The sequence below is a fragment of the Triticum urartu genome, chromosome 4A, assembly GCF_056163025.1.
Source record: "Triticum urartu cultivar PI428250 chromosome 4A, HENAU_Tu73, whole genome shotgun sequence".
NCBI lineage: Eukaryota > Viridiplantae > Streptophyta > Magnoliopsida > Poales > Poaceae > Triticum > Triticum urartu.
This window is the reverse complement of record NC_141876.1, coordinates 616,046,226-616,107,173: the sequence shown is the minus strand read 5'-3', so window position 1 is coordinate 616,107,173 and position 60,948 is coordinate 616,046,226. Positions and strand designations below refer to the sequence as shown.

Genomic DNA, 60,948 nt, shown 5'->3' with positions numbered 1-60,948 from the left:
TAGCTAAGGTTTGTTGACGATCCCTGGCTACATTCCCATGAACATCATAATTAGTACCTGCGACTCCTACTTTGACCGCTTTGCATATTGGCTTTATATTATCTATGAGTTTCGATCCTTTTGTTCGAAATTTCTTCGTTTGTACCGAAGAGGAACCACCCGCCCCCACCCACCCCCTTCCCTTTCGTGTTCAGGAAGAAGAAAGTGCGGGCGTCCTTTGGGCCGTGCCAGTGTGGCTTGGGCCGTATTGCTTTCGGGGCAGAGCAACTTTTTCAGTTCAACAGGAAGTCATGGAACCTCGTCGCCTTTAGCTTGTTGTACTTATTCGGCCCCCCGCTGCTCAGAGACTGTGCGTCCAAGGTAGCAGCATCTCTCCCGACGGACAACGAACCAGAGATGAGATGAGGTGACCCACCCTTGGATCCAGCATACCACATCAGCTTGTCTTCTTTAATCAATATAATCATGATCGTTTTTTAGCTGGCATAATAGATTTTTCGTTTATATAACTCTAGTCAAGTAGATTCCGTCGAATAGTTGTTTTTCAAAACTTTGGCAAGAGCGTTTCCTATCTGCCTATCTATTAGGAGGGAAAAAACCCATTTTTTTGGCCGAAGCCCGGTTACAAATGGATGTGATGGCCTTAGCCTCTGTCATCCTGAACAACTCTAGAAGATGCCAGCTCTCTCGTTCTGATCGACTCCTCAATCCTAAAAAACGTGTCATGGACAGCTAAATAATTGTTATCAAACCCCTCCTGTTCCTATCTTTCCAAATTTGTCGAAAAGTGTAAGCAACTATTCCATCAAACTTTCTCCGGTTGGCCTTAGGGATTTTTTAGGCCCAATCGGGCCACCAGGAGTAAACCAAACCTTCCATAGGCGATATGGTCGCAAAACCAGACCAAGTTGGTATCCTCCAAACCTGGCAAGCAAAGGAACAGTTTGAAGAAGATGCCCCACCAACTCCCCTAAAAGAAAAACCTCCTTCCGTGAACCTCGCATCGAGCAGATCGCGCTCCCCTTGCCATCCTCGCCGAAGCAGCTTGTCCATGGTCAGAACTCAGAACCATCCCATGCGACAGATTTTCTGCCAATGCCTTCCAGAAGGTTTGGAGGCAAGTGCTGAGTAAGAGAGCCTCCGAACATTGCTTTGTGGATGGCACCTCTGCAGGAAATTCTGTACACGGGAGAGAATTTTTGGCACGGTGGAGAGGATTTGTGGCATGCGGGTGCATGGCTCCACGCACGTCTTTTTTTCTTTTGGCTTTTGATTTTCAATCTTTCATATGTATTAGTAAGCGTGCACGTGCAACGCACGTATCATAATTTATAAAAAAATCTATTTTAAATCTTATTTTTAGTGATTTTTTTATCGAGCCATCGAAATATGTCTCATGCCCAACAATGAGAGTGCGCGTGTAATACACAACCGACAACACATGTCTTCACAATAAATTCACGATCACATAACTTTATTATAATTTGTTACATAATTTTTTTAAAAACAACAACTAAACAACATTATGCACTACGCCCTCTGTAAACTAAACTGAAAAAATGTCTTATATTAACATATAAAGGTAATATTTATCGAGGAGATCCTCCTCCGTCTTCATGTATTTTTAGAGGGATAATAAAATATTGGATTTTTTAGAGAGATACAAATAATTATTGAATCTCAATTGAAAAATGACAAATATATTCATGTTAAATTTAGAAATCATAAATCCAAATAAAAAAGGTGATTTTTTTTAAAAAATAAACATGCTAATATCACTCAACTTAGTCTTAGTCAACTGAAATCTAACTACACCTTTACAAATACTTTAATTTTTGATATGATTCATTCGTTGCCTACCTAGCAGCTAGCTTGGTTTCCGATTCAAGAACACAATCGTGAATTAGCAGGTAAAAAAAACTCAGCCGAGCGCTAGGCATCCAGCATCAGACGAACGGCTGGGCTGGATTGATCGGACTTTTGATAATTTTCTGGCCCATATCAATGGACAGGGAGACGGTTCCCTCAGTTAGGCCCCTCGCACCGTCACCTACCTACCTACCCACCGCTTCACCTAAAAAAAATCCCACCGGCCGTCACATTTCTCCCCGTCGTTCCCCATTCTTCCTTGGTCGTCGCCAGCTCCCTCTCCCCGTCTCCTCGGGCCACCCCTCCCCTTCGTACCCACTGCCACCAAGAGATTCGCAAACCTTTTCTCTTCCCCGCCTTTTCGTCGAATCCGGCCGCCCAAGTGGCGGAGGAGGTCCCCGAGCTCGGCATGCACGGGAGCATCCCAGCGCTAGGCTCCGTCGGAGGTGCGGGACTTCCACGCCCCTGCTCTTCCCCGTCCTTCTTCGAATCTGCTCGCCAAAGTGCCGAAGGATGCGCTCGAGCTCAGCATGCTCACGAGCGACCCAGCGCGGATGCCCGCAACAAGACAACAAGGAGCGGGCGTGGGTGCACAAAAATATATGGGCACAGTTCGATGCCTCCACTGGTATGAGCTATGTTATTGTGAAATGAATTCTCATTGATGTATTGACTGTCAGGATTAATTCTAATTTGATCTTAGTCCTTAGACATTACTTCGTGTCAACTCTGGATTATCCTATCTTTGCACTTAAATTTTAATTCGTACTGTGCAGTTTACCGTGTACTAATGTGACCATAATTTCAATTAGGCGTGCCTTTGTTTGATGTGCTATTCAAGATCCCTGTACAATTGTGTTATTCAAGATACAATGGCACTCGATGATGCTTGCTAAGAAGGTCTGCAGTATCCACTGGACTGTTGCTTGCCAGATGACTGGAAGATGGGTACTTCATCCTCTCTTGTTTGTTCATTTGAAGCGAGATAAATAAGATTCATGCATTGTAATGAAAACTGCAGATTTAGCTAAACTCAACTGATGGTGTAATATCTCTTCCTATGAGCTGCAGTAATGGTATCTTCTGTAGGAGTAATAAGGCATTGCTGCATAAACATACTTGACTTTCAAATGAGCGTGTCAAGAGGTTTAATTAGTGTCGATCCCTACTCTAATTATATCTGGATATATGGTTCCTGTACTATTTGAAACTTATCAATCAGATGTACAGAATAACAGAAATTTGCTAGATAAGCTAACGTTACAAGGGGAAGTAAAATTAAACATTTCATATAGTGATTTGTAATATCTGATATGTCATCATCGTGTGTTTCCTATTGTAGATAAAATTTGGACCATGGCTCGGTATGATCAATTGGAGAAGACATTACTATGACTACAAAGATCTGTTTTTTCAGGTGATGAATTGTAACCTTATATTCTTTATTACTTGGAATTGAAAATCACTGGAAGCAATCCGTAATTACTTCGGAGAGAATCTTTTACTCTTTTCTGTCTTGCTCTTGTTCAGCATAGGATGTATATCATTATCACTATCATGGTGTATTGTTGCCATTCAGGAATCTTCCCATGTAGCAAATTTACCTAGAAAATACAAAACTTTGGCATATCACCATCAGGTGCAGACGTACTCTTTCTCCTAAATACTAGAGCAGTATCCCTACAATCAGATGTACAAAAATTTGCTTGCTAAAAAACTAATCAATAATCCATGAAATTTAACTGGATTAATTAAGGATCAAGCCACTCACCTTGTGGCTACAATCGACCAGATTCATCTCTCCACATTCCTGCATGTGAATAATTGATCAGTGCCCCAAGTCAAAACTACTGCATACCTTATACATGAAGCCTTACTCAAAATTCAGAAAATATGCAGAATATCAATTTTTATTTACATAGCTATCTGCAGTCCTAGACAAAATGTGACCATAATCCACACTACTACACATGAATTAACATATAGCTACCTTATGGGGCCTATATGCCTGATCCTCATATCTTCTTTTTTGGCAAAGAGTTCACAATTTGCACTTATTAGTCTTGAATGGAGAAGATTGCACATGCTATTGTACAACTGGGCAATGGTGTGGAGCTCCATAAGCGACGCCGGCGACTCCAATTGTCCTTCTCGCCTATGCATCCCGACAGAGAAGCTTTAGGAACTATAATCTGTCTACTCCTTGTTCAGGTTCAGTAATGAACATATTATTACACAAATTAATTTAACAAAACTGGATTCTCTTTTTTGGTGATGAAACTGTTGGAAATATGCCCTAGAGGCAATAATAAATTAGTTATTATTATATTTCCTTGTTCATGATAATCGTTTATTATCCATGCTATAATTGTATTGATAGGAAACTCAGATACATGTGTGGATACATAGACAACACCATGTCCCTAGTAAGCCTCTAGTTGACTAGCTCGTTGATCAATAGATGGTTACGGTTTCCTGACCATGGACATTGGATGTCGTTGATAACGGGATCACATCATTAGGAGAATGATGTGATGGACAAGACCCAATCCTAAGCCTAGCACAAAGATCGTGTAGTTCGTTCGCTAAAGCTTTTCTAATGTCAAGTATCATTTCCTTAGACCATGAGATTGTGCAACTCCCGGATACCGTAGGAGTGCTTTGGGTGTGCCAAACGTCACAACGTAACTGGGTGGCTATAAAGGTACACTACAGGTATCTCCGAAAGTGTCTGTTGGGTTGGCACGAATCGAGACTGGGATTTGTCACTCCATGTAAACGGAGAGGTATCTCTGGGCCCACTCGGTAGGACATCATCATAATGTGCACAATGTGATCAAGGAGTTGATCACGGGATGATGTGTTACGGAACGAGTAAAGAGACTTGCCGGTAACGAGATTGAACAAGGTATCGGGATACCGACGATCGAATCTCGGGCAAGTATCGTACCGCTAGACAAAGGGAATTGTATACGGGATTGATTAAGTCCTTGACATCGTGGTTCATCCGATGAGATCATCGTGGAACATGTGGGAGCCAACATGGGTATCCAGATCCCGCTGTTGGTTATTGACCGGAGAACGTCTCGGTCATGTCTGCATGTCTCCCGAACCGGTTATAAAGGAAGTTTGTATGTGGTTACCGAATGTTTTTCGGAGTCCCGGATGAGATCCCCGGACGTCACGAGGAGTTTCGGAATGGTCCGGAGGTAAAGATTTATATATGGGAAGTCCTGTTTTGGTCACCGGACAAGTTTCGGGGTCACCGGTATTGTACCGGGACCACCGGAAGGGTCCCGGGGGTCCACCGGGTGGGGCCACCTGCCCCGGGGGGGGGCACATGGGCTGTAGGGGTGTGCACCTTGGCCTATATGGGCCAAGGGTACCAGCCCCAAGAGGCCCATGCGCCAAAGGATAAGGAAAGGAAGAGTCCTAAAGGGGGAAGGCACCTCCGAGGTGCCTTGGGGAGGAGGGACTCCTCCTAGCCGCACCCTTCCTTGGAGGAAGGGCCAAGGCTGCGCCTCCCCCCTCTCCCTTGCCCCTATATATATGTGGGGGTGGGAGGGCAGCCATACCAATGTTCTGGTGCAGCCCTCTCCCCTCTCCCAAGTACTTCTCCTCTCCCGTGGTGCTTGGCGAAGCCCTGCAGGATTGCCACGCTCCTCCACCACCACCACGCCGTTGTGCTGCTGCTGGATGGAGTCTTCCTCAACCTCTTCCCCTCTCCTTGCTGGATCAAGGCATGGGAGACGTCACCGGGCTGTACGTGTGTTGAACGCGGAGGTGCCGTTCGTTCGGCGCTAGGATCATCGGTGATTTGAATCACGACGAGTACGACTCCATCAACCCCGTTCTCTTGAACGCTTCCGCTTAGCGATCTACAAGGGTATGTAGATGCACTCTCCTTCCCCTCGTTGCTGGTCTCTCCATAGATAGATCTTGGTGACACGTAAGAAATTTTTTGAATTTCTGCTACGTTCCCCAACAGTGGCATCATGAGCTAGGTCTATGCGTAGTTTCTATGCACGAGTAGAACACAAAGTAGTTGTGGGCGTTGATTTTGTTCAATATGCTTGCCGTTACTAGTCTTATCTTGATTCGGCGGCATCGTGGGATGAAGCGGCCCGGACCGACCTTACACGTACTCTTACGTGAGACTGGTTCCACCGACTGACATGCACTAGTTGCATATGGTGGCTAGCGGGTGTCTGTCTCTCCCACTTTAGTCAGATCGGATTCGATGAAAAGGGTCCTTATGAAGGGTAAATAGCAATTGGCATATCACGTTGTGGTTTTTGCGTAGGTAAGAAACGTTCTTGCTAGAAACCCATAGCAGCCACGTAAAACATGCAAACAACAATTAGAGGACGTCTAACTTGTTTTTGCAGGGTATGCTATGTGATGTGATATGGCCAAAAGGATGTGATGAATGATATATGTGATGTATGAGATTGATTATGTTCTTGCAAGGGAATCACGACTTGCATGTCGATGACGTGACAAGATGATCATGGAGCCCCAAGATGGAGATCAAAGGAGCTATATGATATTGGCCATATCATGTCACCATTATTTGATTGCATGTGATGTTTATCATGTTTATACATCTTATTTGCTTAGAACGACGGTAGTAAATAAGATGATCCCTCATTACAATTTCAAGAATGTGTTCTCCCCTAACTGTGCACCGTTGCTAAAGTTCGTCGTTTCGAAGCACCACGTGATGATCGGGTGTGATAGATCCTTACGTTCACATACAACGGGTGTAAGACAGTTTTACACATGCAAAACACTTAGGGTTAACTTGACGAGCCTAGCATGTGCATAGACATGGCCTCGGAACACAGAAGACCGAAAGGTCGAGCATGAGTCGTATGGTAGATACGATCAACATGAAGATGTTCACCGACGTTGACTAGTCCGTCTCACGTGATGATCGGACACGGCCTAGTTGACTCGGATCATGTAATCACTTAGATGACTAGAGGGATGTCTATCTGAGTGGGAGTTCATAAGATGAACTTAATTATCCTGAACATAGTCAAAAGGTCTTCGCAAATTATGTCGTAGCTCGCGCTTCAGTTCTACTGTTTAGATATGTTCCTAGAGAAAATTTAGTTGAAAGTTGATAGTAGCAATTATGCGGACTAGGTCCGTAAACTGAGGATTGTCCTCATTGCTTCATAGAAGGCTTATGTCCTTAATGCACCGCTCAGTGTGCTGAACCTCGAACGTTGTCTGTGGATGTTGCGAACATCTGACATACACGTTTTGATGACTACATGATAGTTCAGTGCGTAATGCTAAATGGTTTAGAATTGAGGCACCAAAGATGTTTTTTGAAACGTCGCGAAACATATGAGATGTTTCGAGGGCTGAAATTGGGATTTCAGGCTCGTGCCCACGTCAAGAGGTATAAGACCTCCGACGATTTTCTTAGCCTGCAAACTAAGAGAGAAAAGCTCAATTGTTGAGCTTGTGCTCAGATTGTCTGAGTACATCAATCATTTGAATCGAGTGGGAGTTGATCTTCCAGATGAGACAGTGATGTTTCTCCAAAGTCATTGCCACCAAGCTGCTAGAGCTTCATGATGAACTATAATATATCAGGGACATATATGATGATCCTTGAGATATTCGCGATGTTTGACACCAAAGTAGAAATCAAGAAGGAGCATCAATTGTTGATGGTTGGTAAAACCACTAGTTTCAAGAAGGGCAAGGGCAAGAAGGGATACTTCATGAAACGGCAATTCAGCTGCTGCTCTGGTGAAGAAACCCAAGGTTGAACCCAAACCCGAGACTAAGTGCTTCTGTAATAAGGGAAACAGCCACTGGAGCAGAATTACCCTAGATACTTGGTAGATGAGAAGACTATCGATAGAAGTATATTGGATATACATTATGTTAATGTGTACGTTACTAGTACTCCTAGTAGCACCAGGGTATTAGATACCGGTTCTGTTGCTAAGTGTTAGTAACTCGAAATAAAAGCTACGGACGGAGACTAGCTAAAGGTGAGCTGACGATATGTGTTGGAAGTGTTTCCAATGTTGATATGATCAAGCATCGCACGCTCCCTCTACCATCGAGATTGGTGTTTGCATTGAGCATAGACATGATTGGATTATGTCTATCGCAATACGGTTATTCATTTAAGGAGAATAACGGTTACTCTGTTTATTTGAATAATACCTTCAATGGTCTTGCACCTAAAATGAATGGTTCATTGAATCTCGATCATAGTGATACACATGTTCATGCCAAAAGATATAAGATAGTAATGATAGTACCACCTACTTGTGGCACTGCCACTTAAGTCATATCGGTATAAAACGCATGAAGAAGCTCCATGTTGATGGATCTTTGGACTCACTCATTTTTGAAAGGATTGAGACATGCGAACCATGTTTGTTGGTAGATGTGCATGAAGAAACTCTATACAGATGGATCGTTTGGACTCACTTGATTTTGAATCACTTGAGACATGCAAATCATACAACATGGGCAAGATGACTGAAAGCCTCGTTTTCAGTAAAATGGAACTAGAAAGCAACTTGTTAGAAGTAATACATTTTGATGTGTGCAGTCCAATGAGTGCTGAGGCATGTAGTGGATATCGTTATGTTCTTACTTCACAGATGATTTGAGTAGATGTTGAGTACATTTACTTGATGAATCACGAGTCTGAATTATTGAAAGGTTCAAGTAATTTCAGGGTGAAGTTGAAAGATCGTCGTGACAAGAGGATAAAAGATCTATGATATGATCATAGAGATGAATATCTGAATTACGAGTTTGGCACAGAATTAAGACATTGTGGAAATTGTTTCACAACTAATACAGCCTGGAACACCATAGTGTGATGGTGTGTCCGAGCATCATAACTGCACCCTATTGGATATGATGCATACCATGATGTCTCTTATCGAATTACCATAATAGTTTATGGGTTAGGCATTAGAGACAACCACATTCACTTTAAAAGGGGCACCACGTAATTCCGATGAGATGACACCGTATGGTTTAGAGAAACCTAAGCCGTCATTTCTAAAAGTTTGGGGCTGCGACGCTTATGTGAAAAAGTTTCAGGCTGATAAGCTCGAACCCAAAGCGGATAAATGCATCTTCATAGGACACCCAAAACAGTTGGGTATACCTCCTGTCTCAGATCCGAAAGCAATAAGGGATTGTTTCTAGAATCGGGTCCTTTCTCGAGGAAAAGTTTCTCTCGAAAGAATTGAGTGGGAGGCTGGTGGAGACTTGATGAGGTTATTGAACCGTCTCTTCAACTAGTGTGTGGCAGGGCACAGGAAGTTGTTCCTGTGGCACCTACACCAATTGAAGTGGAAGCTTATGATAGTGATCATGAAACTTCACATCAAGTCACTACCAAACCTCGTGGGATGACAAGGATGCGTACTACTTCAGAGTGGTACGTAATCCTGTCTTGGAAGTCATGTTGCTAGACAACAATGAACCTACGAGCTATGGAGAAGCGATGGTGGGCCCGGATTCCGATAAATGGCTCGAGGCCATAAAATCCGAGAGAGGATCCATGTATGGAAACAAAGTGTAGACTTTGACAGAACTACTTGATGGTCGTGAGGCTGTTGAGTACAGATGAATTTAAAAGGAAGACGGACAATGATGGTAAGTATCACCATTAAGAAAGCTCGACTTGTCGTTAAGATGTTTTCCGACAAGTTCAAGGAGTTGACTACGATGCGACTTTCTCACTCGTAGCGATGCTAAGAGTCTGTTGGAATTATATTAGCGATTACTGCATTATTTATGAAATCTTGCAGGTAGGATGTCAAAACATTGTTTCCTCGATGATTTTCTTGAGGAAAGGTTGTATGTAATACAACCGGAAGGTTTTGTCAATCCTGAAAGATGCTAATAAGTATGCAAAGCTCCAGCTATCCTTCTAAGGACTAGAGTAAGCATCTCGGAGTTGGAATGTATGCTTTGATGAGATGATCAAAGATTTTGGGTTTATACAAAGTTTATGAGAAACTTGTATTTCCAAAGAAGTGAATGGGAGCACTATAGAATTTCTGATGAGTATATGTTGTTGACATATTATGGATCAGAAATGACATAGAATTTCTGGAAAGCATATAGGGTTATTTGGAAAGTGTTTTTCAATGGAAAACCTGGATTAAGCCACTTGAACATTGAGCATCAAGATCTATAAGGATAGATCAAAACGCTTAATGGTACTTTCAAATGAGCACATACCTTGACATGATCTTGAAGGTGTTCAAGATGGATCAGTCAAAGAAGGAGTTCTTGCCTGAGTTGTAAGGTATGAAGTTAAGACTTAAAGCTCGACCATGGCAGAATAGAGAGAAAGGACGAAGGTCGTCCCCTATGCTTAAGACATAGGCCCTACAGTATGCTATGCTGTGTACCGCACCTGAAATGTGCCTTGCCATGAGTCAGTCAAGGGGTACAAGAGTGATCCAAGAATGGATCACAAGACAGCGGTCAAAGTTATCCTTAGTAACTAGTGGACTAAGGAATTTTCTCGATTATGGAGGTGGTAAAAGAGTTCGTCGTAAAGGGTTACGCCGATGCAAACTTTGACACTAATCCAGATTATTCTGAGTAGTAAACTGGATTCATATAGTAGAACAGTTATTTGAAATGGCTCCAAATATAGCGTAGAAGCTGCATCTACAAGATGACATAGAGATTTGTGAAGTACATACGGATCTGAAAGATTCAGACCCGTTGACTAAAACCTCTCTCACAAGCAACATGATCAAACCCAGAACTCATTGAGTGTTAATCACATAGTGATGTGAACTAGATTATTGACTCTAGTAAACTCTTTGGATGTGGGTTACATGGCGATGTGACCTGTGAGTGTTAATCACATGGTGATGTGAACTAGATTATTGACTCTAGTGCAAGTGGGAGACTGTTGGAAATATGCCCTAGAGGCAATAATAAATTAGTTATTATTATATTTCCTTGTTCATGATAATCGTTTATTATCCATGCTATAATTGTATTGATAGGAAACTCAGATACATGTGTGGATACATAGACAACACCATGTCCCTAGTAAGCCTCTAGTTGACTAGCTCGTTGATCAATAGATGGTTACGGTTTCCTGACCATGGACATTGGATGTCGTTGATAACGGGATCACATCATTAGGAGAATGATGTGATGGACAAGACCCAATCCTAAGCCTAGCACAAAGATCGTGTAGTTCGTTCGCTAAAGCTTTTCTAATGTCAAGTATCATTTCCTTAGACCATGAGATTGTGCAACTCCCGGATACCGTAGGAGTGCTTTGGGTGTGCCAAACGTCACAACGTAACTGGGTGGCTATAAAGGTACACTACAGGTATCTTCGAAAGTGTCTGTTGGGTTGGCACGAATCGAGACTGGGATTTGTCACTCCATGTAAACGGAGAGGTATCTCTGGGCCCACTCGGTAGGACATCATCATAATGTGCACAATGTGATCAAGGAGTTGATCACGGGATGATGTGTTACGGAACGAGTGAAGAGACTTGCCGGTAACGAGATTGAACAAGGTATCGGGATACCGACGATCGAATCTCGGGCAAGTATCGTACCGCTAGACAAAGGGAATTGTATACGGGATTGATTAAGTCCTTGACATCGTGGTTCATCCGATGAGATCATCATGGAACATGTGGGAGCCAACATGGGTATCCAGATCCCGCTGTTGGTTATTGACCGGAGAACGTCTCGGTCATGTCTGCATGTCTCCCGAACCCGTAGGGTCTACACACTTAAGGTTTGATGACGCTAGGGTTATAAAGGAAGTTTATATGTGGTTACTGAATGTTGTTCGGAGTCCCGGATGAGATCCCCGGACGTCACGAGGAGTTCCGGAATGGTCCGGAGGTAAAGATTTATATATGGGAAGTCCTGTTTTGGTCACCGGACAAGTTTCGGGGTCACCGGTATTGTACCGGGACCACCGGAAGGGTCCCGGGGGTCCACCGGGTGGGGCCACCTGCCCCGGGGGGGGGGGGCCACATGGGCTGTAGGGGTGTGCACCTTGGCCTATATGGGCCAAGGGCACCAGCCCCAAGAGGCCCATGCGCCAAAGGATAAGGAAAGGAAGAGTCCTAAAGGGGGAAGGCACCTCCGAGGTGCCTTGGGGAGGAGGGACTCCTCCTAGCCGCACCCTTCCTTGGAGGAAGGGCCAAGGCTGCGCCTCCCCCCCTCTCCCTTGCCCCTATATATATGTGGGGGTGGGAGGGCAGCCATACCAATGTTCTGGTGCAGCCCTCTCCCCTCTCCCAAGTACTTCTCCTCTCCCGTGGTGCTTGGCGAAGCCCTGCAGGATTGCCACGCTCCTCCACCACCACCACGCCGTTGTGCTGCTGCTGGATGGAGTCTTCCTCAACCTCTCTCTCTCTCCTTGTTGGATCAAGGCATGAGAGACGTCACCGGGCTGTACGTGTGTTGAACGCGGAGGTGCCGTCCGTTCGGCGCCAGGATCATCGGTGATTTGAATCACGACGAGTACGACTCCATCAACCCCGTTCTCTTGAACGCTTCCGCTTAGCGATCTACAAGGGTATGTAGATGCACTCTCCTTCCCCTCGTTGCTGGTCTCTCCATAGATAGATCTTGGTGACACGTAGGAAAATTTTTAAATTTCTGCTACGTTCTTCAACAGAAACTGTAGCAACATTAGCACGGTTTTTGTCAATACTACAAAAGAGGGGGATAGTTGATCGTTGGAAACACCATTGACACAGGCTTGACGCACAACTGGGTTATAGATCAATTGTCTTCCCACTTCAGTAACACCATGATCTTGTACTTGCTTTTTGAAAATCATGGACGAACAACCTGTGATCTGGTACCAATTTTTGGCACAACCATGAACTCCCAAAGCGATTCACCAGAGTGATTTATGCTTTCTGACAGGTATGCACATATAAGATGGATTTCTTCTGAACCGATTGGATGCATACGGCAACATGGGCGTACACAAGCGCTAGCCTAAGCATGCAGGTAGATATTATAGACATCTTGTTGATGCAGGTGTGCAAGGATGCAATATTCATGACCGAGCGCAACGTCGGTGGATCTGTATCTTTGGGCTCAGAATTTTGAAAGAAAGGGGATGTGGAAAACAATAAGAGGGGAGCTCTACCTCCAGCAGCACTTTCCCGGTCGTCGGCGTCGTGCTTCCAGCTACGGCCGCTGCAGACGATGGCGGGCAGCAGCCGCCGACGCCTTCCGGCGCGGCTGTGCACAACTTCCCGATGAGCACCGTGGACTGGATGCTCTGGAGGTTGCGTCCTCGAGTGCCTTGAGATTTTCCTGCTACTGCTTAACGTACTTAGTTGGCCAATCAGTTTAGAAAATTATTTGGCCAATCAGTTAAGAAAATTATTTTGTTGGATACGTAGGTATGTGCAAGAAGAGGAGCCGACCTTCTCGAAGCCGGGGATGACAGTGGATAACTCAATGAATCGTCGGTTGATCTTCTCTCGGCGCTTCCGCTTCTGCTCCGCTGCAAGAGAGAGGAGCGGTAGGGGCAGAACCGAAGGACGGTGAGGAGGGAGCGGCGGGTCTGCGGGTAGACCAGACGGGGGCGGCATCGAGAGTCTGCCTGCAGGACGGACGGCTGCCGAGGGGCGGCGATGAGGGGAGGAGGCGGTAGGGCGTCGGGGAGGTTGGGGATGGAGCAAATCTGTGCGAATTCGAGGGGAGGGAGGTTGAGGATGATCCTGAAATTACGGATCACATCGGTCATCAGGGGGGAGCGCGTGACCATGGTCTGCCGTGGCAGAACATTAAATCACAGCCGTTCAATCGGTTGGCAGACCATCGGGTCATTATATACTGTTAGATTTGACTAAATGGATTAGATCTGAGGGTTCTGATTGTTCTGTGTACACTTGTTTGGGTGGTTGTAAAATAACTCTAGTTTGCTCTTTTAATAGTAGTATAGATTGAACGAAAAGTCCCAATTATGTTCTGTTTTTGTACTCGTATTTATCAGGATTAAGGCTTTCAAATAAGATCTATTTTGAATATGTTTTGATGAATTAAAAAATCTGAAGTTTCAAAATTTAAAACTTAGGACGAGCGACCGACAAAATCGCAAATTTAGTACCTGCAACCAACAAAATAATCGCTTAAAGTTTCAACCATGAAATTTAATAAGAATGAGCGAGAAAAATGTGTGTTTCAGATGCAACATTATAATTTTCAAAGATTAAAAATTGAAACCTACTGTGCCCTAATGTTAGATCCAACTACTTTGCAGATGGCGAGGCAATAAGCTGGTCGGGAAGGGATGGGCCTTTGCGTGCGACCCGCACCTGCGTCATGAGTCGTAGGGTGGCCAAACCTTAGACTTGCCGAGCATGAGGTTCCCTATCACGTAATAGCCGATGTAATGGTGAAAGCCATGGTGGTGGCAACAAGACTAAGTTTTCATCCTTTTGATGGACACTTGAAACGCCGGTGTAATAATCGGTTCCTTTCAACCTCATTTTGTCCTGTATAGTGACTGTCAATACGATGGAAGTTCATCCTTTTGATGTAGGTTTTGAAACAACCTCAAAATTTTCATGTATTGTGGGATTGACACTAGCAAATTATATCTTTGACTCATGGAGAGAGGCAATACATGCCCAAACGTTTTGTTTCTTACTCGAACCACTAGTAGAAAACAGGGCTATGGTCCAGGTCGGCTCAGCCCATTAGTCCCGGTTCAGTCTAGAACCGGGACCAATGTGGGCATTGGTCCCGGTTCGTGAGCCCAGGGGGCCGGCCGGGCCACGTGGGCCATTGGTCCCGATTCGTCTGAACCTTTTGGTCCCGATTGATGGGACGAACCGGGACCAATGGGCCTCGCTCCTGGCCCACCACCATTGGTCCCGGTTGGTGGCTTGAACCGGGACCAAAGGCTTCCCTTTAGTCGGGAATAAACCAAAAAAATGTATAAATAAAAAAGAAAAAACCAAAAAAATGTCACCTATTGGGCCTCCATGGCCTGAATATGACTAGAAACCTACATGGGCCAGGATTCAGGCCCGCAGAGGCCCAATAGGCCCACAGGCAGTAACAAGTTTAGGCCCGAAAGCCTGCATTAGAGAGGAGCTCGAATGGGGAGGCACAGCAGCGCTCATAAACAAGTGTCGACGCCCTTCAGCTAGCGATGTGGGACTAAACTTCAGCTAGCGATGCAGCACAAGGCCATTGGTCCCGGTTGGTGGCACCAACCGGGACTAAAGGGGGCATTGGTCACGGTTCGTGGCACCAACCGTGACCATTGCCCTCCTTTAGTCCCGGTTGGTGCCACCAACCGGGACCAATGGCCTTCGCTTCTCGCCCTTTCGGTTGCCGAAAATTGGCCTTTGGTCCCGGTTCGTCGCACCAATCGGGACTAAAGGGAGCATTAGTCCCGGGTCGTAGCACGAACCGGGACCATTGCTCTGGCTATATAAGCCACCACTTGTGAAATTTTGGCCAACCGCTCCCATTCGCCCCGACGCCCCCAGGCCGTTCGTCGTCGTCGTCGCCGCCCCGAGCCCGTCGTTGCCCCGCGCCGTCGCCCCGCGCCCGCCGCCGTCGCCCCTCCCCGCCCCGAGCCCGTACGTCGTCGCCCCACGCCGTCGCCCCGAGCCCGTCGTCGCCCCGCGCCCGCCGCCGTCGCCCCGCCCCGTCGCCGCCCCGAGCCCGCCGCCGTCGCCCCGCCCCGTCGCCCCCCCGAGCCCGTCGCCGCCCCGAGCCCGTCGTCGCCCCGCGCCGGCGCCCTTTAGGTTGATGATATGATGATGTTGATGATATGATGATGTTTTTTTTTCTGTTGATAATATAATGATGTTTTTTTCTGTTGATGATATGATGATGTTTTTTTTCTGTTGATGATATGATGATGTTTTTTTCATATATGCATTTTTTCATATATGTATTAATTTTTTAAGTTGTTAGTAGATATCGATTTTAGGTTAGTGCATTTTATCACTGATTTTAGGTTAGTTGAGCCTCTTTAGTGCATTTTATGTTTGTTGCATTTTAGGTTAGTGCATTTTATGTTAGTGGAGAGGAAAAAGTAAAATAAGGAAAAGGAAAATAAGTAAAGAAAGAAGGAGAAGAAGAAGGAGAAGACGAGGAGAGGAAGAAAAGGAAGAGGAGAAGAAAAAAGGAATAGAGGAGAAGAAGAAAAAAATAGAATTTTCTATTTTTTTCTTCTTCTCCTCTTTTTTTCTTATTTTTTTTCTTCGATCTTCTCCCCCTCCCGATAGGAAAGTTTTATATAGAAAGTTACAATTTTAGAAAAGTTTAATATATGCAAAAGTTACAATTTTAGAAAAAGAAGGATAGGAAAGAAGAAAATAAGAAGAGGAAAGAAAGAAGAAGAGGAGAGGAAAAGAAGAGGAGAAATAAATAAGAAGAAGAAAAAAGAAAAAAAAGAAGAGGAGAAGGAAGAAAGGAATAGTGGAGAAGAAGAGAAAATAGAATAGAAATAAATAAGAAGAAGAAAAAAGAAGAAAAAGAAGAGGAGAAGGAAGAAAGGAATAGTGGAGAAGAAGAGAAAATAGAATATATTCTTATTTATTTCTCCTCTTCGAGGGGTCGAGGGTCGGGAACTAGGGTAGAGGGTCGAGGGTCGTTAAGGGGTCAAGGGTCGAGGGTTTCAGGGTCGAGGGTTCGAGGGTTCTATAGGTTCGAGGGTCGAGGGTTCCAGCAGGGTCGTCTAGGGGTCGAGGGTTCCAGGGTCGTCGAGGGTTCAAGGGGTCGAGGATCGCCGAGGGGTCGGAAGGCTCTTTCTGAACTTTGTACCAAAAAGCGAATTATCCTATCTGGGACTCCGTTCCAGAACAACTTTGAAGAGCTTCGTACCATCATGCACATGTTACTTTCGCCTAATGATGAAGACATGGTTTTGTTGAATCCTTTGACACTAGGCAACCTCCCGACCCCTCGGCGATCCTCTCGAACATGAGAGGAAGAAGAGAGGGTGAACAAGCTGGCTACGGTGACCTAATGCCGGTGCAAGAAGAAGAACATGAGGACGGCTCCGGTGACCCAATGCCGGTGCAAGAAGGAGACCGTGATGACGGCTCTGGTGACCGAACCGAGTCTGGCCAGGTATATATATTAGTTAAGCCTATGCTGACTAGCTGATTGATGCATTCATTGTTTTGGTATGTACACATATTAATTAAGTCTTTGTTCTTTTTTCTAGCCCTCCGGATCGAGCACAACTTCGGTAAAGAGACGAGGCCCGAAGAAAAAGTTGAGCTCGGATGAAAAGTTTGAGATCATAGCAATCGCGCCCGACGGCCAACCTATTGAACCCCTCCGGACAAAGAGCGCATTTGTTGCTTAGTGCGGGGTTCTGGTTAGGGACAAGATCCCGATAAGCATCCAGCAATGGTTTAAGCTGGCTACAGAAGACCCTGAGGTGTCTTATGTCAATGATATGCAGAAAAATGATCTTTGGACTGAGCTGAAGTCAAATTTCACCCTACCGCCTGAGGATAATTCAGAGAACCCAGTTAAAGAGAAATTAATCAAGTCTTTTGCTCTGAAGAGGATGGCAGAACTATTCAGGAGGTGGAAGAAAGAGCTGAATAAGTTTGTCGAAAATAATGAGACACCAGAATTCAAGGGCAGATATGAGAAGATCAGAGATCACTGGCCCGCATTTGTGGCCCACAAGACATCGGAAAAGAGTCAGAAGATGTCGGCGACAAACAAGCAAAATGCTGCGAAGAAGAAGCTTCACCATCGCACGGGGTCAGGTGGCTACCTCGTAGCCCGGCCTAAGTGGTCCAAGACTGAGAATGATCTGGTTCATAAAGGGATCGAACCAGAGACAATTAACTGGCCAGACCGTTGCCGGACTTGGTTCTTCGGGGCTGGCGGAACCTTGGACCCTGTAACAGGGAAGTGCATTTGGACGAACGATCAAATGGACATACCAGTCAGTAAGCTTAAGCAGTATATCGAAGCAGCGCAGGAAGGGACGTTCTTTCCAGACAGAGAGAACGACGAGCTCACAATGGCCCTCGGGAATCCTGAGCACCCTGGACGGACACGAGGCACGCCAGGCTCCATTCCGTGGAAGGTTGGGTTTCCGGACGCAGGCGGTTACAAATCCCATGAGAGGAGGAAAAAAGTGCAGCAGACCCAAATGCAGGCGCTGCAAGCAAGGGTAGACGCGATAGAGGAATGAGAAGCAAATTGCAGCAAACGTACTGCCGAAGCCTCCCCCGAAGCTACCCCCCATCTCAGCGCAGAAGCAGCGTGGCTTCCACCGAGCTGCTTCAGCCGGAGCATGCCTTGACAGCTCCTGCCAGCTATCCCGTGGATGCTATAACAGAGTCTCAAAATTGCCACCTTATGACGCAATGGATGAATTTGAAGGTCAAGGCGGCTGTTGGCTCTGTTTATCCTACTGAACCCGGCGCAACTTTTCACTGCCGGCCGATTCCAGAAGGATATGCTAGGATGATGGTGGATGAGATAACGGAGGGATTTGAGGACCTCCAGCTTGACCACCCTACCGGTGAAGGGGAGACTCGGCTGGGGTCTGCTCTGAAGACTCCATGCATATGGCGGAAGGAGCTCATCAACCTTCCGAACTGGACGCCTCCGCCTCCTCCTCCTCCTCCGGCAAGTCAGGGCACTCCGCCTCCACCGCCTCCTCCTCCGGCGAGTGACGATCAGGGCTCTCGGCCGGCTTCTTCTCTGGCACGTGGCGGCACTCCGCCTCCTTCTCCGCCTACGCCGACGCGCCCGAGCAGCCAGCCTCCTCCTTCTCCGCCTCGTCAGCAAGGGCGGAAGAGACCTGCCGCCGCTCCAGCTGCTCCGGCGCGTCGTAGTCCTTCTCCTCCACCTCTTAAGCAAGTAAAGAAGACAACCGCTCCGTCTGCTCGGTCGGCGTCTAGCAGTACAACCAGAGGCGGGAGGACATACAGATTCGGTCCTTCTCTGAAGACTCCAGAGAAGTTACCATATGAGGGGACCCTGGAGGAGAACGCCGAGATCGCGCGAGAAGAAGTGAGGAACTTCTTTGAAGGGGTGAAAGCAAAGAAACATCCACCTCCGGAGGAGAAGGTAGATCGGGTGAAAGTGAAGCGCACTCTGGCTGCCCTGACAAAACCACCGAAGTCTGATCCGCCGAAAGGAAACTATGACCGCATTATTGGAAAGGAATTTGCCAAAGCGGAGCGGTCGGGAAGTACTGTCAGTGATCAAAGGCTGAAAGAACGACGAGCTGGGAAACAAATTGCCCAGCTCGGCGAACAAGCGAAGCAATCGTGCCCCCCGCTCAAGGTGCCTAGCCACAACGTCGCTAATGATCCGAGGATGGTGCCCGGTTATAGCAATCTTGCAGATTACCTGCCCGACGAAGTACATTATGAACCCATGGACATGCAGATACAAAGATACGAGTACGGGAAGCCTCTCGTCAAAGATGAAAGATCTCTATCAACGATGATGCGAAGATTGCATGATTGGTACTTGAAAATCTGCAGAGACTCTGGGGGGAGGAGTACTTTGTATGTGAAAGTTAAAAAGGAGCATGACCTCGTTGGAATTGATCTGTTGCCTGTTCCATTTGAGGAGTTCTATCAGTTTTTCAATCAATTGGCCCTCGATAAAACAAGGTCGCCTGCTACTGTCTGTAAGTAGTACTACTTCTGTCATTAAGTTTCTCTATATAGCTTAGCTCTTTCATTGCATGTATTTATAATCATCCTCACTATATTATGCAGATTGAAGATCGCCGAATTGAAGAAAAGACAAGTCGGTGATATTGGGTTCATTAACACATATCTCATAGATGCAACTCAGGTTAAACTTCATGCCGCAGCTACCGAGGCCAACTTGCTACGATCGTTCGTAATAAATCAAAACAAAGATATAATACTCTTTCCTTACAACTTCAGGTGAGTGTTACTGTCTTGTGCGTATTCGGTTTCCCTTATATATTAGTCAAGGTTATAGTAATGTAATTCATGAGTTATGCATGCGTGTGCAGTTTCCACTATATTCTCCTAGAGATTAAGCTTGAGCAGGGACTAGTAACCGTCTTAGACTCAAAACGAAAAGATCCCCAGGACTATGCAGACATGACTCAAATACTCCAGAAGTAAGTTAAATCGATCATTATCCACCATATCAGCAACTTTGTTCATTTCCTGATATCAAGTAATTGTTTTCTTTGTCCGGCAGGGTTTGGAGAAAATTCACCAAAACAGTTCCGGGACTGTCGAAGGAGCTGGAATTCGAAGGAGCTGGAATTTAGACACCCAAAAGTAAGTACTATAGTAGCATGTTCCGCGCATCTCCTAGTGATTCAAGCACTAGTTCCATCAATACCATTTAGCATTCTTGCTTATCAGTTTGATTGACCTCTATTTCTTGTAAAGTGGTTGTGGCAGGAACAAGGGAATGATTTCTGTGGATACTACATCTGCGAGTCCATCCGCCACACGACCTGTGAGCGGGGCGGGTACTCTAACGAACAATCTGAAGTACGTAAATAACAACATTCACAATTTTATTTTATTACCATCATTTGTGCTGAGTTTCATTCATTCATATATATATGTATTGACCCCCTTCTTCAAATTAGATGTTTCGGAAGCGGGATGAACTCCTAGCACCAGCTCGCATGCGAGCAATTCAAGAGGAATTGGCGGCATTCTTTCTTGACCACGTGATCCCTGAAGACGGAGAATTCTATGTGGACCCTGAGTCCGTATGATTATATTTGTAAGAGATAATTATTGTATATATGTAGCCGGTAGTGTCAGATAGATATACGAGAACTTGTTGTTCGACCAATCTCTCGGAGAAGGAGAGGTGGTCGATATCACTTCTCTCTGTATGCATATATGTTCATGACGATCTTCTGTTTCCTTCGTTTGCTTACTAGCTAGCCAGCGTGTCTAGTCCTCTCTATACGTATGTATAGTACGTAGCGTCGACCAAGCACGGACATAAGAGAGGAAACTTCTCTCTATTAATTATAGCTAGCTAACACAATATATGAAACACCTAAATTAACCCCCCAAAACCCCCAACCCCCCCCCCTTCAAAAAAAAACAAAAACCCCAGCCACAGAAATGCTGACGCGTGGATGCCTATTGGTCCCGGTTGGTGCCACCAACCGGGACCAAAGGGTCTCCTGACTGGGCTCTGCGCACTACCCACGTGGAGGCCCATCAGTCCCGGTTCTGGATTGAACCGGGACTAAAGGGTCGAGGCATTAGTACCGACACTTTAGTCCCGGTTCAGGAACCGGGACTAAAGGCCCTTACGAACCGGGACTATAGGCCCTTTTTCTACCAGTGCTCAAAGAGATCATCAGTCCTCCTATTGATATCAAACCACATGCCATACACAACCGGGCGCCTCAAACCAGTCTCAAATGCTTGGACGAACGGACCAGTAAAAAAAACTGACCCAGTCGGGCGCTTTAAACTGGTCTTAAACGTTCGGTTCTGTCTGGCACCCCTGATATCCATCCAAAATTTAGGGCTGATGTGGGGTTGCCTAAGCGCATCCACCACGTAAGCCTAACCCACCACGACCCACTCGGTCCCTATAAAATCCTCACCCAGAGCTAACCCTATCTCACTTCACTTTGCTCTGCTCTGCATCTCTTATCGCTTTAATTCTTCAACTCGTCCCCCTTCCGATCTACGATGGATCCGGTAGTAACTCTGACAGATCTGGTGACGAGTCGGATGCTGCTCCATACCACTGGCCTATCGACCTCCTCTCCACCGGCCGCTGCTCCTCAAGGGCAGTGGTGGGTATTAGTGCCTACTCTGCCGGTGCCATGGACACGCGTGCCCGAATTGGAGGCACTCGCCATCCAACCCGAAAGGTAGCGAGCTAGGGAGAGGGCGGCAACGTCGGAGGCAGTCGCACAGTCCTCCCATTGTCACCACGGTTGCCGGTGGTGCCCGATGTGGAGGAGCGGCTTCTGGGTGGGTCTATCGCCGCTCACTTACAACGGCAGAGACGGACGCCTGCCGGCTCCGGAGGAAATACGCGAAGGTGCTCCAGCTAGGCCTGGAGCAGTCCGTGCAAAGGCTACAGTGGCGGCGAATCTCAAGAGGAAGCAGGACCGCGTAGTCCGGAGGTCGCTAGGCTACATCTAGTGCTCCTCCTCCTCTGACCACACCGGTGGCTCCGACGAACTCCCTCCAGCCACGGACATCTACAGTTGTGTTGGTGACCGGAAGGGCAAAGGCCCGACAAGGAAGTGGTGAAGAAGTTCTGCCCTCCATTCTATATTTCCATTCTACAGTTGTTTTAGATTAGAGCATGTCCGACGATGAATTGTGGTGGTCTTTCGGTCGACATAAAGTGGATTATGTGCATTTGGGTGTCTATTTTCTGCAGGGGCGGAGCCAGCCTAATGGCGTTGGGTTCAGTTGAACCTAACGACTTTTCCTGGCCGGGTATATGTACACGTATATGTACTTTTTTTGAGACAACCTCGCGAAGCTTTTTATTAACCCGTCACAATGTTTACAGGGACGAAAGAAAGATCTCCAGGATGGCCTAACCAGACATGGCGGCCACCCCCGAGAGATAAAGCTTGCTTCGCTAAGATGTGAGCCTCAAAATTTGAGCTCCTAAATTCATGGACTATTTTACAAAATTGAAAGCTAGCAGAATGTTCTATGATTTCATGTATCACCGCGCCATATGAAGCTGAAGTACCCCTCTGTATATCTTCTACCACCGTCTTGCAATCGGATCCCACATGAATGCTTTGAACGTACAAGTCCTCCGCCAAAGCTAGTGCTTCCCTTATGGCCAGGGATTCGAGTGTTTGAGGATCATTGATTTGCCTGAAACCAACGACCGAAGCTCCAAGGAACAAACCATTTTGGTCCCTACACACAGCAGCAACCGAACCATACGTGCCTCCTCTCGATAGCGCTGCATCCACGTTAACTTTGGCACACCCTTGGTCCGGAGGTAGCCAACGTTTTGGTCTCGGCGCTGGTACACTAACCGGTCTTGGCGACTTCTTGTTGATCTGCTGCATCTCTAACAAATAACTCAAGATGAAGCCATTAGTGGAGTATGGAGACTGGAAAATGTCCTCATAGATCGCCTTCCTCCTCGCACTCCAGATCGCCCATGCTGTCACCACAAGGCGAGTAAATTCTTCAGGCTGTAGCATATCATGTAGAGCAAACAACCACTGCTTCGGATTATCATGCTGGCAACTTATCACCTTTTCAGCAAAGTCCTCGGGGGCTAAAGCCCAGATGCTCCTCGACATTGAGCAATTCAACAACGCATGTCTCCATGTGTCCGTGGCTCCGCATAAGTGGCATGTATTTTCATCGGCCATGTTTCGGTGATGGAGAACCTCACCCGTAGGCATCGACTGCCTGGCTAGACGCCAAACGAACATCCGCAGCTTTGAGGGTACTTGTATGTGCCAGATTGCACTCCATTGCTTAGCTTCATGTAAGTTTGAAGTACCTTCTTCCTCATAAAGCCATCTTTCCCTGCTGATCTTCGTTCTTATCATCATACGGTAAGCAGAACGCATCGAGAAAACTCCCCGTCTCTCTTCATGCCATGCCCAAAAATCTGTTATATTCCTCATGCATAGCGGTATTTTGAGGATCTCTGAAGCATCAAAAGGAGTAAAAACAGATCGTACCAGGTCTTCTTTCCATTGAGCCGAGGTAGCATCAATCAGGTCCGACACTTTTTCTGGCGGATTAGGAACAAGTGAAGTGATCGGCCTTTTAAAGTTATCGCGAGGAATCCAGTTATGCTGCCAGATACTTGTCGAAGCCCCATTACCAATTCTCCGAACCACTCCTTGTGCAACAATGTCCCTGCCATCAAGCACCGCTCGCCATATCTGAGAAGGGTGGGATCCTAGCTCAGCTTCCAGGATTGAGCATTGAGGAAAATATACAGCCTTCAACACCTTTGCACTAAGCGAGTTCTCATCGGTCATCAGCCGCCATGCTTGTCTAGCCAAGAGTGCTAGATTGAAAATCTCCAAATCACGAAAATCGAGACCGCCCAAATGCTTAGGCCTGGTCATCATATCCCATGCGACCCAGCTAGGCTTTCTTTTACCTTGTTTGCTTCCCCACCAGAATTGGCGAATTATGGATGTGATACTGTCACATAAACCCCTTGGTAGACGAAAACAAGACATTGAAAAAACAGGGATCGCTTGTGCCACTGCCTTGATTGAAACTTCCTTTCCGGCTGCCGATAATAGTTTCTCCATCCACCCTTTGATCCTCTCCCATACCCGGTCTCGCAAATACTTGAAAGTTCCATTCTTCGACTGGCCTACATCAGTTGGCATACCCAGATAACGTTCATTTAATGATTCATTTTGGACGTTTAAGGAACGCTTCACCTCTTCCTTTATAGAATCTGGACATCCTTTGCTAAAGAAGATGGAAGACTTCTCATGATTTATCCTCTGTCCCGAAGCTCTACAATAAATGTCAAGCAGGTTTGACACTTCCTCTGACCCCTCCACATTAGCCTTAAAAAGTAGCAGGCTGTCATCTACAAATAAAAGGTGGTTAATGGTGGGCGCCGTTGGTGCCACCTTAATACCTGCGAATGATGACCGGGAACTAGATTTCAGGAGGCACGAAAGGCCCTCTGCTGCAATTAGGAATAAGTAGGGGGAGATTGGGTCTCCCTGCCGGATGCCTCTTGTAGGTGTAAATGAATCAAGTTTTTCTCCATTAAACAGAACAGAAAAGGATACTGATGAGACCAACCCCATAACTGTGTCAATCCACTGTTGAGAGAAACCCAATTTGGCCATAATACCTTTCAAATATGGCCATTCCAATCTGTCATAGGCTTTCATCACGTCCAGTTTCAAAGCACAAAAGCTATTAGACCGTGACCGTGTCCTCTTCATAAAGTGCAAACATTCATAAGCACATATGATGTTATCTGTGATGAGTCTCCCAGGCACGAACGCAGATTATTCCTCAGATATAATATTAGGCAAAATGATCTTTAGCCTGTTGGCAACTACTTTGGATGCAATATTGTATAGCACATTGCAGAGACTGATGGGTTTAAATTGAGATAACTGAGAAGGGCTCATTACCTTTGGTATTAGGACCAACACCGTGTCATTAATGCATTCCGGGCTTTCCTCCCCTCGCACTATTCTCAAAACAATTCTTGTAACATCTTCACCACAAATATCCCAGTTGCGCTGATAAAAATGAGCAGGAAATCCATCTGGGCCAGGTGCTTTTGTTGGGAACATTTGGAATAATGCTGCCTTAACCTCATCAGACGTGTATTCGGCATTAAGGCGCGCATTCATTTCCTCTGTTACTTTCCTGGGCACATGATCTAGCACCGCATCCATATTTTCAACTCCCTCCGAAGTGTACAAAGTTTGATAGAAACTATTAGCCATCGCTTTTAACTCATCTGGGTCAACAACGATCGCTCCCAAGGAATTTTGCAATGCCTTAATCATATTCTTCTTTCGCCGCAAGCTTGCACAAAGATGAAAAAACCTGGTGTTCTTATCGCCCGCGGATAGCCACTGGATCCTTGCTCGCTGACGCCACATTAATTCCTCTCTGTGGTACATCTCAATTAGGCGCTCGTTGATCTTGAGTTCCACGTGTGATGGTCCAGTTCTAAGCGGGTCCCCTCGCAGCTGCTCTAGTTGTCCTTTCAAGAGCTTAATCTCCTTCTTCACGTTACCAAAAGTATCATTGCTCCATCTGCTTAGACCTGCCGCCAAGTTCCGGATCTTGTTCCTCATGTCCTCAACTGTCAGGCAAGGCACCGCCGCATCCCATCCATCAACTAAAGCATCATGGAGCCCCTCATGTGTCTCCCACATTACTTCATAACGAAACTCCGGTTTTTTGTGTTGCTGCTTCATATGGCCCATATCAACCAACAGTGCGGAGTGATCCGAAGAAGCAGCTATCTCATGGGTGACAGCTGCTAGTGGAAACCTTGCCATCCAATCCGTGCTGACCAATGCCCTGTCCAGTCTGCATCGTGTGTACGTTCCTCCAGTGACCTTCTTCTCGAAAGTCCAAAAACGGCCAGAATAGCCCAAGTCTAATAACATGCAAACATCAATTGTATCTCTGAATGCCTGGATCTGTGCGTTGCTGCGTTGACCAACTCCCTCGTGCTCTTCCGGACGTAAAACTTCATTAAAATCACCGAGACAAAGCCAGGGTAAGCTGCTTGTTGTACTGATATTTTTCAAGATTGTCCATGTTTGGTGTCGTAAGTGCGTCTGCGCCTCGCCATAAACACACGTTAGTCTCCACATATCCTCACCCTGCTCCTCTACAGATACATCAAGGTGGTAAACAGAGTAACCAAGAATTTCAACTTTTATTTCATTGTTCCAAAACAAACCAATACCACCACTCCTACCTTGACTATCAACTGCATAAGCATTATCAAAACCAATGGAACTAGCTAAAGCTTCTACCCTAGAGCCTTCAATCTGTGTCTCAACAATACAAAGTAGGGTAGGGGCAAACTTCCTCGCAAATTCGCGAAGTTCTCGGGCTGCCACGGGTTTGCCCGCTCCACGGCAGTTCCAGCAAAGGGCACTCATTGGGCCAGGCGGCGCTCCTCGAAGGAGCCCGCCAAACTCTTCACTGCTGAAACCTGTCCATCACTACCATCATCTTCCTTTCGGGTCCTCTTGGGTTCTCTCTGTGGCGGGGGGCTGGACACGGAAGTGCCCACCGGCACGATAGATAGCTTATCTGTAGCATCACCCTCCAGCGGTAGCCCAGCCAACCCTTCCTCGTGAGATCATCCATATCAGCATCCTTACCATTGCCGTCAACTGCCATGTCATCCTCTCTACTTCCCATCTCCTGATAAGCTGGGAAGTTGTTCATGTCGGTCTCGCGTCGGTTGCCTGATCGTCCTCCTGTCCGGCCTCCCCTACGGCCACCTCTCCTACCTCGGCCCTCTCCAGGACCTTGGCTCGCACGCATAGCCCAGCTAGCTCGTAAATCCTTGAATACTAGAGCTGAAGGGGGATGAATCCCAGTACCGTGTTCCTTATAGAGATGACCCAACATGCCACACACGGCGCACCAATCAGGCAGCTTCTCATACTTTACCCTATAAATCTGTCTTTCCCCCCCCTCTGATCATGGATACCGCGTTCTTCAGGGGCTTAAGCACATTCAGCCGGATCCACACCCTATGGAAGTTCCCAACAAAGTCATGAGACGGTTGTTCTATGAATAGCACTTCCCCCACCTTTGCAGCTAGTGGAGCGACCAGGTGAACAAACAGATCTGGAACGTCATGTATCTGGATCCATATATCAATTGTCTCTAGCTTGATGGATGAGGGCTTGGAGACCCCATCATAAGGCGCAAGAAGCACTGCATCCCCTTGGAAATTCCAAGGTCCCTCATGCATAACTCTCTCCCAATCTCCTAAACAGGACAGTTGAACTGAGTACAGATTATCTTCCAAGGGCTTGAACTTGACCTCCTGCGCTGTATTCCATGCTGCTCGCATGTTTCTGTAGAACCATGTCTGGCTGTATGATTTTGAGGTGTTTACCCTAGCCAGCGCAATCCATCTGGGTCCCTGTGGAGGCGCAGCTTCCTCATCGAAGATCACATCGTCAAGATCTTCTTCCTTCAGCCCAAGCTCTGCCATCGTCCGTTCAACATCACTCGCGCCCGAGGAGCCCGAGGCCCCATCAGCCGCCATCAGAAGATCCTTACCCGATGCAAAACAGTGACCGGGTATATGGGAAACCCTAGACCCGCCGTTCCCCGTCAAGCCTCGCGCGAGAGGAAAGCGATGGAGGAGACGGAGAGGGATCGGCGGTAGGGAAGGAAACAACGATCTACTGCGATCTACTCGACGGCGTCGCAGTCGCCGCCGCGAGAACAAAAACCCTAACTTGAGGGAACCAGTCTCCTTCGCACAACAGTTCCTTCGTACGTATATGTACTTGCATGAACCCAGTGGAAAATAGGGCTTGAACCCATCAAACTTACAATGCAACGCAAGAAGCCCAAAAGCCCGTAAAGTGAACTCCATCCGTGACAGCCTGCCAGGCAAGTTCGTGCGTTCGTGACCCTTCTAGGTATTCCTATTTTCCTGTAGACATGTACGCGTACATAGGCAGCCGCCATCAGCACGACCTTTCGCCGTTCGCTTCGTGGACTCTCTCCCAATCTCCTCAGCCGGCGACGAGCCCCACCGACAAGGGTAGGTCTGGGCGGCAACGGCGACGAGCCCCGCCGACAAGGGTGGGTCTGGGCGGCAACCTTGCCGCCTAATATAAACCAAAAATTCAAGGTACCGAGTCGCATCGTCAGATCTCCTCTCCGTTAAACATGGTGTAGTTTTCTAATTGCTATTCCCCGTATTTTGATTGATCTAGGCCATAAGATAGTATTTTTCAAATATAAACTGATCACTAGATTGAGGTCATCCATTAGAGGTAGGCAAAGTGCACCAAATACGACTCCAAGTAGTCTTCTGAGGCATTCTATACAAAGAGGAATTAATTAAGACAAGTTGCCTTATGATCTGATTTATAGGAAAAAAATTGAGTACACGAGAAATTCTAAGGAACTAGATGAGATATATTTATAACTATATAAGGGGATTCAAATGTTACCGCTTAATTTGGATTATCCACAAAGAGAAATTGGAGATACTAAACTTAGATTTAGTCCAAACTAATGATGCGGACAAATAAGATATTACTTTTCCTCTGGGCTATCAACTTCTAAAGCTAGTAATAATACTGTTTGTTGTCACAACATATGTGGATGGATGCTTTTCAGCTACGAATGTTGTGAAGAAAAAAATTGCACAATAAAATTGATGATTGGCTCATCAGTGATTGTTTAATTTGCTATGTGGAGAAAGATATGTTTTCTGCCACTAGTAATGATCTGGTGTTTGATCCTTTTAAGTAGATGAAAATCGAAAGCGGACACTCTAAAATTTGAGTGACTTTACAACTTCTTTCGCTTGATGATACTTGTTTTTAAACTTCTCAAACTAACTTATCATTTTTAATGTTTTTAGGAAGATGAGAAGCTACAACCAGAGCTGCAAACTATTTTTGGTATTACTCTATTTTTAATATGTAAGGAACTCAATTTATAATTTCATCCAACAGGTATGTCTTGCACTTCAGCTTTCAATGTAACCCAATTTGTGATAAGTAATAGCATATGTATGTTATTTTTAGTGCTATACTCTTGCTTAAACTTGTGTAAAATTAGACTTTACACTTAAATATAGCATACCAAATCTTTATAATGAGTTTATGAGTGAACCCAATGACAAAAAATTCTGGCTCCGCCCATGGTTTGCTGCCGACTTTCATGTCCAGTTTTTTATTGTCTGGCTGTTTCATTGATAATATAGGTAGATTAGTTTCACGTTGAATGCGTACTATGGATTTAGGGTGCCAGGTATGAGGTACGTGGACGAAAATTTGAGGTGTGATCGCGGATGTATAGGATGCTTGGAGCAGTCCGTGCGTGAGGCGACGCCCGTGGCGAATCTCAAGAGGAAGTAGGACCGCGTCATCTGGAGGTCCCTGTGCTACATCTGCTCCTCGCCCTCCTCCTTCTCGCGGGTGAACACGGGCGGCAGCTACAGCTCTACTCCGTCCCTGGTCGCCTACCGTCGCAGCGACACCGCCAGAGCTGGCCCTTCTCGCTGTGCTCAATGCTCCATGGGGTCAGCCCGCTCCATACCGCTGGCCTATCGACCTCCTCTCCACCGGCCGCTGCTCCTCAAGGGCAGTGGTGGGTATTAGTGCCTACTCCGCCGGTGTTGTGGACACGCGTGCCCGAATTGGAGGCGCTCGCCATCCGACCCGAAAGGTAGTGAGCTAGGGAGAGGGCGGCAACGTCGGAGGCAGTCGCACAGTCCTCCCGTTGTCGCCGCGGGTTGCCGGTGGTGCCCGATGTGAAGGAGCGGCTTCTGGGTGGGTCTATCGCCGCTCACTTACAATGGCAGAGACGGACGCCTGCTGGCTCCGGAGGAAATATGCGAAGGTGCTCCAGCTAGGCCTGGAGCAGTCCGTGCAAAGGCTACAGTGGCGGCGAATCTCAATAGGAAGCAGGACCGCGTAGTCCGGAGGTCGCTAGGCTACATCTAGTGCTCCTCCTCCTCTGACCTCACCGGTGGCTCCGACGAACTCCCTCCAGCCACGGACATCTACAGTTGTGTTGGTGACCGGAAGGGTAAAGGCCCGAGAAGGAAGTGGTGAAGAAGCTCTGCCCTCCATTCTATATTTCCATTCTACAGTTGTTTTAGATTAGAGCTTGTCCGACGATGAACTGTGGTGGTCTTTCGGTCGACGTAAAGTGGATTATGTGCATTTGGGTGTCTGTTTGCTGCCGACTTTCATGTCCAGTTTTTTATTGTCTGGCTGTTTCGTTGATGATATATGTAGATTAGTTTCATGTTGAATGCGTACTATGGATTTAGGGTGCCAGGTATGAGGTACGCGGACGAAAATTTGAGGTGTGATCGCGGATGTATAGGATGCTTGGAGCAGTCCGTGCGTGAGGCGATGCCCGTGGCGAATCTCAAGAGGAAGTAGGACCGCGTCATCTGGAGGTCCATGTGCTACATCTGCTCCTCGCCCTCCTCCTTCTCGCGGGTGAACACGGGCGGCAGCTACAGCTCTACTCCGTCCCTAGTCGCCTACCGTCGCAGCGACACCGCCGGAGCTGGCCCTTCTCGCTGTGCTCAATGCTCCATGGGGTCAGCCCGCTCCATACCGCTGGCCTATCGACCTCCTCTCCACCGGCCGCTGCTCCTCAAGGGCAATGGTGGGTATTAGTGCCTACTCCGCCGGTGTTATGGACACGCGTGCCCGAATTGGAGGCGCTCGCCATCCGACCCGAAAGATAGTGAGCTAGGGACAGGGCGGCAACGTCGGAGGCAGTCGCACAGTCCTCCCGTTGTCGCCGCGGGTTGCCGGTGGTGCCCGATGTGAAGGAGCGGCTTCTGGGTGGGTCTATCGCCGCTCACTTACAACGGCAGAGACGGACGCCTGCTGGCTCCGGAGGAAATATGCGAAGGTGCTCCAGCTAGGCCTGGAGCAGTCCGTGCAAAGGCTACAGTGGCGGCGAATCTCAATAGGAAGCAGGACCGCGTAGTCCGGAGGTCGCTAGGCTACATCTAGTGCTCCTCCTCCTCTGACCTCACCGGTGGCTCCGACGAACTCCCTCCAGCCGCGGACATCTACAGTTGTGTTGGTGACCGGAAGGGTAAAGGCCCGACAAGGAAGTGGTGAAGAAGCTCTGCCCTCCATTCTATATTTCCATTCTACAGTTGTTTTAGATTAGAGCTTGTCCGACGATGAACTGTGGTGGTCTTTCGGTCGACGTAAAGTGGATTATGTGCATTTGGTGTCTGTTTGCTGCCGACTTTCATGTCCAGTTTTTTATTGTCTGGCTGTTTCGTTGATGATATATGTAGATTAGTTTCATGTTGAATGCGTACTATGGATTTAGGGTGCCAGGTATGAGGTACGTGGATGAAAATTTGAGGTGTTATCGCGGATGTATAGGATGCTTGGAGCAGTCCGTGCGTGAGGCGACGCCCGTGGCGAATCTCAAGAGGAAGTAGGACCGCGTCATCTGGAGGTCCCTGTGCTACATCTGCTCCTCGCCCTCCTCCTTCTCCTCCAATGGCTCCGAAGACCCTCCCCCCCCCCCCCCCCCCTCCGCCCCCCAGCTGCGCACGCCTACAGTTGCGTCAGTGACCAGAAGGGCAAAGGCCCGGCGAGGGAAGTGGTGAAGAAGTTGTGCCTCCATTCTATAGTTCCGTTCTTTAGTGGTTCTAGTTTAGAGCATGTCCGGTGATGAACTGTGGCGATCTTTTAGTCAATGTAAAGTCGATTTCTTTTTCCGTTGTTTGAATGTCCGTCCGTTTCGTTGATGATCTACATAGATTACTTTCATGTTGCATGCATAGTATGAATTTAGGGTGCCAGGTATGAGGTATGCAGCTATACGGATGAGAATTTGAGATGTGATCGCGGATGTCTAGGGTGCCGAATTTGGTAGATGCTCTTAGTTTGTGCGTGCCTAATGAGTGTTCACTCTTTCTTTTTCTCGGCCATAGAGGAGCTTTGCTGAGTGATATACAGTACGTACTATGCATGCAGATGCACTGAGTTGAACTAGAGCTGGCGTGCTACACATGCACGTCACATGGTCCTGTTTGCCTTTTCTCTCTACTGTGCACAAAGGTATAGCTAGCGTATCTGCACGGCAGAGATGTGGGCTTTTGACCCATGCATGGTCCAAGCAATGCATGCGCGCTAGTACAACTAGAGAGAGAGAGGGTCTCTCTCTGTTCCCCGCTGAGCTAGAGCTGGCGTAGTGGCGTGCTACACACTCCCGTGACATGGGTGCTGTTTATCTTCTCTCTCCACTGTGCACAAAGGTATAGCTAGCGTATGTATCTGCATGGCAGACATTCTGTGGGCAGTAGCACTAGTCCATGCATGTGCGCTAGTAAAACTGTAAGGAGAAAGAGCTTGCTGGGTGCACACCAACTTGCTGGGTGCATGCATGATTAGATAATTAAGGCATGCACGTCGAAACATCTCAATCATTTTTCTTGTGCGTTCATGGGCAACAAACCCATGCATACTTCTATATCCACCGAAATCGACCGATACAACAACGATTTCGTGATGCATTGCACATTGTATGACATGATCCTAACCCTGAACAATCGATGTAGTGTATGTGTTTCTCGCCAAAAAAAAAAGTAGTGTTTGTGTCATAACAAGCCCTGGACCTTGACAAACGCGGCTTTGTTTACCAACGAAATATCGGCAACAGCAAAGTTGATGGATATTAGCCCAGGAAAATGATGTGGTAGCTGCTATAAGAGGGACATTTAACCTGCGGTTCTCATCGTTGATAAGAAAGTTGAGACTATAAAAAGAATTAGGCTCACAGACACTGATTAATAAGAACGATAATAGTAACATGATTGATGTCTTTGTCCAAGCGCGTCACACACATCATTTGGGTAACACCACCGCCACCCTAATCAGCTGTTGGCAAGCTAGCTAACCATCCACGTCGATCATGCAAAGATGCGCGCACTTCCATTTACACACATCAGAGAGTAGCATGGATGCACATGAAGCCAACCGAACCACTAACACACAAGAGAGAAATTAATTAAGCCAACACCGGTGGCACGGTACACAGATTTCTTCTTCTTGCTAAAATAAACTAAACGCACTCCCTAAGATTAAGAACAATAAGTTGATTGATGTCTTTGTCCAGGCGAGCCGGACACATCATTTGGAGATCGAACACCACCGCCACCCACCTTAATCAGTTGTTCGCTAGCTAGCTGGACGGAGGTTCAGTGCCCGGTGACCCCGAACCAGACGGTGACGAGGTGCGGGGCAGCGACCGGCACGGACGCGAGCACCACCCACGGCCAGCAGGCGTCGACGCAGTAGAGCTCGAAGGCCAAGGCCACGACGGCGAGGATCGAGGACGCGGCGGAGAGGCCGACCCCGAGGAGGAACAGCGCGCGCAGCTTCCTCCCGGTGACGCTCATGGAGTCGTCCGCCTTGCCGACCAAGAAGAGTATCCCGGCGGCGAGGGGCGCGGTGCGGACGAGGAGGTAGCGGGCCAGGACCACGCGCTCCCGGAGCTCCATCGCCCGGTGCCCGCAGCCGCAGTCCACGAGATGGCTCGTGTTGGCCATCCCGACGAGGAACATGCACCATAGGCAATGGAGCGTCACAGGAGCCAATGCCTTGACGATGGCCATGGTTAGCTTTACCTACCCGTCGTCTTCTTCGCTCTGCGACTATGCTGCCCTACTGTCTCTGTGTCACTCGCTCTAGACGAGTGTTGGGACTTGGGACGAAGGGGGTATTTATGTAGCCAGGCTCCAGTCCACGTAGGCGTAGCACACTGGCTCTTCTCAGAGTACTCCTGCTCCTGCACAGATTGTAATCAAGTTCTGCATGGATCATGCACGCTGCCGTGCCGCAGGATACAAAATATATCATGCGTTAGCGCCGCGGTATTGTGCATGATAGATCACCACATGTTTTGCAGCAACATAGAGTACTCAGCAGCAGCATATCTTGTGCAGCATAGATCACCGATTTGCAAACATGCATGGTAACCCCTGCAAACTGTACTAGCTAGCTACGTCCTGACCTCTGTGGCTGCCGTGCATGGTGATCAATCAATGGTCAAATGGATAGAAGAACGCAGGGCATGCATGGACCGCTGGCAAAAGGACTACCGGTTAAAGATTCTCATGCGTTGGGTGCTACAGTGAAGTGAGATATACCAAAAACAACAACACTCTGCCTTTACAATGTGTGAAGAATTTCATTGCATGATACAATAATTTGTAGGCCACAAAAAAAAGACACAATTCTGGCCTCAAAACAACATAAACAAAGGCCCATTATGATCCATGCATGTATCTGGTTTTTGTATACACCAGATATAAATACATATAGAATTTCATGAACACATACTTCACATCTAAGTATATGTACAATGTTTTCCAGAATTTTCAGGTTATAAAAAATTAATCATCTTTGCTTTTTAAGGGCTACCAGGAACCCGAGCTTCGAATCACTTTTTCGGAACACTCTTCATAGCATAAATATACAATTTTTATTTATTACTTTGTAACAATTTTTGGAATAACCAATGATGCCTTCATATCTTCAAAAATACTATATTCATTACCATGGTCCGTAAGATGAAGCATTTCCTTTAAATCCTTCCAACTTGCTATTTCAATACTGTTAAAATTGTTATTATATATTCTCAAAAAAATTGTTATTATATGAAAGCATTTTTGCGACATTTCTATAAATTTTACTTATATACTAACAAGCAATACACCGTAAAAAAATTGTTGCCCAAGATTTTGTAATTCTTCCTACTAAAAAACTAAAATATTGTTCCCAAAAAATAAATACGATGCCTTTATAGACATGAGGCATTAGTTGTGAATTGGAAATAAATTAAGACATGTTAAATGAGCCAAAGAATACTTTAATGCATCTTTGGTAGGGGAGAGGCTTATCACACACATTTTGTAGGTTGGTCTCTTCATGTCGAGCGACAACTTATATTTTAAGGTCTTGATATGTTTTTCTAGTTGTTACAAATCTCTGAGGTCAAGATGAACATGTGTCTGCTTTGTTTGCGTCTGTGTGTTATGTAGCCTTGATAGGTTTCCTGGTGTTATGACAGCAGAGGTTACCAATCTCATTAGCTAATCATTAAGTGCAATTAATGTTCTGCAAGCAATTAGTGCTTCTTTTCAGGGGCGATTTTACCGTCCGGGCACCCTGGGCACGTGCTCGGGCTCGACGTCGCTACTTTCCAAAACGTTCGTGAGCTTCCGAAGCCGCAAGAATCGTAATAGTTGCTCTTATACGCTGAAAATTCGTGAAAATACGCTGCAAAAAGGAGAAGTGCTCTATAACTGGGCCAGCATGGTCAATTTCTTTTCTATTGGGCCTTCCTTAGCATAACCAAGAGGTCATGCACCCTTTCGTAAACATGGGCTACAATTAACTCGAGAAAATTGGTTGTTTGGCTGTTGAGCAGAGACGAAGAACTCGGGGAGATGGGAACAGGCGCTCGCGCGGCACACCCAAACCCTAGCTCGGTACTTCGGTCTCGAAGATGATCTGGCCACTCGTCGAGAGCGGACTGCCGGAGGGCACCGATGAACGGAGAGCCGCAAGAGTTTCGTCGCACGGAGGGGCCACTACTCTGTCGGGCAAGGCCGGCGAGGCTCACGTACGATTGAAAGTGCAAGCACCGAGGCGGCGGCTCCTCTCCCGTGGAAATTTCACTTAGGCTCAAGCGGATGGTGACTCTTCCCCGTTCGCAGTAGCCGTGCCACGCTGCCAAGTGTTCGAGCTGCAGAAAGCCACGACTAAGAGACGGCTAGCACCAAACTGTCAACGAGGGCTACTGCAACATGGGATAACTAGGTGAGTTATTCTCTGTAATTTATTGAAAAACTGTGCAGTTTAACATTGATTGTGTCTATTCAAATTATGTTTGTTCAAATTTCAGTATTGAGCACATTTTCATAGATCAGACATGTGATACTTGTGGTTTCTTAGAAGGACAAAATATACTCAGGCTTACATTGTCCCGGGCTTTAGAAATTGAGGTAATACCACCCTAGGTACCCTAACTTGCATCCAATGTGATGATCTAGTCCCAAACTTGCAAAACTAGACCAAGGCATACCTCAACTTGCATCCAATGTGATGTTTTAGTCCCAGGCCAATGAGAACTCGCCAATTGGCTGCCAAGTGGCTGGGCCGGTCAGCCACCCGCACTCAACCCCCCCCCCCCCCCCCCCCCCACACCTGAATTAAGGGTGTGTTTGGATCGTGTCCTCACTGGTTTGCCTGGGCAAAATAGTTGCCTGGACATCTCAGCAAAAAATGCCTGGCCAGGCACGACCATGTTTCTAGGCTGCGTTTGGTTACTGACCTGGGAACGTGCCTGTGTGGATAAATGGCCCAGGCAGTGTTTGGTTGCTATATTGCCTGGGATTGGAGATCATCGATATGCATATGCTAAATATAAATATAAATAAATATGGTCAGATTTTTCAAAAGCATAACAGAGCCAAATAATTTGATAAGCAAAAAGTAATAATAATATGAAGTTTCATAAGCATAACACTGAAGGCAAATGATTTTATAACTCTGAAGATACACAGCAACATTGCTGTTGAATAACCACAGTGCATTACATTTGATTAATACTCATTGTCCAGCACATCTGGAATGCAAGAGATACACAAATTATCCTTATGGGATTAACATAACCAGAAGTCTAATTATGTATTCATCCTGATACTACCTAGAAACTTATCCAAAGTCAGAAAGCAACACAGCTTTCACATTAGCATCTAATAATCATATCATGCATGCTGATACTACTTGGAAACTAAGCAAAAGGCTGAAGCAAAATAATACCACCATCAGCCATTACTTAGACATCAGTTGTGCATAGCCAAAAGCTAGTCATTGACTACTTAGAAACTAGTGTTTTGCAACCAAAAGGATCCAACAATATGGTAGACCACCAATCAATCTTACTCAGAAAGGGGTAGAGTTAACAACAGGATCATCGCCAAGGTTACTAGCAGGATCTTTGTTTCCAAGGTTACCAACAAGATCATCGCCGACACGTTTGCCAGCAGGATAATTGTCAGATAAGTATGTATACACCCAACGCTCTAGGTATTCTTGACCCATGCTGACAAGAAAACCTCGATGGACTGCAAATTCTGGCTTGCATAGATGCATCCCGACCGACATCCTCTCATCAGGTGGCAACGGAATCTTCTTGAGCATGTCCCATAAAGGAGCATTCGGGTCCTTTGGGGCTACCGTCTGTACTGGACTTGCAAGGGTTTCTCGATCGTATGCCTATCAAAGTAATTGTGAGCAGCACATCCATATTAGTGTCATCTTGTGATGCTTGAGATGATCTTGGCTTTGACCTTTTAGCTTTATCATTTTGTGGTGGTGGCAGAGTATTTGGCTTTGCACTTTTTTTGAAACTTTTCTTGTTAGGCTTTAGAGCCACAACATTGGACGAGGAACCTTGACTATCAGTTGCAGCATGAGCAGCCACCGCTTCACAATCATCACTATCTGTATCTAATTTATCCGAGTCATGACCTGTTGGACCCTTCGCTTCATCAAAGGTGGACATATCATTCATCATGTCATCTTTTACCTTATCATCATTGTCAGTTTCAGCTGCAGAGAAAGGGTCTTGCATAAAAGAGCCATCTGCCGACGAGCCACTAAATAATTCCTTCAACTTGTCGTAGAACTGAATCGGTTTAGAGAGAATTCCACGATCATTGGCCTACATGAATTTTATTGTTAGTTCCACATCAGTAGTTGAACACTCGACAAATAGATAATTTGTATGAGATAATTACCGATAAGCCATCTAGAGTAGATTGGGAGAGCATCACTTGTTTGTTCACATCATCAAACCCACTGCGCAGCGGCCCCGTCGTCTGGAGCTGACTGATGCAATTTTTATCGGTCGAATTGTACAGGTCATTCAACTTTTTTTGCCTCTCAAGATCTCTATCAACCAATGGCCCATACTTTCTTCGAGACATTCTAAGACTGTAATGTCTACGTCGACGACGCCACCGGACAATGGCCAACATTACAGCTAGAACACCTAACGTCCGTCGTTTCTTGATAACATAATGGACAGATTCCGTATACATCTGAATATTAGATGAAATAAATGTATAAGAAACAAGTGAGATGTACGTATATGTAGTCAGTAGAACCAATAATAGAGAGATTGTTCTATGCTAGATTTAAGATTACATGCGTGCACACATATATGCAAAGTACTGCTAGATTATTACTCTAGTAAGAGGTTTCTTCAGATCTGGAAGGTTGTAGCTTCCAATCAAGTAAAAAAAAGAAGCCAAATGAAAAGAAGCACTAGATGCGTTCATGCTAGCAAGTTCTAATCACAAGAACAAATAAACAGAGAAGGGGCAGCAAATCGTGGCACACATGATAGGGTAAAAAATGCAGTCTCATCTTCACGATTTCACCAGATCTGACTAGGAACTAGAAATATTGTTGGGGGAAAGAAGAAGCAAAGCCAATAATCAATTTCCCATGCAATTCCTTCTCCCCTTCTCTCAAGAACAATCCCAGAGAGAGAGAGAAGATTGTGAGCTATGGGGAGGGGAAACGTGAGTGGAGGTGGAGGGGAAAGTGCTTTGCCCATATATTACGGGGTATAGTAAATTATAAGTGGGGCCATCTTGCCCAGGCAGGTTGGGGAGAGGGCCAGGCGTCCGATTTGCTACGCCTGGAGCCAGGCAGCGTACCCAGGCAACTTCACCAGGCAGAAAAATCCCAGGTCACTAACCAAACACACCCAGGCAGGTTCCAGGCAAGCGGGTTGATTCAGGCAAACGGCAGGGGGTTTTGTGCAAAACTGCGCGCGCTGACCGGCCCAGCTAATTGGCGAGTTCTCATTGGCCTGGGACTAAAACATCACATTAGATGCAAGTTGGGGTATGGCTTGGTCTAGTTTTGTAAATTTGGGACTAGATCATCACATTGGGTGCAAGTTAGGATACCTGGCGTGCTATTACCTCTTAGAAATTCGCTAGCTCCGCCACTGCTTCTTTTCATACCAAATCCACAAGGATCAATAGTATCATGTATTCGTTGTTTCCTTTTTGTTGTTCTTGGCGTGCAGGCTAGTGATATATGCAGGAGCTTTTACAAGAAGCAGGCTATAGGAGTACATGCAAGCGTACAGTAGTTTGACCAGAGGACGGGTTTGAATGGAATACTAGCATGACACGCTATGCATGCTAGCGCTGTCGTGCTACAGACTCACGTGACATGGTCCTGACGATATTCTCTCTCTACTGTACGTGTACAGCGACCGTATCTGCACGGCAGAGATGGACTGGAGGCAGGAGTATTAGGCTTTTGACCTATGGCAGCTATAGCTAGCGTATGTCCATGGCAGAGATGTGGACATTGGCGTGCGCTTTTGACCCATGGTCCAAGCCTATGCATACGCGTTTAGTAGTACAACACACCGGTAAAAGGATGGGCATGCAATAGGATCCCCAAGACTAGTGCCTTTAGCTAACTCTGCCCCACAGGTCAGGATCCCCATGCATGCATGATTAGCTGATCAAACGTACGGTAACTAAGTGCCTTTTCAAGCATAGACATCGCCACATCTAATCGTTTTTGTTGTGCGTCCATGGATAACAAAATTGACCAATACAACAAAGATTTCGTGATGCACCATAATATATTAGTGGACAATCAATCCAATGCATGTGTCATAATATATAAGCCCTTGAGCTTGAGTCCTTGACAAACAGGGCCTGTTTATACCAACAAAATATCGACAACACCAAAAATTGTGGGCTGAAGACCGTAATGGTGATATTCGATGCTGTGCTAAATGCTATGAGAGGATCATATAACCTGCGGCTCTCATCGATGAGAAAAACACTGACTATGAAAAAGAAGTTAGGCTCGCAGTGCATGCTTTGAGAATTGAGACCACACCATCAACATTGAACTATTTTGGTTGTTCACATGACTAGTTTGTAACCACGACATGCCCTAGCTAACCATCCACGTCACATAAGCATGCAACAGCAGGAGGGTCACACACTCTCCCTCTCTCCATTTAGGACTGCTTGCTTGGGGCTTGGGCTGAGAGTAACAGGATGCGAAGTTTTTTCTTTCTTTTTTTGCTATTTGCACAGGTAAATCTGTTAAGCAGCAAAGACGAGTCCAAGGTTATTCAAGGCATTGCATCATTCACAACAGTTAAAAAAATGAAAACAATAGGCTCATGCTATAGACCAGACAGATGCTAACATGCATCGATCTAAGTAGAATGCTGTGAAGTAAATGAAGGACCAAGGCAGCCAACAGAACTAACACACAAGAGATAGATAATTGATTAAGCCAACGCCGGTGGTACAGTTTTTCTTCTTCTTAAAATAAACTAAACGCACTCCCTAAGATTAATTAAGAACAATGACAGAAAGTTGATTGATGTCTTTGTCCAGGCGCGCCAGACACATCATTTGGAGAACACAACCACGACCCTAGGTAATCAATGGAGATCGAGAGACAATCCCACCGGCTTGTTGTTGGCTACCTAGGTAGCTCGACGGAGCCTCACTGCCCGGAGACGACCACGGACTGCCCACGCGGCTACGAGATGCACGCCGATGAGCCCCGCCGCGATGCAGTAGTTGACGACGGGGTCGCAGGAGAGCTCCAAGACGAGGGCGGAGAGGGCGAGGAACGACGAGGCGAGGGAGAGGTTGACGCCGACGATGAACATGGCGCGCATCTCCCAGTCCCACCCAGCGGCGCTCAGGTCGTCGGCCACCTTGCCGACCCAGATGAGTATCCCGGCGGCCGAGGAGGCGGTGCCCACGAGGGTGGTGCGCACCTGGGCCGCGAGCTCATGGAGATCCATCCTCGTCGGTCTTCCGCAGCCGGGGAGGCCGCTCATGTCAGCCATCCCGACGAGGAACATGACACCTCGCACGCAGAGCGCCACAGGCGCCATTTCCTTGACGACGCCCATGGCTACCCGCGCCTTCTTCTTTCTACCACTACTACTACCTCTAGCTCTAGCTCTAGATGGCTGGCTGGCTCGCTTGGTTGGAGAGGAGAGGAGTGTTGGGAAGAAGAGAAGGGGGGTGGGTGTTTATGTAGGCACAGTCCAGTCGGCGCAGCACATCACTGGCTCTTGTTGGATGTTGGGTGGGAGAGAAAATTGATTGATGGATTCATCGGGTTTGATGCTTCTTTTTTTTTTTTTTGAATTTTCAGGGTTTGATGCATTGTGAAATCGAGTGCTCCTGCCTCCATCATCCATGGCGTGCAGCAGGATACAAAATATATGATGTGCTAATGCTGCTGTAATGTGCATTGATATGGTCACCACATCCACATGTTGTGCTACAGCGTAGCAGCAGCATATCTTCTGCAGCATGGGTCACAGAATTCCAAACATGGTAACCCCTAGTCACTAGTAGCTAGGACCTGGCCTCTGTGACTCTGTGCTGCCCGCCGTGCATGGTGATCAATCAATGGCCAAATGGCCAGTACGCAGGGCATGGACCGCTGGCCAGAACGCAGGGCATGAACACATCATGTGGTGATGCCGTAGTGTTATGCGTGATAGTAGATCACATGCAACAATGCAGATTAATCAGCAGCAGCATATCTTATGCAGCATACTTCTCACACTTCCAAACGAACATAACGCAGGTAACCCCTAGTAGACCTCTGTCCTGCCGTTCATGGTGACCAGTCAAACCGCTGGCGACAAGGATGTGTATTGTATGGCTCGGACTACGCTTTAAAGAATTCCAATGCTTTAAGTAATGTACCAAAAAAAGACATTGCCATTGTGTGTAAAGATTTTCATTAAAATGATACAACAATCTGTAGGCTAACAAAAAATAAACACAATTCTGGCCCCAAAACAATATAAACAGAAGCACTTGTTGATCATGCACTTTGGTTTTGTACTACACATCCATGCTCTCTAAAATGTAACATTTCCTTTAATGGCTACTAACTTTCTATTTTTCACACTATTCAATTTGTTATAATATGAAAACATTTTTGAGATATTTCTATAACATTTTAACTTATCGTTTACAATCGGTACTCAATTTCTTTTTATGATGCCAAATGAAGAACCAAATATTCTGCCAAAAAAAATGTCACCCCTTTGTAGAACCAAAATATGAAAACTTTTGTGTTAGATTTACATACATTTTATTTCTACACTTACATTCGGTGCTACAAATTTTGCAATTATGCCTAAAGAATAGCCTACATTTTGTTTAAGAAAACAAATATCACACCTTTGTAGAATTGGAAATGTATTAAAACATGTATATTAATTTAAAAAAGCCAAGAGAAAAGAATACTTCTAAGGCTTGTTTGGTTCCCAAGATACTTTTAGGAAAAAGATAGGAATGCCGTAGCAAAACATATGATGAGAAATCACAAGATTTTTGTCAACTTGATTGTTTTTCTCGTAGGAATTTTTTTCAACACACTAAGCCAAAAAAGTGGTAAAATCGAAGTCAAACCACATGAATTTTTTTAATTAGACTAAAGATCTTATTCGTTATTTGTGCATATGAATCAGAAAAAGATGTCCAACTGGATATCTGAATTCCAGCATTTTTCCTTTGAAACTGAGGCCAAAGTAAAACTTCGTCCATTTTTACTTTGCCACGTTCCCTTGAATCAAACTCATGAATGGTGTCAACAGCAGCTATCTTTTGCAGGACAGATCAGAATTGCAAACATGGTAACACCTACTAACCAGTTAGAACTTGATGATCGAAATGGACAGAACGCAGGGCATGGACCGGTGGCCAGAACGCAGGGCATAATGCCGCAGTGTTGTGCGTGATGGTGCATCACATGTTGTCCTTGTGCAATAACGCAGAGTAATCAGGAACAGCATATCTTTTGCAGCACAGGTCACAGGATTCCAAACATGGAAACCCCTAGTAACTAGCTAGGACAGGCCTCTGTGATGCCGTTCATGGTGACCCGTCAATGGACAAAGAGGCCTCATGGACAAATTACCAAAACGCAGGGGATGGACCACTGGTCAAAATGATGTGTAGTGTACGGACTTGACTAGGGGTTAAGGAAGTCGAATACGTTGGCGCTGGCGTAAGGTTGTGTAGGGATCAAAACAATATTCTACCTTGATGTGTGAAGAATTTCATTAAAAGATACAACAACGTTTATGCTAAAATTAAAAAGACCCAAAACAACCTAAGCATTTTCTAGGTTTTTTTTGCATACATCACTATTAATACATATATAAATCCACGCACACATACTACACATCCATATGTATATGTATAATATTTTAGCAGAAATTTGGGGTTATAAGATTTTTTTTTCTGGAGCTACTCGAGCCAGAGCTTTGAATCACTCTCTCAGAAGAATCATATCATGAGCACACCCTTTTTTATTTTTATTACTTGATTACAAATATTGAAATGGTTGGTGATGCCTCAATATCTTAGAAATGCTATGTATTGTTCAATTCTATGGTCTTTAAAATGTAACATTTCCTTTAGTGCAACTAACGTGCTATTTTAACACTAGTAAATTGTTACAATGTGAAAACATTTTTTCGTGATATATCTATACATTTTATTTTTACACTTACAATTGGTACTAAATTTTTAATGCTGCCAAAAGAAGAACTAGATATTCTGCCAAAAACAAATGTCAGGCCTTTGTAGAACCAAAATATGAAAACATTTTTGCGATATTTCTATACAATTTATTTTTACACTTACAGTTGCTGCTCAAAATTTGGTAATTCTTCCAAAAGAAGAACCAACATATTCTTCAAGAAAAATCACTCATTTTTAGAACCAAAATATGAAAATGTGTTTGCCAGATTATAACACATTTTATTTTCAAACTTACAATCGGCGTTCTAAATTTTGTAATTCTACCAAAGAAGAACCAACAAATTCTTTGAAAAAAATACCACGACTTCGTAGAACCAAAACATGTAAATAAATTGCGCGATTTCTATACATTTTTTTGCACGTAAAATCGGTGCCCAAAATTTTGTAATTCTACCAAAAGAAGAACTAACATATTATTGAAAAAAAATCATGCATGTATATACAAGATCCATTTGTTATGAACTGGAAATGAATTAAAACATGTATAATAAAGGGCCCAAGCGAAAACATACTTTTAAGGCTTGTTTGGTTCACATGATTGTAAAATGTAGGAAAATGATAAGAATGCATGAGGAAACCATATGAGAAGAAATCAGAAGAATTTTGTCAACTTTGGTGTTTTGTTCACATGAATTTGGTCAATACGGGAGTCGAAATAAACTTGGTCAAATCAAAGTCAAACCATATGAAAATCAAGAACTTATAATTCCACTAAAGATCTTACTCATTCTTCATGCATATGAATATAAAAATGGGGTCCATGTGGATGTTTGAATCTCCATTTTTGCTGTGAAACTGAGATTAAAAGAAATTTCGTCCATTTTTATTCTGCCACATTCATTTGAACCACAAACTCCTATTATGAAAACACCACATACATGCACGCACATGCACGTCGATCATTTTGCCCGTATTGGGCCAGCCGGCTTGTTATAAACACCAAATAAATTATTGTGCTTAAGATTTCCAGTGTAGATGTAACATTTTGTTCGTGTTAGGCCGGCTGGCTTGTTATAAACACCAAATAAATTTTTTTGCTTACGATTTCCAGTGTAGATGTAACATTTTGTCCGTGTTAGGCCGTCTTGGTTGGGGGCTTAGTCCCACCTTGCCACGCGAGGAGCGACGCGACCGGCTTAAATATCTGCGTACTCCAAAAGCGGTAAGCTTCGGTCATTAACATATCCTTTCTGAAGGTTGTGGGATGTCGTTATTATTCTTCTCTGTCACCATGAACAAAGAAGATTCATCATGACTATCCATATCCCTTACAAAGCGATCATTGACGGCCTTGCTTTTTTAAATTTTATTTCAGTTTGGACTTCTTCATCCGAATCCGAAAGTGTAAATCGATGGCCAAACTTTTTTTTTAATTCCGGTGGCGGTGCCCGATGGTGCTGACCTTGAACGGCAAAGAGAGGGGACGAATATGGGCCAATTGGCGTGGACCCTCCCGATCAGTCTAACTTTGTGGGCGTGCCCGGGCTCGTCTGGGTCTCAACTTATCCGCCCTAGGTTTGGACTGGATAAAACAAAAAGAAAAATTGCGTGTCCGCCTGCTCCCGATCATGCGTATCGATCTTGCATGTCATTTTAAAGGCACTCAAAAACATTTATCAATGTTTTCCAAAAAAAATCAGAATTTTGGGAATTCATTTTCATTTGTTCCTGATTTTACTGTTCATCTCAAGGTCATTTGAGGTCGGGACCAGAATGTTTTATTTTTGAACAACTGAATGTTGTTTCTGGTACATCTTCTCACCCCACTTTACTTTAGCACCCAACGCATTGGAATTCTTTCGCCACCAGTGCGCGAACCCTACACAATAGTGTACATCGTTTTTGTCCAGCGGTCCATGACCTGTGTTCTGCCCATTTGACCACTCCACCGAGCAGAGTACCCTTTGACCATTGACTGATGAGTACACAGGCCGTCTCCTACTGTTGGCGCCGCCTCCTCGCAGCGGCGCTCTTCTTCCTTGCGCTGTCACACAGCTCTCTCACGATCTCTTCCTCGCCTGTTTTGTCTCACACAAGAACACACACGCAGGGAGAGGAACTCCACACATACGCACACACACACACATACACCAAGAGAAGACAGCCACGGCTTTGCCAAGAGGGTCTGCTCCTTGGTGAACACTAGTGCTACATCTTTGGTGCTCGGCCCTCTCGACCTCTTTTTTCATTACTGAATCAGATGACTATTTATACAAAGTTTGGCACTCAGCCAAGACCCACGCACTCACGCCGTACTCCACTAACTCCACTAAACTCTCCATGCACTAACCACTAGCTAACACAACGGCCACTAACTTGACTCAGCCAAATCACTTGGCTGGTCACTCACATGATCCTACATGCATGGAAACTAAACACTTTTGTGCTGACCGAATCACTCGATCCACTCCTCGGTAACTAACTACGACGCAACCAAGCTAGCTACATGCAGACGCAGCCAAGCTAGCTACATGCAGACGCAGCCACTAATTATGTACTAACAAAATGACAAGATTAATATCTCACACCTACTACCTAGTGGAGTACAACATGTGATCTATGCTGTTGAGTACTCTATGCTGTTGCACAACATGTGATCTACTATCACGCACAACATCCACCATCCACTGGGGAACATATTGTGTAGAAATACGGGCCCCAGAATGTGTAAACAAGAACAGAACGAACCTCTGGAAACAACATATTGTGTAGAAACAAGAATAGAACGAACATATTCTTGTTTCCAGTAGGACTCCCATGAACCTCTCAAAGGGGAACATATTGTGTAGAAATACGGGCCCCAGAATGACAACCTCGTCGACTAGATGAATTAGGACGTGCGTCATGATATTGAAGAAGGATGGTGGGAACACCAGCTCGAAACTGACAAGTCATTGCGCCACATCACTCCTTAGCCTTGGTACGATTTCTGGATCGATCACCTTCTGAGAGATTGCATTGAGGAATGCACATAGTTTCACAATGGCTAATCGGACGTTTTCCGGTAGAAGCCCCCTCGATGCAACCGGAAGCAATTGCGTCATAATCACGTGGCAGTCATGAGACTTTACGTTCTGGAACTTTTTCTCTGGCATATTTATTATTCCCTTTATATTCGATGAGAAGCCAGTCGTGACCTTCATACTGAGCAGGCATTCAAAAAAGATTTCTTTCTCTTCTTTCGTAAGAGTGTAGCTGGCAGGACCTTTATACTGCTTCAGAGGCATGCCGTCTTTTCCGTGCAAACGTTGCAGGTCCTCCCGTGCCTCAGGTGTATCTTTTGTCTTCCTATACACGCCCAAGAAGCCTAGCAGGTTCATGCAAAGGTTCTTCGTCACGTGCATCACGTCGAGTGAAGAGCGGACCTCTAGGTCTTTCCAATAGGGTAGGTCCCAAAATATAGATTTCTTCTTCCACATGGGTGCGTGTCCCTCGGCGTCATTCGGAACAGCTAGTCCGCCGGGACCCTTTCCAAAGATTACGTGTAAATCATTGACCATAGCAAGTACGTGATCACCGGTACGCATGGCGGACTTCTTCCGGTGATCTGCCTCGTCTTTGAAATGCTTGCCTTTCTTTCGACACTGATGGTTGGTCGGAAGATATCGACGATGGCCCAGGTACACATTCTTCCTGCATTTGTCCAGGTATATACTTTCAGTTTCTTCTAAACAGTGCGTGCATGCGTGGTATCCCTTGTTTGTCTGTCCTGAAAGGTTACTGAGAGCGGGCCAATCGTTGATGGTTACAAACAACAACGCGTGCAGGTTAAATTCCTCCTTTTTGTGCTCATCCCACGCACGTACACCGTTTCCATTCCACAACTGTAAAATTTCTTCAACTAATGGCCTTAGGAACACATCAATGTCGTTGCCGGGTTGCTTAGGGCCTTGGATGAGAATTGGCATCATAATGAACTTCCGCTTCATGCACATCCAAGGAGGAAGGTTATACATACATAGAGTCACGGGCCAGGTGCTGTGATTGCTGCTCTGCTCCTCGAAAGGATTAATGCCATCTGCGCTTAAACCAAACCATACGTTCCTTGGGTCACTTGCAAACTCATGCCAGTATTTTCTCTCGATTTTTCTCCACTGCGACCCGTCAGCTGGTGCTCTCAACTTCCCGTCTTTCTTACGGTCCTCACTGTGCCATCGCATCAACTTGGCATGCTCTTCATTTCTGAACAGTCGTTTCAACCGTGGTATTATAGGAGCATACCACATCACCTTCGCAGGAACCTCTTCCTGGGGGGCTCGCCGTCAACATCACCAGGGTCATCTCGTCTGATCTTATACCGCAATGCACAGCATACCGGGCATGCGTTCAGATCCTTGTACGCACCGCGGTAGAGGATGCAGTCATTAGGGCATGCATGTATCTTTTGCACCTCTAATCCTAGAGGGCATACGACCTTCTTTGTTGCGTATGTACTGTCGGGCAATTCGTTATCCTTTGGAAGCCCCTTCTTCAATATTTTCAGTAGCTTCTCAAATCCTTTGTCAGGCACAACATTCTCTGCCTTCCACTGTAGCAATTCCAGTACGGTACCGAGCTTTGTGTTTCCATCTTCGCAATTGGGGTACAACCCTTTTTTGTGATCCTCTAACATGCGATCGAACTTCAGCTTCTCCTTTTAACTTTTGCATTGCGTCCTTGCATCGACAATGACCCGGCGGAGATCATCATCATCGGGCACATCGTCTGGTTCCTCATGATCTCCAGCAGCTCCCCCCGTTGCAGCATCATTGGGCACATCGTCTGGTTCCTCTTGATCTTCAGCAGCTTCCCCCATTGCAGCATCACGGTATTCATGGGGCACATAGTTGTCATCGTCATCTTCTTCTTCACCGTCTTCCATCATAACCCCTATTTCTCCGTGCCTCGTCCAAACATTATAGTGTGACATGAAACCATTGTAAAGCAGGTGGGTGTGAAGGATTTTCCGGTCAGAGTAAGACTTCGTATTCCCACATTTAGGGCATGGACAACACATAAAACCATTCTGCTTGTTTGCCTCAGCCACTTCGAGAAAATCATGCACGCCCTTAATGTACTCGGAGGTGTGTCTGCCACCGTACATCCATTGCCGGTTCATCTACTCTTTCCTTACAACTTCAAGTGAGTGTTACTGTCTTGTGCGTATTCGGTTTCCCTTATATATTAGTCAAGGTTATAGTAATGTAGTTGATGAATTATGCATGCGTGTGCAGTTACCACTATATTCTCCTAGAGATTAAACTTGAACAGGGACTAGTAACCGTCTTAGACTCAAGACGAAAAGATCCCCAGGACTATGCGGACATGACTCAAATGCTCGAGAAGTAAGTTAAATCGATCATTATCCACCATATCAGCAACTTTGTTCATTTCCTAATATATCAAGTAATTGTTTTCTTTGTCTGGCAGGGTTTGGAAAAAATTCTCCAAAAAAGCTCTAGGACTCCTGAAGAAGCTGCAATTTAGACACCCAAAAGTAAGTACTATAGTAGCATGTTCCGCGCATCTCCTATTGATTCAAGCGCTAGTTTCATTAATACCATTTGGCATTCTTGCTTATCAGTTTGATTGACCTCTATTTCTTGTAAAGTGGTTGTGGCAGGAATAAGGGAATGATTTTTGTGGATACTACGTTTGCGAGTCCATCCGCCACACGACCTATGAGCAGGGCTACACCGACGAACAATATGAAGTACGTAAATAACAACATTCACAATTTTATTTTATTACCATCATTTGTGTTGAGTTTCATTCATTCATATATATATATATATATATATATATATATATGTATTGACCCCTTTCTTCAAATTAGATGTTTCGGAAGCGGGGTGAACTCCTAGCACCAGCTCGCATGCGAGCAATTCAAGAGGAATTGGCGGCATTCTTTCTTGACCACATGATCGCTGAAGACGGAGAATACTATGTGGACCATGAGTCCGTATGATTATATTTGTAAGAGATAATTATTGTATATATGTAGCCGGTAGTGTCGGATAGATATACGAGAACTTGTTGTTCGACCAATCTCTCGGAGAAGGAGAGGTGGTCGATATCACTTCTCTCTGTATGCATATATGTTCATGACGATCTTCTGTTTCCTTCGTTTGCTTACTAGCTAGCTAGCGTGTCTAGTCCTCTCTATACGTATGTATAGTACGTAGTGTCGACCAAGCACGGACATAAGAGAGGACACTTCTCTCTATTAATTATAGCTAGCTAACACAATATATGAAACACCTAAATTAACCCCCCAAAACCCCCAAACCCTCCCCCTTTCAAAAAAAAACAAAAACTCCAGCCACAGAAATGCTGACGCGTGGATGCCTATTGGTCCCGGTTGGTGTCACCAACCGGGACCAAAGGGTCTCCTGTCTGGGCTCCGCGCACAGGCCACGTGGAGGCCCATATGTCCCGGTTCTGGATTGAATCAGGATTAAAGGGACAGGGCATTAGTACCGACCCTTTAGTCCCGATTCAGAAACCGGGACAAAAGACTCTTACGAACCGGGACAACAGGCTCTTTTTCTAACAGTGGAGAGTGAGCAGCCTAGGGGTAGTCTAGGGCCGGCAACAACACACCTTGCGTGGGTGCACCGAGCTCAGGTGTACTCATATGAACAGTTGTACTTCGATTGTACTTCGGGCCGGTGGAGTGAATAAGTGCTGCCTGAGAAGGGCACCTCATCCAACCAGTGAACAGTTGTACTTCGATTGTACTTAATCGGGCATCACAGTTAGGGGTTAAGTAGGCTCAAAATTCCTAATCACGTGTTGACGGTTGAGTGACCAATCCAACCTAGCTAGCAGCAGAGATCCGATGAAGGTTAGAAACTAATCAAATCAAACCAACCTAGCTAGCTTAAACACGATGATAATCAAACAAACTTCCTAGCGGTTAACCAAATCCTCGGAGATTACACACATCAAATCTAGCTTAATTAAACGCGATGGATTAATTCCTAGCTTAATTAGCTTACACGCGCGCGCGCGCGCACACACACTTGTTGATCACTGTCCAGCAGAAGGCCGGACACCAACTTTGGAGACTTGTAAACAAACTTGCACAATTAAGGCTCACTACAGACATCAAATAAGTTACTCGGTCGACTACTAATCAATCTCTAGCCAGCGGTCGACTACTGATCTCTACACCCCAACGACGGCAGTCCATCCGATGGGGAGGTGCGCGGCGACAGCAACGACGGCAGTCCATCCGATGGGGAGGTGCGCGGCGACAGCAACGACGGCGCTCGCCGTGCGAACCGAGCCCAAGGAGAGGGAGGGCCCCTTGTCCATGCGGAAGAGCTTGTCGGCGACGGTGCAGAGTGCGAGGAAGGAGCCGACGGCATTGAGGCCGACGGCGAGCAGCAGCCCGGCACGGATCAGCAGGCTCTTCCAGCAGACCATGTGCGTGATCTCCCCTCCGTTGGCGTCCAGCACCGCCTTGACGAGCGAGATGACCAGCGTCGCCGCCAGCATCGTGGGGAAGAAGAGCTTCCGCCGGGCGGCGTCATGCTCTCCGCGGCTGGCCGCCAGGACGAGGTAGGCCGGGAGCAGCAACAGGATGGGCATGATCTCCAAGCTGAAGAAGACCATGACGAAGCTAGCTAGTCTCTCCGCTCAATCTACGTCTACTACGGAAGGGAAGGGAAGGGAAGGGAAGGGAAAGGAGCTTTGGTTTGCTTTGCTGGCTGGTGTTGATGCTGTGTTGTGAGCGACACCATTTAGGTATGTGGGTGTATCATTTATAGTCCGGCTTGTGCCTTCGTTTGCGTTCAGGCGTGCAGTGCACAGACAATGCGTCTTGGCGTCTCAAAATAATTTGATATTTTCAAAGTGGGCTTGCTTGGCACAGGAGTGAAAACATTCAACATCCGAGAAAGGATACTTCTAGACCTACGTAAGTTTTACGCAGCTCGACGTAAATCCTTTTTACGTATGTCTACCATTGCCGGCCGAGAAATGTGGCATCTTTCATGTGCAGCTCAGCTACCATCTGTACATTAGTACATGTGTGTTAACGCAGGCTGTCTCACCTCTCTCGAGCAACCAACAAAAAAAAAAAGCAAGAGCAGACTGGCATGGCACGGCGAGAGAGAGAGAGAGAGAGAGAGAGATGCGTTACTGATGTGCATATACTAGTACATGAAGATACACTGGGGTATGCATGCATTGACCTCACCTCTCTGCTGCCGTGCAATGTCAGCTACATTTACTAGTCTCAATCCTATAGTTGGTACAGTAATAAATTGAGGTTATTTCAAAACCGCCATCAAAGGGATAAAATTTCATCACGTATCGAAGGTTATCACACATGCAAAAATAAGGTTTCAAATGCACACACTCAACGTCGAGGAGTCTAATCCTACAACGGCACACGGCGCAAGAGGGGGGCAAAGGGCCAGTTGGCTTACAGCAATAAGGGCAAGTTATATCTACAAAAACAAAGAAGAGATAGATCGCTAAACTAGAATTTTGGATTGCACCAATAAACCTACAAAACCTAACAAGGACAACCAATTAGTTATTTGGACTCTACATAGATCAATCTGAGAATTGATTCAATAAACATGTCGGAACCCCGATCCTAAGTCACACAGATCTAGCACATAACACATCCTATCACTTTGCGGCCTCATGCACGGTAACCCACAACGGCCACATTTATCTTGGTCGGGACCGTTTGCGTCTTTTGGCTCACGTATATGATTATGTTGCTAGTTTTCATGTGACAGAGAACCAAGGTCGACATGGCTAGTCATAAAATAAGGTGGCACAAATAAATGTACAGGGACAGGCATACGTAACCAAACAACGCACGTGTCGGTTATCAACATATGAACCCAAGTCGTAGCATGCTCAAGGACTTAAAGAAACAACGCGTGACATTTCTCCATAGGGACAGACACAAAAGCAAAGAAGGATACATGTTGGTCAATCCATGTGTTCCAGAGCAATAACGAACTACCAAGTCTCAGTTGAAGCACTAGGAGGTATTTCCATGTAGGAAAGGCTTCCAAATGCAGATAACTAGGTGTCGAATCCCACACATACCAATGCATTTCAAAACATACACACAATATGCACGATATGTATAGATACAACATGATATCAGAACATAACTCTTCGACTCAAAGTATTTATTTAAGAGGCTCCAAAGAACCATACATAACATGATATTACAAATATGGATCTCATGACCCCGCATATAACTTGTCTGAGTATAGATAGCTAAAAAAAGAAGGCTAAAAAGTCGGTCTAGCGAGAAGACCCTCCATAGGCTAGAAAGAAGGCACCATGCAAGTTGTTTGTGATTTAACAAGTTTGGTATATTCTGGAGTTTCCCGGTGAAAAAAGACCGATAAATGGACGGACGTGTCGCAAGATGCATACGGTGTGGGAAGTCATTCAAATCAGACATGAATGCCTAGCATGGGCTTTCCCACATTCTTGCTAATATCGGGGTCAGTCCCGAGATTTTTATACGAAAAAATTGGAATCATTCTAAAAAACCATGAAAAAAGGAACGAAAAACCAAAAATAGAAAAAACACAAACCGAAAAAAGGAAAAACAAATAGTGGGAAAAAGACGGTTCGCTACCATAAACCGGTCGCTTAGTTAGTTCTAGCAGTCTATGTTTCCTAGTTACACACTGATGCTTATCAACTCGTTTGGCTAGCGACGAGCGGTGAGCAGCGGGAGTTGGTTTGATCCCTCGCACAACCATCCCTTTTTTGATGAATTTTCCCAATTTTCGTCTGCGATAATTGGCTGGCCTAGTCAGGCGGCCTCATCTTGTGTGTGGCGCTGTCTATTTGACGCATTCTGCGTCAAACTATTAGAGAAACGCACACACGAGCGACCCATGCGAGCGATTTTGGGCCGGCCCATTTAAAAGCTTGGTGTTTTGTGAACCATTTGAGGGTTCCCAGCATGGGTTTTCCTAGTTTTGGGAACCTTCTAGAGGTTCCTAAATTGAGTTTTTAAATTTTCATTTTCATTTTTTACTTTTTTCATTTCTTTTTGCGTTACAAGTTTAATTTTTCAGAAAATGTTTGTTTTTCAAAAAATGTGCGGAATTTTCAAAAAATGGTTGTGTTTTCAAATTTGGTCACATACTAAATAAAAGTTCACATTTTCAAAAAAATATTCAGGAATTTCTGAAAAAGTTGGTGTTTTGAAAAAATTGTTTACAATGTCTTTGTTCAAGTTGTCATAACTTTTTAGAAAAATGTTTGGGATTTCAAAAAATGTTCATGTCATCAAATTTTGTTTGGCAGTTTCAAACAATGTTTCCATGTGCAGAAAATTGTTCAGAAATTTCAAAAAATGTTCATTTTATGTTCTTGTTTCAGAAATTGTTCGCAAACTTTTTTTTTGGTATTTTCACAGTCCGTCCGGAGTTCCAAAAATTGTTCATGTTACCCAAAAAAATTGGAACTAAAAATGTTCGTGTTTTAAAAAAAATGATTGCGTTTTCTTAAGATGCGTCATTTGAAATATATTTGGATATGCGTTCGTGTTATCTTTAAGGGTTTGCGCTAAACCTAGAACTCTTGCTAGCTGAACTGGTTGTAGCACGTCCTTTATATCAGGAGATCCTGGATTTGATTCTTCGCGTGCCAGAGTTATGTTTGGAGCGCTACAGTGCGTATTCACTGTGAGCACTCGGCGTATACGTTCCAATGAGACGTACCTATGCAACAGACTACGTTTTCATCATATTTTTCTCTCTTCTGCTAAAGGACAAGGGGGCTAGCTACTTGGCACATGGATGGCTCGTTGTTCGTCCTTGCTGCAGCAGCAGCTCTCATACTCATAAGAAGGAGATGACGAGAAAAAAAGATTTGTCCAGTAGTGCCTATGTTTAATCTCTCTCATGTGCTGTGCCCAATATCAAGAGCTAGCATAAGAAGGTGATGATGACAAAAAAGAAGAAGATTTGTCCAGTAGCGCAAGGGTGCCTATGTTTAATCTACTCCCTCCATTTCAAAATATAGTGCGACCGCGCTTTCTAAGATCCAACTTTGACCATAAATTTAACCAATGAGACCAACTGCGGCGGGAGAAAAAAAATTATATAATTGAAAAATTCTTTCGAATACGAATTCACTGATATAATTTTTGCTCCCGCCGCAATCGGTCTTGATAGTTAAATTTACGGTCAAAGTTGAAACACGGAGATAGAGGAAGCACTACATTGTGGAATGGAGGGAGTAGCAGACAAGCACAGAGAAAGCTCATACTCATTCATAGTAAGGAGATTGCAAATTTCCGGTTGGAGAGAGGCCCTAAGGAGATTGGCTTTACTCTCTCCCTTGCTTGCTGTGCTCCTCCAGTTTCCTCTCTCGTGCAACGCCAACGCCAATTTGCTAGCAGACACGCACATAGAGGGGAACGTAGAGTAGTACTAGTAGTCGCTTGGGCAGCTCAGCTACCATATAGCTTCTCTTTACTCTCTCCAGTTTCCTCTCTCGGGCAGCCAACAGCATAAGCAAAGCAGAGCGGCACATAGAGAGACATGCTGCACATGCACATGCAGAAGCAACACGCCTTGCATTACTCCTATGCGACAAGATGTACAGCACAGCGGTACAGTAGCCGGTCCGTACCGTCGATAATCCGGGCTCGTACCTAGGTCACATAAACAAGATTTCCTGGTTGAGCTTGCTTCTTTTTGCAATTCACTGAATATTTCTTTCATTATCAGGGGAGACCTCAATATCTTGAGACACTGGTTCACTCTCATCGCACTGATGTTTTTAATTCAGTGATTAGTACTCCAGGCTTGGGGGAGGAGATCTATATTACTAATGGGGGTCCAATAGCTACACACGTCCGGTTTTCCCTTAGTAGGGGTTACCAGGTTTGCACTTGCGTGACCTGTGCTGCATAAGATATGCTGCTGCTGAGTGCTACAGTACGTTCGTGCACAACATGTGATGTACTACTATACTGTATCATTCATAGTACTGCAGCTATAGCATATATTATCACAGGATTTATTTTGTACTCGTCTTGCAGCACGGCAGCGTGCATGCAGGAGTACTTGATTACAATGCATCAAATCCAATGGACACACCAACACGCTACCCACCCGAGAAGAGGTGGCCCGGACTCTGGCTACATAAACACCCACACACCCCTTCTCTTCTTCCCAACACTCCTCGCCAACCAAGCCAGCCAGCTAGCTAGCCAGAGTGAGTGAGTGAGAGAGCAGAGCATAGCAGTAGCAGAAAGAAGAAGAAGAAGCCATGGGCGTCGCCAAGGCAATGGCGCCTGTGGCGCTCGGCCTCCTAGTTGCGGTGCTCCTCGTCGGGACGGCGGGCACGAGCCTTCTCGCCAGCTGCGCAGGACCACAGAGGATGGAGCTCCAGGAGCACGAGGTCTGTGTGCGCTACCTCCTCGTCCGCATCGTGCCCGTGGCCGCCGGGATATTCTTCTGGGCCGGCATGGCGGACGACGACCTGACAGCCACCGCGTGGGAGCTGCGCGTGCTGTGCGTCGTCGGCCTCAACCTCTCCTTCGCCTCGTCGCTCCTCGCCCTCGCCGCCCTGACCACGGAGTTCTCCTGCGACTGCGTCGTCCACTGGCTAGCGATGATCGTGGCGCTCGTCGCCGTTTGGGCAGCCCGGGGTCGTCTCCGAGCACTGAACCTCCGTCGAGCGATCTAGAGTAGAGAGCCAACAACAGGCCGGTGGGATTGTCTAAATTGATTAGGGTTGTGAACTTGTGGTGGTGTTCGATCTCCAAATGATGTGTCCGGCTCGTGCTTGGACGAAGACATCAATCTACTTATTCTTGTTTTCTTATTATTAGGGAGTGCGTTTCGAAGAAGAAGAAGAAGAAGAAGAAGAAGAAGAAGAAGAAGAAGAAGAAGAAGAAGAAGAAGTTGTACCACCGGCCGGTTGCTCTCTTAATCCCAGTGTTGGGTAACTCTGTTGGCTGCTCGATCCTTGAGTTACACTTCACTGCATGCATGCATTCTAATTTCTCTCTCTCTCTAAACACTTGGTGATTGGTGCATATGTATTCACTGAAACCATGTAAGAGAATAAGTGAGCTGAGCATGGCTCATGCATGGTAGTGTGAGCCAACAAAGTGCACTTTCAAACTATCGGTATGTACTTCGTTGATTGAGTAAACAAAGAAAAGAAAAAATAACAATAATTAAGCCCACTTATAAATTAGGAGTAGTACGTAAATTAGGAGATGATAATCCATTTCCCTCAAAAAAAAAGGAGATGATAATCCACGAGCCGGAGCTTGGTTAACCTAGCGATGTGAACCGGGTCCAGTGTAAGCCCACTTATCGTGTAACAGTTCAAGAAAGTATTTTTCCGAGGAAAATGAATTATCTAGCTAGTTAAAACTAACAAACAGAACTTGTGGGCGCCGTTTATTTTCCATTTATATCCCTAATTAACCGAATTCTTGGAGATTATAAAATACACCTAGTTGGCCAGCTAACTAGCTTAAACAAGTAACATCACGGGAATTAGTTTCCAACATTGAAAACGTCAAGCTAACATGGCCAATTAATAATGGTTCACTACATGAAAATATTTTTCTCCTTGTGTTTGGCCGTTTGCCTGCCGAGTGTGTTTTCATGGGCACTCGGCAATGAACCTTTTGTTGCCATGTGTCGCCTAAAAAACACTCAGCCTATAACGGCTACACGGTAATGCGTAGGCTTTGCCGAGTCTCACAAGAGAAACACTCATCTCTATTTCCGCAAAAAAAAAAAGAAACACTCATCTCTAGACACATTTCGACCTAACCAAACATGTGTACGGTAGACAAACAATAGCCTTATTTTATGAAAAGGAGGGCAAACCCCTGGATTAGAAGGAACCCTATGAACTGAAATTAACGTTGGAGAAGTACTATATATAGACTCCACAAGAAAAATCTCAAATCAATTATGTAACATGCTAACCAGAAAAAAGACAAATAGGATTGAAAATCTCACAACAATCAGGAACATCTAGCCTTATATTAAGTGGACCGTTGTAATTAAGTTTAAAACAACGGACAAGAGGTACTTTTTTTGCAGGTAAAATAATAATAAGAGAAGATATACTTAATCTAATAGATATGTAAAAACATCAAGGGAATAGCCTATAGGGACCTGCTGCTTGGACTCACATGGATGTCTCGTTGAATAAAATATTTCACGATGGGGTGTCAAAAAAATTCTCACGGTATTCTGCTTCTTACCAAACCCTAGCACAATTAGAGATCTCACGATGTGCTGCCTCTCCAAAGCCAACGGTGTATTCAAAGCCCACTCACCGTCGTTCTCATCGTCACTAGGACACCGCCGCTGTCCTCTCTGAGCAACGACTCCCTCCAGAACAGGGACGACGTGCGAACTGACGGTGCAATCTCCACGGCGACTCCCTCGACAACGTGCCCGGCTGTGCAAACCCGGCAACTCCATTCAGGATGACGACGAACACTCTCCGCTCACAATAACGACGTGTTGGGGCTGCCGTTCGTGCGTAGCCCCGTGCACTCTCGGCCGCGCGGCTTTTCTAAATATTTGTCTTTCTAGATATTTCAAATGGACTATAACATAAAGATGTATGTAGACATATTTTAGAGTGTAGATTCACTCATTTTGCTTCGTATGTAGTCACTTGTTGAAATCTTAGAAAGACAAATATTTAGGAATGGAGGGACTATTACATTATATCTTTTGTATAGGAATATCTCCATCTGCTGAATATTGTGTGATTCGCTTGAGCATAATCAAACAAACTTGCAACTGACTTGACAGTGGTTAACCAAATCATTGGTGATTACACACACACCCTACCTAGCCATTGCAAAGAGAGCCTTGGCTCAGTGGTTGGGCATGCGGTTGTGCAGCCTAACGACCCGAGTTCAATTTCTAGAATTGACAGGTGATGCACAGGGGTTTTCCCCCATTTATTGAGGATCAAGTTTGGTGTGTGGTGAAACCACTCATTAAGAAATATCTTGATACTCATTTAAAAATATCTGAGGACCATGTTTATCTCGGTACTCATACTAAAATGGCCGTATGCATCCCTAGTTGGTGCAGAGGCCGGGAAGTGAAATTCTCTCCCATTTTTTAGGTTGTGTAAGACTAAGGAGTTTCATTGTTTAAGAGGGCCAAGGGTCATGACCGAGCGGGCGACAGGGCGGGCGCCTGTGCGCGCGTGATACGTCCATTTTGCATCATGCTTTTATATCAATATTTATGCATTATGGATTGTTATTTCACATTATGTCACAATACTTATGGCTATTCTCTCTTATTTTACAAGGTTTACATAAGGAGGGAGAATGCCGGCAGTTGGAATTCTGGGCTGGAAAAGGAGCAAATATTAGAGACATATTCTGCATGACTCCAAAGCCCTGAAACTCCACGGAACACCTTATAATAAATAATGAAAAATGTTCGCCAAAGATGAAGACCAGGGGGCCCACACCCTTCTCACGAGGGTGGGGGCGCGCCCCCTACCTCGTGGGCCCCCTGGTGGCTCTCCGATGACCATCTTCTCCTATATGAAGTCTTTCATCGAGAAAAAAATAAGAAGCAACCTTTCGGGACGAAACTCCGCCGCCACGAGGCGGAACCTTTGCGGATCCAATCTAGAGTTCCGGCAGAGCTGTTCTGCCGGGGAAACTTCCCTCCCGGAGGGGGAAATCATCGCCATCGTCATCACCAACGCTCCTCTCATCGGGAGAGGGCAATCTCCATCAACATCTTCATCAGCACCATCTCATCTCAAAACTCTAGTTCATCTCTTGTATCCGATTCTTGTCTTCAAGTCCAGGATTCGTGCTAGTAGGTTGCTAATAGTGTTAATTACTCCTTGTAGTTGATGCTAGTTGGTTTAATTGGTGGAAGATCATATGTTCAGATCCTTTATGCATATTAATACCCCTCTGATTATGAACATGTTTATGCTTTGTGAGTAGTTACGTTTGTTCCTGAGGACAAGGGAGAAGTCTTGCTATTAGTAGTCATGTGAATTTGGTATTCGTTCGATATTTTGATGAGATGTATGTTGTCTAGCCTCTAGTGGTGTTATGTGAACGTCGACTACATAACACTTCACCATTATTTGGGCCTAGAGGAAGGCATTGGGAAGCAATAAGTAGATGATGGGTTGCTAGAGTGACAGAAGCTTAAACCCTAGTTTATGCGTTGCTTCGTAAGGGGCTAATTTGGATCCATATGTTTCATGCTATGGTTAGGTTTACCTTAATACTTTTGTTGTAGTTGCGGATGCTTGCAATAGAGGTTAATCATAAGTGGGATGCTTGTTCAAGTAAGGACAGCACCCAAGCACCGGTCGACCCACATACCAAATTATCAAAGTACCGAACGCGAATCATATGAACGTGATGAAAACTAGCATGATGATATTCCCATTTGTCCTCGGGAGCGCTTTACATCATATAAGAGTTTGTCCAGGCTTGTCCTTTTCTACAAAAAGGATTGGGCCACCTTGCTGCACCTTATTTACTTTTGTTACTTGTTTCTCGTTACAAATTACCTTATCACAAAACTATCTGTTACCACTTATTTCAGTACTTGCAGAGAATACCTTGCTAGAAACCGCTTATCATTTCCTTCTGCTCCTCGTTGGGTTCGACACTCTTACTTATCGAAAGGACTATGATAGATCCTCTATACTTGTGGGTCATCAAGACTCTTTTCTGGCGCCGTTGCTGGGGAGTGAAGCGCCTTTGGTAAGGAAAAAATTATATAGTGTGCTGAAATTTACTGTCACTTGTTACTATGGAAAGTAATCCTCTGAGGGGCTTGTTCAGGGTATCTTCGCCCCGACCAGTAGAGCAAAGAGTTGCTCCTCAACCTACTGAACCTATTGAAAATGAAATTCCTTATGAAGTTCCTTCGGGTATAATAGAAAAACTGCTATCTAATCCTTTTTTAGGAGATGGAACAAAACATCCTGATGAACATCTAATATATGTGAATAAAGTTTGTGGATTATTTAAGCTTGCAGGTGTATCCGGAGATGTTGTTAAGAAGAAGGTCTTCCCCTTATCCTTGAGGGGAGATGCATCGACATGGTATAGGCTATGTGATGATATGAGGTCTTGGAATTACAAATGATTGAAATTGGAATTTCATCAGAAGTTTTATCCTATGCATCTTGTTCATCATGATCGCAATTATATATATAATTTTTGGCCTC

General features: G+C 45.5%; 1 long non-coding RNA gene and 1 pseudogene across 2 annotated transcripts; one reads left to right on the top strand and one right to left on the bottom strand.

Moving 5' to 3' along the window:
* Positions 1–1,813: 1,813 nt before the first annotated feature.
* On the top strand, positions 1,814–13,411 carry LOC147977394 (uncharacterized). The gene is made up of 5 exons (XR_015601892.1): positions 1,814–2,497; positions 2,682–2,817; positions 3,212–3,286; positions 12,802–13,171; positions 13,290–13,411. It is a non-coding gene; the product is annotated as an uncharacterized LOC147977394 (long non-coding RNA).
* A 23,490-nt stretch (positions 13,412–36,901) lies between these two features.
* LOC125554449 (uncharacterized) lies at positions 36,902–38,227 on the bottom strand (annotated as a pseudogene). Its single transcript, XR_015602220.1, has 2 exons — positions 37,900–38,227; positions 36,902–37,823 (listed from the first exon to the last, which is right to left on the bottom strand). The product of XR_015602220.1 is annotated as an uncharacterized LOC125554449 (transcript).
* Between the last annotated feature and the right edge of the window lie 22,721 nt (positions 38,228–60,948).